We start from the raw sequence: 72,089 nt of genomic DNA, 5'->3' as shown, positions 1-72,089 counted from the left end.
GAGTGACTATCAATCTCCTAATTCATGTGAATAGGGTGTAGTTGAAACAAACCCTGGATTATTTAGGATATTAAGAAAAGGAATGACTGTGGGTTGTTGGTATGCATTCGTCCCAGTCTCAACCCCTCAAGACCTGTTGCAGCTTGTGGTTTTCTCTGGGTCTGTACTTTCCCAGGTTAATAATTAAGATGTAAAATAACTTGCAAAGTCAACCATTCACAGGTCAATTTCTGTGATATCAGTTAATGAGCAAATACAATATCAGAAGAGAAAGTTGTCTCACACATGTTGTATCCCAGAAAGCGACACCAGCCAACCATCTACAGGATATGCCAGACCAGATCCATGAAATCTTTCACACAAGTTATTATGGTTCAGTTGTTAACCATCTACAGGATATGCCAGACCCGATCCATGAAATCTTTCACACAAGTTATTATGGTTCAGTTCTTAACCATCTACAGGATATGCCAGACCAGATCCATGAAATCTTTCACACAAGTTATTATGGTTCAGTTCTTAACCATCTACAGGATATGCCAGACCAGATCCATGAAATCTTTCACACAAGTCATTATGGTTCAGTTCTTAACCATCTACAGGATATGCCAGACCAGATCCATGAAATCTTTCACACAAGTTATTATGGTTCAGTTGTTAACCATCTACAGGATATGCCAGACCAGATCCATGAAATCTTTCACACAAGTTATTATGGTTCAGTTGTTAACCATCTACTATCATCCCTGACCGCTGGCTACGTCCCTTCCGTCTTCAAGAGAGCGAGAGTTGCACCCCTTCTGAAAAAACCTACACTCGATCCCTCCGATGTCAACAACTACAGACCAGTATCCCTTCTTTCTTTTCTCTCCAAAACTCTTGAACGTGCCGTCCTTGGCCAGCTCTCCCGCTATCTCTCTCAGAATTACCTTCTTGATCCAAATCAGTCAGGTTTCAAGACTAGTCATTCAACTGAGACTGCTCTTCTCTGTATCACGGAGGCGCTCCGCACTGCTAAAGCTAACTCTCTCTCCTCTGCTCTCATCCTTCTAGACCTATCGGCTGCCTTCGATACTGTGAACCATCAGATCCTCCTCTCCACCCTCTCCGAGTTGGGCATCTCCGGCGCGGCCCACGCTTGGATTGCGTCCTACCTGACAGGTCGCTCCTACCAGGTGGCGTGGCGAGAATCTGTCTCCTCACCACGCGCTCTCACCACTGGTGTCCCCCAGGGCTCTGTTCTAGGCCCTCTCCTATTCTCGCTATACACCAAGTCACTTGGCTCTGTCATAACCTCACATGGTCTCTCCTATCATTGCTATGCAGACGACACACAATTAATCTTCTCCTTTCCCCTTCTGATGACCAGGTGGCGAATCGCATCTCTGCATGTCTGGCAGACATATCAGTGTGGATGACGGATCACCACCTCAAGCTGAACCTCGGCAAGACGGAGCTGCTCTTCCTCCCGGGAAGGACTGCCCGTTCCATGATCTCGCCATCACGGCTGACAACTCCATTGTGTCCTCCTCCCAGAGCGCTAAGAACCTTGGCGTGATCCTGGACAACACCCTGTCGTTCTCAACTAACATCAAGGCGGTGGCCCATTCCTGTAGGTTCATGCTCTACAACATCCGCAGAGTACGACCCTGCCTCACACAGGAAGCGGCGCAGGTCCTAATCCAGGCACTTGTCATCTCCCGTCTGGATTACTGCAACTCGCTGTTGGCTGGGCTCCCTGCCTGTGCCATTAAACCCCTACAACTCATCCAGAACGCTGCAGCCCGTCTGGTGTTCAACCTTCCCAAGTTCTCTCACGTCACCCCGCTCCTCCGCTCTCTCCACTGGCTTCCAGTTGAAGCTCGCATCCGCTACAAGACCATGGTGCTTGCCTACGGAGCTGTGAGGGGAACGGCACCTCAGTACCTCCAGGCTCTGATCAGGCCCTACACCCAAACAAGGGCACTGCGTTCATCCACCTCTGGCCTGCTCGCCTCCCTACCACTGAGGAAGTACAGTTCCCGCTCAGCCCAGTCAAAACTGTTCACTGCTCTGGCTCCCCAATGGTGGAACACACTCCCTCACGACGCCAGGACAGCGGAGTCAATCACCACCTTCCGGAGACACCTGAAACCCCACCTCTTTAAGGAATACCTAGGATAGGATAAAGTAATCCTTCCCCCCTTAAAAGATTTAGATGCACTATTGTAAAGTGGCTGTTCCACTGGATGTCATAAGGTGAATGCACCAATTTGTAAGTCGCTCTGGATAAGAGCGTCTGCTAAATGACTTAAATGTAAATGTAAATCTACAGGATATGCCAGACCAGATCCATGAAATCTTTCACACAAGTTATTATGGTTCAGTTGTTAACCATCTACAGGATATGCCAGACCAGATCCATGAAATCTTTCACACAAGTTATTATGGTTCAGTTCTTAACCATCTACAGGATATGCCAGACCAGATCCATGAAATCTTTCACACAAGTTATTATGGTTCAGTTCTTAACCATCTACAGGATATGCCAGACCAGATCCATGAAATCTCTCACACAAGTTATTATGGTTCAGTTCTTAACCATCTACAGGATATGCCAGACCAGATCCATGAAATCTCTCACACAAGTTATTATGGTTCAGTTCTTAACCATCTACAGGATATGCCAGACCCGATCCGTGAAATCTTTCACACAAGTTATTATGGTTCAGTTCTTAGCCATCTACAGGATATGCCAGACCAGATCCATGAAATCTTTCACACAAGTTATTATGGTTCAGTTGTTAAACATCTACAGGATATGCCAGACCAGATCCATGCTATTATGGTTCAGTTCTTAACCATCTACAGGATATGCCAGACCCGATCCATGAAATCTTTGTTATTATGGTTCAGTTCTTAACCATCTACAGGATATGCCAGACCAGATCCATGAAATCTTTCACACAAGTTATTATGGTTCAGTTCTTAACCATCTACAGGATATGCCAGACCAGATCCATGAAATCTTTCACAAGTTATTATGGTTCAGTTCTTAACCATCTACAGGATATGCCAGACCAGATCCATGAAATCTTTCACACAAGTCATTATGGTTCAGTTGTTAAACATCTACGGCTGCTTTCGTACAATTACAATATGATGTTAGGACTACTGCAGCTATGTAAAGTGATGAAAGAAGAGGAGATGTAGAGAGAGAGAGAGAAAGAGCAGTGAGGACTGTTATGATTCAAGTGTCTTGATTCAAATGTAACTTGTTTATATTAGACATGATTGCACAGTGGAAAGATGGAAGAGCAACAGGAGGATGGATAGATACACACTGTCCATGAGGTCATGTGAATCCAACTGTGTAGAAACCAACATTCAACAAGTAGACACATTCTCACACCATGAATTACTTACAAATCTAATGAAGAGGGAATAGCAAAGGGGAAAGAAAAAACATGAAATATCATCCTCATTTTCCATTTCTGCAATCAATGGTTATGAATCTGGAACTGCCATTTTTGGCATGGCTGTAATTGGTTTTGGCCCATGTTGGGCCCAGTGATTCATGGGAGGAACACAGATGGACCGTTTCCTAAACCACTGAGAAGTACAAATCTCCCATTCAGGTCTTAGACTCTCGTGCATCTGATTATAACTTACAACAGACGCCCGGATAATGTCCGCTCCCAACATGATGTTGAATCCAGTCCTGTTGTTGATGTAATTAAACCCTTATACTTAGGGACAGATCAACATTTACTGAGATGTGGTCCAACTCAAGGTGTCATAAAAAATGCCCCCCCCACACAATACAAATATTTTCACATGTCCCACCCCTTGTTCTGTAAAATAAATTGAATACCCTCCCCCCTCATATAATTAACTCAAAATAATGTTTACAACACAAATGACTAACTGTAGCGACCCTGTATTTATAAACATGGATATGGACTTTGCCACTTCAGCATGCTTTGGTGGCACAGTCGATGCCACACAGGGCTAGGGGCTGGAAGGTTTCAGGTTCGCCAACCACCACAGAGGAGCTCACTCTCCCTGCCTGTTTCATTACTTCACGATCAGAGCCGGCTGCAGAAAATTACCAGCTAGTGGGAAATCCTATTCTCAACATTTAATGCCATATTTATATTTATTTACAATATATGTAACACATTTTCAGGTTTCTGTACCAATGCACCACACAACCAATAAACAAAGCATACCAACTTCAGGCACTTCAATGTCATGGTTTGCGTTTTTAAACCCCAAGTAAAATAGACTATTTCAATCTCTACAAATACATCCTTCCATCCCTCCCAAGGCAAAAGGTGAGACCCAAATGCAGACACAGGAGGCTGATGGTTGGAGTCTTACAAGGTTAATTAATCCAAAGGGGTAGGCAAGAGAATTGTCATGGACAGGCACAAATGTCAAAACCAGATCAGAGTCCAGGTGGTACAGAGTGGCAGACAGACTCGTGGTCAAGGCAGGCAGAATGGTCAGACAGGCAGAATGGTCAGACAAGCAGGTACAAAGTCCAGAAACAGGCAAAGGTCGAAACCGGGAGGACTAGAAAAAGGAGAATGCAAAAAGCAGGAGAATGGGAAAACCGCTGGTTGACTTGGAAACATACAAGACGAACTGGCACAGAGAGACAGGAAACACAGGGATAAATACACTGGGGAAAACAAGCAACACCTGGAGGGGGTGGAGTCAATCCCAAGGACATGCTTGTAGGCTTACCCAGTATCGAAGGCTTTGCTTGAAAATCTCAGAATGTCAACTTTTTTGTGTTTTGTAACAGATATCTCTTTCCATTAATTCAATTCACCGCTGCAGAGTTTGGATTTGATTGATTTACTGATTGATAGATTTTATTTGTCAGACTGTTAAAAGTGACCTGGATTTCACAATAAAATAAGGGACTTATTTCCATTGTGATCCCTATTTTTTACATAAATACATATACAATTACATAGATACAGACACATTACAAAGGTAGAGACAAAAAAAATACTCAACCTACAGATAAGTACGAGGATGAGTACATTTCTTACGAGCTTGTTTAGTTGGTAACTTATTAATTTCGATGTTTGGGGCTGCTGTTAAAGTGTAAAGTGCATGCACAATCAAGGTGGCACTGGACTAGTGCACCTCTTTTGAGTGTCTATAGCTAGCCTTCCATTCAATTGGCAACAGACTTTCATGCGAATAATCTAAAATCTTCATAAAAATAAGGAAAAATTGGCACCAGACAATTTTTAAAGATTAAAATATTTTAATACGGAAATCCATATGCATTCAGATCCGACCTGCCACAACAGAGAAATCAATAAACGAGGGATGTTGGCCAAATATCCCACAACTATGTGTCTTTAAAAACAACTATAACAAATTACAAAAACACTATTCCGTGTGTAGCATATGCAAAGCTTTCTTTGATTTTTTATTGGTTTTTAGGCTACTTTCCTAAAATTATAATTTTCCACCTCACGTTTCAGCTCTCAGAGATTTGAGGAAATGTATCAGGGTATTGCACGAGCAGGACTATAGTTAGGCGTCCACTGTATGATATGAATATTTTAATAAATAATTTTACACACAATTGGGTTGAGGTCAGGTGGTTGTGGAGGCCAGGAAATCTGATGCAGCACTCCATCACTCTCCTTCTTGGTCAAGTAGCTCTTATACAGCTTGGAGGTGTATTTTGGGTCATTGTCTTGTTGAAACACAAATGATAGTACCACTAAATGCAAACCAGATGGGATGGCTTATCACTGCAGAATGCTGTGGTAGCCATGCTGGTTATTAAATGTGCCTTGAATTCTAAATAAATCAAAGACAGTGTCACCAGAAAAGCACCCCCACACCATCACACCTCCTCCTCCAAGCTTCACAGTGGGAACCACACATCCGGATATCATCCGTTCACCGACTCTGCATCTCACAAAGACACACAGCAGTTGGAACCAAAACTCATCATACGAAAGGACAGATTTCCACCAGTCTAATGTGCATTGCTCGTGTTTCTTGGCCCAAGCAAGTCTCTTCTTATTATTGGTGTCCTTTAGTTGTGGTTTCTTTGCTGAAATTCAACCATGTAGGCCTGATTCACGCAGTCTCCTCTGAACAGTTGATATTAAGATGTGTTTGTTACTTGAACTCTGTGAAACATTTATTTGGGCTGCAATCTGAGGTGCAGTTAACTCTAATGAACTTATCCTCTGCAGCAGAGGAACTCTGGGTCTTACTTTCCTGTGGCTGTCCTCATAAGTCAGTTTCATCATAGCGCTTGATGGTTTTTGTGACTGCACTTGAAGAAAAGTTCTTGACATTTTCCAGGATGACTGACCTTCATGTCAGTAATGATGAAGATGACTTCAGTAATGATGACTGTCATTTCTCTTTGCTTATTTGAGCTGTTCTTGCCATAATATGGACTTGGTCTCTTACCAAATACAGCTATCTTCTGTATTCCCCCCTACCTTGTCACAACACAACTGATTGGTTCAAACGCATTAAGAAGGAAATAAATTCCACAAATTAACTTTTAACAAGACACACCTGTTAACTTCTTGCGTCGAGCCATCCCGGATCCGGTATCGTGACTACAGCCTCAAGCTCATTACCATAACGCAACGTTAACTATTCATGAAAATCGCAAATGAAATGAAATTAATCTATTTGCTCTCAAGCTTAGCCTTTTGTTAACAACACTGTCATCTCAGATTTTCAAAATATGCTTCTCAACCATTGCAAAACAAGCATTTGTGTAACAGTATTGATTGCTAGTGTAGCATTTAGTGTAGCATTTAGCATTAGCATTCAGCAGGCAACATTTTCACAAAAACCAGAAAAGGATTCAAATAAAATAATTTACCTTTGAAGAACTTCAGATGTTTTCAATGAGGAGACTCTCAGTTAGATAGCAAATGTTCCGTTTTTGCAAAAAATATTATTTGTGTTGACAAATCGGTCCGCTTTCTGCGTCACGTTTAGATACGAAAAAAACCTGTATCCAGGATTGTGTAAATCTATCTGCAAGCTCATTAGCATAACACAATGTTAACTATTCATGAAAATCGCAAATGAAATGAAATTAATCTATTTGCTCTCAAGCTTAGCCTTTTGTTAACAACACTGTCATCTCAGATTTTCAAAATATGCTTTTGAACCATAGCTAAACAAGCATTTGTGTAACAGGATTGATAGGCTAGCATAGGATTTATGCCTGGCTTTCAGCATGCAACATTTTCACAAAAAAACAGAAAAGGATTCAAATAAAATAATTTACCTTTGAAGAACTTCAGATGTTTTCAATGAGGAGACTCTCAGTTAGATAGCAAATGTTCCGTTTTTACAAAAATATTACTTGTGTTGACAAATCGGTCCGTTTTCTACATCATTCTTCATCACGTTTGGGTAAGAAAAAAACTAAAATTAAGTCATTAAAACGCAAACTTTTTTCCAAATTAACTCCATAATATCGACAGAAACATGGCAAACCGATGTTTAGAATCAATCCTCAAGGTGTTTTTCACATACAGCTATCGACGATAAAATCCTTCGTGGCAGTTGACTTTCTCTTCTGAAGAAATGGAACGCGCATGGACCTACAGATTACGCAATAATTTCGACACAGGACACCGGGCGGGACACCAGGTAAATGTAGTCTCTTATGGTCAATCTTCCAATGATATGCCTACAAACACATCACCATGCTGCAGACACCTTGGAGAAACGACACAAAGGGCAGGCTCATTCCTGGCGCATTGACAGCCATATAAGGAGACATTGGAACACAGCGCCTTCAGAATCTGGTTCCTTTCCTGTATGAAACTTAATCTTGGTTTCGCCTGTAGCATTACTTCTGGGGCACTCACAGATAATATCTTTGCAGTTTTGGAAACGTCAGAGTTTTGCCTTTCCAAGGCTGTCAATTCCATGCATAGTCGCACATCGTTTCGTGACAAAATATTGCGCTTAAAACGTGCACGTCTTTTTAACCAATAATGACATAGCGCCCCCAGGTTGAAGAGGTTAATTGAAATGCATTCCAGGTGACTACCTCATGAAGCTGGTTGAGAGAATGCCAAGAGTGTGCAAAGCTGTCATCAAGGCAAAGGGTGGCTACTTTGAAGAATCTGAAATAGAAAATATGTTTAATTTGTTTAAAACATTTTTGGTTACTAGATGATTCCATATGTGTTGTTTCATAGTTTTGATGTCTTCACTATTATTCTACAACGTAGAAAATGTGTCCAAACGTTTGACTGGTTCAGTATATATAGAAAAAATCTCACTGTAGCTCAGTTGGTAGAGCATGGCGCTTGTAACGCCAGGGTAGTGGGTTCGATTCCCGGGACCACCCATACGTAGAATGTATGCACACATGACTGTAAGTCGCTTTGGATAAAAGCGTCTGCGAAATGGCATATATTATTATATTATTATATTATTTTCAGACTGGCAGTACATTCTAGTCTGAAAATGTCCGTACGTAGACGGAGAGTCAGAAGTGTTACTTTATAAACCAGAAGCCAGAGAGTGGGTGGGTGAGAGAAAATACAGTTAAAAAAGCAGTTTGCGAAAAATGAAGAAGAAATGTCTCTCCTTGGGTGGGTTATGGTCTGATTACCCAGAGTGAAATAACTGTTGTCTATGTGTTGCTAGGCAGAGCAGTCTTGTACATGTTTTAGATATAAGCTAACACTGTGGAAACTGTCGGTTGGATTGTAGTTCTAAGGTACAGCAGCCCTTTATAAACGGAGTATACAAAACATTAAGAACACCTTCCAAATATTGAATTGTCCCATTTTTCCTCAGAACAGCCTCAATTCATCAGGTCATGACTCTACAAGATGCCGAAAGCATTCCACAGGGATGCTGGCCCATGTTGACTCCAATGCTTCCCACAGTTGTGTCAAGTTGGCTGGATGTCCTTTGGGTGGTGGACCGTTCTTGATTCACACGTATGAAAAACGCAGCAGCGTTGCAGTTCTTGACACAAACCAATATGCCTGGGACCTATTACCGTACACCATTCAAAGGAACTTATGTAAATATTTTGTGTTGTCCATTCACCCTCTGATTTAACAAGTGACATCAATAAGGGATCATAGATTTTACCTGGATACACCTGGTCAGTAATGGAAAGAGGTGTTCATAATGTTCTGTACACTCAGTGTGTCTTTGTAATGTGTGTTTTTGTAAGCCTGTGATGTTTCAATTTCCTTTTGGGTATCAGAGTTTTTATTGCTTTAGCGCAATTTTCACAAGAATGTGGTACATATTCACAACTCTTAGTACAAAACTCTAGCAGATCATCAGAAAGGCAGATGGTTCAAAACTCTAAGCACATTTTCAATTGACTAAATACCCGAATGAAAAAACATGAGCACGCGCATACCCAGATAAAATTATTTTTTGTAGAGGTGCTGACTAACAGCGAATAAACGAAAAAAATAAAGTGAGTCTCACATTCTATAAATAAACTCCCAGTAATTGACCCTGAAGTATGCACAGTGATGCTGAAACGTTGGTGGGAAAATCACCAACGTTTCAGCATCACTGTGCATTCTTCAGGGTCAATTAACTAAATACAACACAAAAAAAATAAAACAGTCACTTTTTAAACAAACTTAATCAGTCTTTCATCTAGAAAAAAACTCACCAAAAAAAGAAACATCCTCTCACTGTAAACTGTGTTTATTTTCAGCAAACTTAACATGTGTAAGTATTTGTATGAACATAACAAGATTCAACAACTGAGACTGAACAAGTTCCACAGACATGTGACTAGCAGAAATGGACTAAAGTGTCCCTGAACAAAGGGGGGTCAAAAGTAAAAGTCACTATCTGGTGTGGCCACCAGCTGCATTAAGTACTGCAGTACATCTCCTCCTCATGGACTGCACCACATTTGACAGTTCTTGCTGTGAGATGTTACCCCACTCTTCCACCAAGGCACCTGCAAGTTCCCAGACATTTCTGGGGGAAATGGCCCTAGCCCTCACCCTCCGATCCAACAGGTCCCAGACGTACTCAATGGAATTGAGATCCGGGCTCTTCGCTGGCCATAGCTGAACGCTGACATTCATGTCTTGCAGGAAATCACGCAAAGAACGAGCATTATGACTGGTGGCATTGTCATGCTGGAGGGTGATGTCAGGATAAGCCTGCAGGATGGGTACAACATGAGGGAGGAGGATGTCTTCCCTGTAACAAACAGCGTTGAGATTGCCTGCAATGACAACAAGCTCAGTCCGATGATGCTGTGACACACCGCCCCAGACCCTCCACCTCCAAATCGATCCCGCTCCAGAGTACAGGCCTCGGCGTAACACTCATTCCTTCGACGATAAATGCAAATCCGATCATCACCCCTGGTGAGACAAAACCGCGAGTCGTCAGTGAAGAGCACATTTTGCAAGTCCTGTCTGGTCCAGCGACAGTGGGTTTGTGCCCATATGTTTGTGCCAACGTTGTTGCCGATGATGTCTGGTGAGGACCTGCCTTACAACAGACCTACAAGCCCTTAGTCCAGCCTCTCTCAGCCTATTGTGGGCAGTCTGAGCACTGATGAAGGGATTGTGTGTTCCTAGTGTAACTCGGGCAGCTGTTGTTGCCGTCCTGTACCTGTCCCGCAGGTGTGATGTTCGTATGTACCGATCCTGTGAAGGTGTTGCTACATGAGGTCTGCCACTGCGAGGTCGATCAGCTGTCTGTCTTCTCTCCCTGTAGCGCTGTCCCTGTAGACGCCTCACAGTACGAACATTGCAATTTATTGCCCTGGCCACATATGCAGCATGAATAATGCATGTTCACACAGATGAGCAGGGACCCTGGGCTTCTTTCTTTTGGTGTTTTTCAGAGTCAGTAGAAAGGCCTCTTTAGTGTCCTAAGTTTTCATAACTGTCACCTTAATTGCCTACTGTCTGTAAGGTGTTAAAGGGTCTGTTGTAGCTCGGTTGTTAGAGAATGATGCTTGTAAACCAGGATAGTGGGTTTGATTTCTGGGACCAGCCCTATGTCAAATGTATGCATGCATGACTGTAAGGGGCATTGGATATATTATATTATAAAGGAATAGTTTCCTTAGCGTGTAAGCAGTCTATGGACCAAGTCAGTAAGACAGCAATCTGCTTTGGTTTTCTTTGAACCAGACCTCTCCAACTGTGACACCATCTAAAGCCTGGTGTATGACCTCACCACTAACTACCACAGCCATTTTTCTACTGACACACCCACATATCTTGTAACTCTTACACATCTACAGTAAGCACACACATACACAAACTTTGGCCACAAAGGTGTTTACATCCCTGTTAGGGAGCATTTCTCCTTTCAAAGATAATATGACAACCTGATATGTGTGGCATATCAAGAAGCTGATTCAACAGCATGATCATTACACAGGTGCACTTTGTGCTGGGGACAATAAAAGGCAACTAAAATGTGCAGTTTTGTCAGACAACACGAAGACACAGATGTCTCAGGTTTTGAGGGAGCATGTAATTGGCATGCTGACTGCAGGAATGTCCACCAGAGCTGTTGCTAGAGAATAAAATGTTCAACATCGGGTTGTCATTTTAGATCATTTGGTAGTACGTCTAGCCGGCATCACATCCGCAGACCACGTGCAACCACACCAGCCCAGGACCTCCACATCCAGTGTTCTTCACCTGGGGAATCGTCTGAGACCAGCCACCCTGACAGCTGATGAAACTGAGGAGTATTTCTGTCTGTAATAAAGCCCTTTTGCGGGGAAAACCTCATTCTGATTGGCTGGGCCTGGCTCTCCAGTGGGTGGGCCTATGCCCTCCCATGGCTGCTCCCCTGCCCAATTCATTAGGTCCTAATGAATTTACATGAATTGGCTGATTTCCTTATATGAACTGTAACTCAGTAAACAAAAATACATATGTTTCATGTTGCGTTTATATTTTTGTTCAGTATACATAAAAAAGGAAATAAAAGTGAGAACTTTGCCTTGGTAACCAAAAATACAGCCCATTTTCCTCCCAGCAGTTACTCAAAAACACCACCACAGTGATATGTGTCCAGGCCAGCCGTCATGTTTTATCGTAAAAGAGGCCAGGGAACTGCCTTGCGCGGTTCAGCAAGAGAACAAGTGTGTGTGAGATCTAGCGCATTATGTAAACCATGTTTGGACTTTCTTTATGGGAACATCTGCGGCGGCTGCCCTATTAATTCCCAGTGTTGAGAAAACAGGAACAAAAAGTTACATTTTTGTATGGCAGTGTACCATGGCGGACAGGCCTGGCCTAATTTAGGGTGTTGCACTGCACTGCTTCTTGTAGAGAAAGAAGTAGCGTTTAGAGGATACTAGACACTGTTACACTGTGTTTACAAGGCTGATCTGCATAGCAACAGATTAGACTACACTACAATATGTTGAATTGAAATAAATTTGATGGAATGGAATGGATAGCAACACATTTTCAAGGTACAATGAAGCCATTTTTATCTCAACATCAAATAATTGTCATTGTTTTCAATTAAAATGGACAAAAATAAGCAAAAATAGCTTTTTTGCTAAATGCAATTTCTCCAGCAAGAATTTTGCTAGGAAGGTCTGCTCTGAGAGGTTGGCCTAATTGGAGGAGCCTAATGGGAAACTAGCTGTTATTGGCAGAGAGGTGATATATATATATATATTATTGTTATTGGTCTATTAACTTGTCACCACCCAGCCAAACAAGCCAAACAAGCTGAAATTGCAGGTGATTTTTCCAAACAGCTCTAACACTAATAGCGCATTATCATAATTTTCACAATCTCATAGTATTTTTCCAACTTCATAGTGTGGAAATATATCAAACTGAGCATAAAAAACATCAGGAACAATATTGAGTTGCAGCCCCTTTTGTGGGGCGGCAGGTAACCAAAAGGTTAACCTAGTGGTTAGAGCGTTGGGCCAGTAACCAAAAGGTTGCTGGATCAAATCCCCAACCTGACAAGGTCAAAAAATCTGTAGTTCTGCCCCTGAACAAGGCAGTTAACCCATTGTTCCATGGTAAGCAGTCATTGTAAATAAGAATTTGTTCTTAACTGACTTCCCAAGTTAAATAAAGGTAAAACAAAATGTTGCCATCAGAACAGCCTCAGCTCTATAAGATGTCGAAAGCATTCCACAGGGATACAGGCCCATGTGGGTAAGTAAGGGTAAGTAATCCTTCTCCCCCCCCCCCAACAAGATTTAGATGCAAGTGGCTGTTCCACTGGTTGTCATAAGGTGTATGCACCAATTTGTAAGTCGCTCTGGATAAGAGCGTCTGCTAAATGACTTAAATGTAAATGTAAATGTAATGTTGACCCCACTGCTTACCACACAGGAAACTGTTGTGTGGAAAAACCCTGCAGCATTGCAGTTCTTGACCCACTCAAACCGGTGTGCCTGGCACCTACTACCATTCCCTGTTCCGAAGGCACTGTATTTTACAATGAGAACGTCAGGTGTGTTCCCTCTCCGGCCTCTAGGTCACCAGGCTGCTCGTTATGGCACACACCTGTCCCCATCGTTACGCACACCTGCGCGTCATCAGACTCACCTGGACTCCATCACTTCCCTGATTACCTTCCCTATATATGTCGCTCCCTTTGGGTCCTTCCCCAGGCGATATTATTTCTGTCATGTCTGTGCGTTGTTCGTGTTTCTTATTTTGTATTATGTTGTGTTTATTTATTGAAACACTCACTCCCTGAACTTCCCGACTCTCAGCGCACATCGTTACAGGATAACTAAGGGGAGCATCAGAGAGTGTTTTTATATTCTATTCCGTGGGAATGACCTCGGGTCCGGGAGCCGCTACAGGCTCTCATGCCTCAGCCAGATCGCCAGGCTCCCCTGCCTCCGCTGGCTCGTCAGGCTCTCATGCCTCAGCCAGATCGCCAGGCTCCCCTGCCTCCACCGGCTTGTCAGGCTCTCATGCCTCAGCCAGATCGCCAGGCTCCCCTGCCTCCGCCGGCTCGTCAGGCTCTCATGCCTCAGCCAGATCGTCAAGTTCCCCTGCCTCCACCGGCTTGTCAGGCTCTCATGCCTCAGCCAGATCGCCAGGCTCCCCTGCCTCCACCGGCTTGTCAGGCTCTCATGCCTCAGCCAGATCGCCAGGCTCCCCTGCCTCCACCGGCTTGTCAGGCTCTCATGCCTCAGCCAGATCGCCAGGCTCCCCTGCCTCCACCGGCTCGTCAGGCTCTCATGCCTCAGCCAGAGGCTCCCCTGCCTCCGCTCGTCAGGCTCTCATGCCTCAGCCTCCAGGCCCTGCCTCCGCCGTCAGGCTCTCATGCCTCAGCCAGATCCGTCAAGTTCCCCTGTCTCAACCGGTGTGAACAGGTTCTCGTGCTCCAGCCGACGGCAGGTTCCCGTGCATCAGCAGGGGTGACCGGTCCGCTCCTGATCCCCGGGATTGTCCCTTTGGTTGGCGTTGTGCGGCTGGAGCCGAACGGTCTTGGTTGCCATGCTCCTGCGTCTCAGCTGGATTGACTGGTTTCCCACACCTCAGCAGAGGTGACCACTCCTGATCCCCGGGATCGTCATTTTGTTGGGGGGATTGTCACATCTGCTCCCTCTGCTCCCTCTCCGGCCACTAGGTCACCAGGATGCTCGTTATGGCGCACACCTGTCCCCATCGTTACGCGCACCTGCGGTCATCAGACTCACCTGGACTCCATCACTTCCCTGATTACCTTCCCTATATATGTCACTCCCTTTGGGTCCTTCCCTAGGCATTTCTGTTCCTGTGTCATGTCTGTGCATTCTTGTTTCTTATTTAGTTTTATGTTGTTTATTTATTAAAACTCACTCCCTGAACTTGCTTCCTGACTCTCAGCGCACATCTTTACAGAGAAGACAATCGTATCAAAAGAAAAGTGAACATTGCATTGTGAAAGGCAGCAAAAAAAGAAACGTCCCTTTTTCAGAACCCTGTCTTTCAAAGATAAATCGTAAAAATCCAAATAACACAGATCTTCATTGTAAAGGGTTTAAACACTGTTTCCCATGCTTGTTCAATGAACCATGAACAATTAATGAACATGCACTTGTGGAACGGTCGTTAGCGTCCCACCTGGCCAAAAGCCAGGGAAAATGCAGAGCGCCAAATTCAAATAAATTACTATAAAAATCAAACTTTCATTAAATCACACATGCAAGATAGCAAATTAAAGCTACACTTGTTGTGAATCCAGCCAACATGTCAGATTTCAAAAAGGCTTTTTGGCGAAAGCAAACAATGCTATTATCTGAGGATAGCGCCATAGTAAACAAAGAGAGAAACCACATTTCAACCCTGTAGGCGCGACACAAAACGCAGAAATAAAAATATAATACCTTTGACGAGCTTATTTTGTTGGCACTCCAATATGTCCCATAAACATCAAATGGTCCTTTTGTCGATATATATCCAAAATGTCCATTTATTTGGCCCGTTTGATCCAGAAAAACACTGGTTCCAACTTGCTCAACGTGACTACAAAATATCTCAAAAGTTACCGGTAAACTTTGCCAAAACATTTCAAACTACTTTTGTAATACAACTAGGTATGTTTTATGTAAATAATCGATCAAATTGAAGACGGGATGATCTGTGTTCAATACAGGAAGAAAACAAACTGTAGCTAGCTTTCTGGTCACGCGCCTCTATCTAACAGTACACTTCAAGTGACCCTCGTTCAAGATGGCCGTACCTTTTCATTACACAAAGGAATAACCTCAACCAATTTCTAAAGACTGTTGACATCCAGTGGAAACGATAGGAACTGCAAAAAGCACGCTTAGAAATCTGGATTCCCAATGAAAAAACATTGAAAAGAGAGTGAACTAAAAAATAAATAAAGATTCTGAATGGTTTGTTTTCGGGGTTTCACCTGCTAAATAAGTTATGTTATACTCACAGACATTATTCAAACAGTTTTAGAAACTTCAGAGTGTTTTCTATCCACATCTACTAGTAATATGCACATCTTATCTTCTGGGGATGAGTAGCAGGCAGTTGAAGTTGGGCATGCATTTAATCCGGACGTGAAAATACTGCCCGTCACCAAGAAGTTAAGACATTAAGCATATACTTGTGATAACACATCACCAAAAGGAGGTGTTCTCAATGTGTTGTGTTAACCCTCTAGCTGCTGGACGTGCTGTATGGCCGAGGGGCTGGAGTCCTGTATGGCCGAGGGGCTGGAGTCCTGTATGGCCGAGGGGCTGGAGTCCTGTATGGCGTAGGGGCTGGAGTCCTGTATGGCGTAGGGGCTGGAGTCCTATATGGCGTAGGGGCTGGAGTCCTATATGGCGTAGGGGCTGGAGTCCTGTATGGCCGAGGGGCTGGAGTCCTGTATGGCCGAGGGGCTGGAGTCCTGTATGGCCGAGGGGCTGGAGTCCTGTATAGCCGAGGGGCTGGAGTCCTGTATGGTGTAGGGGCTGGAGTCCTGTATGGCCGAGGGGCTGGAGTCCTGAATGGTGTAGGGGCTGGAGTCCTGTATGGTGTAGGGGCTGGAGTCCTATATGGCCGAGGGGCTGGAGTCCTATATGGTGTAGGGGCTGGAGTCCTATATGGCCGAGGGGCTGGAGTCCTGTATGGCCGAGGGGCTGGAGTCCTGTATGGTGTAGGGGCTGGAGTCCTGTATGGTGTAGGGGCTGGAGTCCTGTATGGCCGAGGGGCTGGAGTCCTGTATGGTGTAGGGGCTGGAGTCCTATATGGCCGAGGGGCTGGAGTCCTGTATGGCCGAGGGGCTGGAGTCCTGTATGGTGTAGGGGCTGGAGTCCTGTATGACCGAGGGGCTGGAGTCCTGTATGGTGTAGGGGCTGGAGTCCTGTATGGCCGAGGGGCTGGAGTCCTGTATGGTGTAGGGGCTGGAGCACAGAAGACTGGACGGCAGTACCAAGTCCAGAGAGAGGCTGAAGATTGTTAAAGAGTCCAACGGCTGCCCTGATATTAATCTCTGCCTGGTCTCCACCATGTCAGTCCCACTCCCATAGCTCTGCTTAACTGAGCAACGCAATATGATTGTGTAGATGACTGCATCCCAAATAGCACCCTATTCCCTACATAGTGCACGGCCCTGGTCAAAAGTATTACACTATATAGGGAATAGGGTGCCATTTGGGATGCAGCCTTCATGTGTTTGAAATGAATGGACCACTGACTGTAGGTTCCCCTGTCTGTTTCTCCCCTACCATTCAGGAAGGAGATGCGTTCTGTCTCCTGGAGATGAACGTACCTAGGTGCGAAAAGTGCAAATAAATCCCAGAACAGCAAAGGACCTTGTGAAGATGCTGGAGGAAACAGGTACAAAAGTATGTATATCCACAACAAGTCCTATATTGACATAACCTGAAAGTCCGCTCAGCAAGGAAGAAGCCACTGCTCCAAATCCGCCATGAAAAAGCCAGACTACAGTTTGCAACTGCACATGGGGACAAAGATCGTACTTTTTGGAGAAATGTCCTTTGGTCAAATAAAACAAAAATATAACTGTTTGGCCATAATGACCATCGTTATGTTTGGAGGAGAAAGGGGGAAGCTTGCAAGCCGAAGAACACCATCCCAACCGTGAAGCACGGAGGGCATGTGCTCCCCCCAAAAATTGTCAACACAAAATGCTTTTTCATGATTATTACATCAAAGCAAGAACAAAAAAATGAAGGAAAAAAAATGAATATTATTCAACCATGCTGGTCATTTATGAACATTTGAACATCTTGGTCATGTTCTGTTATAATCTCTACCCGGCACAGCCAGAAGAGGACTGGCCACCCCACATAGCCCGGTTCCTCTCTAGGTTTCTTCCTAGGTTTTGGCCTTTCTAGGGAGTTTTTCCTAGCCACCGTGCTTTTACACCTGCATTGTTTGCTGTTTGGGGTTTTAGGCTGGGTTTCTGTACAGCACTTTGAGATATCAGCTGATGTACGAAGGGCTATATAAATAAATTTGATTTGATTTGATTTGAAGAATCTGATGAGTATTTTGCTAACCTATTTTAAACTGCAATAAATGCTGCACTTTTCAGCAATGACCAACAATTCCAGTCACAATAGAAGATTGTAAGAAATGTAGCTTACTATTACTATATCCAACCCAACTCCATTTGTTGACACTATGTATCCAACCTGGCTGAAACTTTGATCAGGTGGAAGAGGTATTGAGGAGCAGGGAGGTTGAAGGTCACTTCAGGAATATTGCTGCTGCTTCACATTATCCCCAAACAAGTCAGTAATGAGAGCAAAACAATTGAGAAAAAAAATACCTAATTCCGTTTAGGTTTTTCCCAAAATCCGTTTTGTTTTTCCAGGTTTCAGATTTTTCCTTGTTTTTCAGGTTTTTGCTTTGAAAATCGCACTTTGTTAAAGATATGCTCCAGTACTTTAGCGACTTGACACTACATTAACTTTAAAAGTGAGATTTTCACTGGGCAGTTACTTTAAACTACAGAGACAACTTTTGAGGTCTGGAGAAAATCAAAGAAAAGTACATTTTTAGGTGTAGAAACCCTTTAATTTAAGTGCCACTGACAAGAGCCTTGCTTGGTTAGGATGTTCCTGAAGCACACATCCCACTGGGCAAAAACTAGTCGAATCAATGTTGTTTCCATGTCATTTCAACCCACCAAAATATATGTGATGATGTTGAATCAAGGTGGAGACCTGATTGGATTTGCAAAAATAAAGGGCAATTTGACTTTTAAATTAAATCCAATGACAAATTAATTGAAAACTTTACAACATTTAAATCAAAACTAGATGTTGAACTGATGTCTGTGCCCAGTGGGATGTGATTGCAGAGTTTGCTGAACAAATTACCACTGAAAAATCATGATATAATTCTTCCAGCTAGGCATAGCTGTAGTTAACATTTAATTGAGAAGGTTTTCAGGAAAGCTGGGCTGTGTATCGAAGGACGCATGACTTTCAACCTTCGTCTCTCCCGAGCCCGTACGGGAGTTGTAACGATGAGACAAGATAGTAGCTACTAAAACAATTGGATACCACGAAAATGGGGAGAAAAAGGGTTAAAAAAACACAAAAAATAACCACACAAAAAAAAACACAAAAAAAAAACCATCACTGCATATTTGAAAGATATGTGTTGAGTAGAAACCCGAAGTGGTTAGCAGAGATAGATGAAAGTAAAAGTGCCATATGTGCCATGTAAAAAAGAAAACGTTTAAGTTCCTTGCTCAGAACATGAGAACATATGAAAGCTGGTGGTTCCTTTTAACATGAGTCTTCAATATTCCCAGGTAAGACGTTTTAGGTTGTAGTTATGATAGGAATTATAGGACTATTTCTCTCTATACCATTTGTATTTCATGTACCTTTAACTATTGGATTTTCTTACAGGCACATTACTATTGCCAGTGTAACAGTATAGCTTCCATCCCTCTCCTCGCCCCAACCTGGGCTCGAACCAGGAACACAGACAACAGCCACCCTCGAAGCATCGTTACACATCGCTAAACAAAATCCTCTGCAAAGGGGAACAATTACTTCTAGGTCTCAGAGCGAGTGACGTCACCGATTGAAATGCTATTAGTGCGCACCCCGCTAACTAACTAGCCATTTCACATTGGTTACACCAGCCTAATCTCAGGAGTTGATAGGCTTGAAGTCATAAACAGCTCAATGCTTGAAGCACAGCGAAGAGCTTCTGGCAAATGCACGAAAGTGCTGTTTGAATGAATGGTTACGAGACTGCTGCTGCCTACCATCGCTCAGTCAGACTGCTCTATCAAATATCAAATCATGGACTTAATTATAACATAATAACACACAAAAATACGAGCCTTAGGTCATTAATATGGTAAAATCCGGAAACTATCATTTCGAAAACAAAACGTTTATTCTTTCAGTGAAATACGGAACCGTTCCATATTTTATCTAACAGGTGGCATCCATAAGTCTAAATATTACTGTTACATTGCACAACCTTCAATGTTATGTCATAATTACGTATAATTCTGGCAAATTAGTTCTCAATGAGTCAGGCGGCCCAAACTGTTGCATATACCCTGACTGCGTGCAATGAATGCAAGAGAAGTGACACAATTTCCCTAACCTGGATTTCTTTTAACTAAATATGCAGGTATAAAAAATATGTACTTCTGTGTATTGATTTTAAGAAAGGCATTGATGTTTATGGTTAGGTACATTTGTGCAACGATTGTGCTTTTTTGTCAAATGCGCTTTGTTAAATCATCCCCTGTTTGGTGAAGTTGGCTTTCTTTGCTAGGAAGAAATGGTCTTCACAAAGTTCAGAACGAGCCAGGCGGCCCAAACTGCTGCATATACCCTGACTGTCACGGCTGTTGCTGGAAGAAGACCAAAGTGCAGCGTGGTGAGCATACATTTTCCTTTTTATTTCAAAATGTCGCCAACAAAACAACAAACGAAAAACAACCGTGAAGCTTACAGGGCTAAGTGCCACAAACAAAGTTAACTACCCACAAAGACTGGTGGGAAAAGGGCTGCCTAAGTAAGGTTCCCAAACAGAGACAATGATAGACAGCTGTCCCTGATTGAGAACCATACCCGGCCAAAACAAAGAAATACAAAACATAGAAAATAAAACATAGAATGCCCACCCCACATCACACCCTGACCTAACCAAATAGAGAAATAAAATGGCTCTCTAAGGTCAGGGACGGACACTGACTCTGTTTCACAGAACGCAAGAGAAGTGACAATTTCCCTAGTTAAAAGAAATTCATGTTAGCAGGCAATATTAACTAAATAATAAAAATAAAAATATATACTTGTGTATTGATTTTAAGAAAGGCGTTGATGTTTATGTTTAGGTACACATTGGTGCAACAACAGTGCTTTTTCGCAAATGCGCTTGTTAATTCACCCGTTTGGCGAAGTAGGCTATGATTCAATGATAAATTAACAGGCACCGCATCGATTATATGCAACGCAGGACAACCTAGATAAACTAGTAATATCATCAACCATGTGTAGTTAACTAGTGATTATGTTAAGATTGATTGTTTTTTATAAGATGTGTTTAATGCTAGCTAGCCCCTTACCGTGGGTCCTTGCTGCACAGGTAGTCAGCCTGCCATGCAGTCTCCTTGTGTAATCGGCTATGATCGGTGTCCAAAAATGACGATTACTGATTGTTCTGAAAACTTGAAATAGGCCCTAATTAATCAGCCATTCAGATTAATCGGTCGACTTCGGTCGACGAGTTTGTAGCTCAGTTGGTAGAGCATGGCGCTTGTAACGCCAGGGTAGTGGGTTCGATTCCCGGGACCACCCATACGTAGAATGTATGCACACATGACTGTAAGTCGCTTTGGATAAAAGCGTCTGCTAAATGGCATATATTATTATTATTATATTATGCATATACTCACACTCTCATTCAAATAAACACATACAAGAACACACACATACAAGTAATAGTGCCAGATATGCACACAAACATATACAGTTGGCATTGCTGTTATGATTTCAGTTGTCCTTGATGTCCTTTGTTTTAAATGTATTATTATTAATTTGATTTGCATTGTTGTTTGCTGTTTTCTTCTGTGTTTTCCTTTTTCTCTTTGTCCCTTCTCTTGGATGTTGGTTCATTGGGGAGTTCTTGGGGAATGGATTATTTTTTCTGGGGGGACTGTGGGAGGGGTCTCGAATGGTTGAGGGACAGCTATTGGGGAGCTGTGGGGGGATATTGGAAGGTTCGGGTTCACGTTTTTTGGCCTGGTGGTAGATCGGTCAACATGCCCTTGAGCAGGGCTCTGACCCTGGATGCTTCTGCTCTGAATGGGAGTCTGTTGGATGACTGGTATGATGTAGTTGTTGAATGGGAGTCTGTTGGATGACTGGTATGATGTAGTTGTTGAATGGGAGTCTGTTGGATGACTGGTATGATGTAGTTGTTGAATGGGAGTCTGTTGGATGACTGGTATGATGTAGTTGTTGAATGGGAGTCTGTTGGATGACTGGTATGATGTAGTTGTTGAATGGGAGTCTGTTGGATGACTGGTGTGATGTAGTTGTTGAATGGGAGTCTGTTGGATGACTGGTATGATGTAGTTGTTGAATGGGAGTCTGTTGGATGACTGGTATGATGTAGTTGTTGAATGGGAGTCTGTTGGATGACTGGTATGATGTAGTTGTTGAATGGGAGTCTGTTGGATGACTGGTGTGATGTAGTTGTTGAATGGGAGTCTGTTGGATGACTGGTATGATGTAGTTGTTGAATGGGAGTCTGTTGGATGACTGGTGTGATGTAGTTGTTGAATGGGAGTCTGTTGGATGACTGGTGTGATGTAGTTGTTGGATGACTGGTATGATGTAGTTGTTGGATGACTGGTATGATGTAGTTGTTGGATGACTGGTATGATGTAGTTGTTGAGCGGCTTCACTGCAAGTATATTGTATGTTTCGAATATTCAATAAAAACATTTTTTTAAATTCCCCCCCCAAAATGCAAACAATTACCGATCATTGGGATTGAACGAGCAACCCTCGGAGCCGGAGCTCGCGGATTACTATGTGCGTGTATGCGTGCACATGTATGTTTGTGCAGTCAGTATAGAAATCTATGTTGTAATGCAGATAATTACTATCATGTGCTATTGACTTGGACCAGGTATGGTCTGACAGTGTGTCAGTGGTAACCCAAGCTGCCTGTGTTCATTATTGACCACCAGCCTGAGGATCTCATGTGTCTGCCCATTTACATTGGTGGTCCTAATTAGAAGGCCCCTTTAAAGCTCCCTAATTGAAACAATAGCAAAGCGGTCACCACGCCTGTGTTTTGGTCAAAAAGACAGATCTATGGATGCAAGAGCTGACCATCCATGATATCAATACTATAGTTGAACCATGTTTTGACGCGATACAGTGTTTGTTTACATTTATATTGTTCACAAACATTAGAGTAAAACAAGGTTGTAATTTGGGTTCTGATGGGGTACAACAGTTGAACTAAGCTCATGAGGCTCATGAGGAGTAAGTTATATATATTTTTTAATCAATGGTATGGTATTGTCCGTTTTGCTCTACGACCCCCACAACTGTCATGGGACTCATCTGAAGGTGACCCGGTACAGGTTTAAAAAATGAATGGAAGTTTGCCAACAAACAAAGGGGTTAAATATGTGTCCAAAAAACTAAAATATTTCCTTAGCTTTCTTATATCTCCTAGATACTGTATTGTACAGACACTTCAAAACCTGATTCCCTTTTCCATGTATGAATGTGTTATTCAATGTGTTTCTATGGGCTATAAACTTTTAGAGGTTAACCAACTATTTAGCAGTCTTATGGCTTGAGGGTAGAAGCTGTTCAGGTTCCTGTTGTCCAGAATTAGTGCCATGCAGTAGCGGAGAGAGCAGTCTATGACTTGGGTGGCAGGATACCTTTTTTAGGGCCTTCCTCTGACACCGCCTTGTATAGAGGTCCTGGATGGCAGGGAGCTCGGCCGTAGTGGTGTACTGGGCAGGTGATACAGCCCGACAGGATGCACTCATTTGTGCATCTGTAAAAGTGTGTGAGTGCTTTAGGTGACAAGCCGCATTTCTTCAGCCTGCTGAAGATGAAGAGGCGCTGTTGCATTTTCTTCCACACACTGTCTGTGTGGGTGGACCATTTCAGTTTGTCAGTGATATGTGTGCTGAGGAACTTAAAACTATCCACCTTCTCTACTGCTGTCCAGTTGATGTGGATAGGGGTGCTCCCTCTACTGTTTCCTGAAGTCCACGATCATCTCCTTTGTTTTGTTGACATTGAGTGAGAGGTTATTTTCCTGACACCACACTCCGAGGGCCCTCACCTCCTACCTGTAGGCTGTCTCGTTGTTGTTGGTATTCAAGCCTACTACCGTTGTGTCGTCTGCAAACTTGATGATTGAGTTGGAGGCATGCATGGCCACGCAGTCATGGGTGAACAGGGAGTACAGGAGGGGACTGAGCACGCACCCTTGTGGGGCCCCAGTGTTGAGGGTCAGCGAAGTGGAGATGTTGTTTCCTACCTTCACCACCTGGGGGGCGGCCCGTCAGGAAGTCCAGGACCCAATTGCGCAGGGCGGGGTTCAGACCCAGGGCCTCGAGCTTTATGATGTGCTTGGAGGGTACTATGCTGTTGAATACTCGAGCTTTATGATGTGCTTGGAGGGTACTATGCTGTTGAATACTGAGCTATAGTCAATGAACAGGATTCTTACATCGGTATTCCTATTGTCCAGATGGGATAGGGCAGTGTGCAATGTCATGGGGATTGCATCGTCTGTGGACCTATTGGGGCGGTAAGCACATTTAAGTGGGTCTAGGGTGACAGGTAAGGTGGCTGGTTTTCCTTTTGTAGTCCGTGATTGTCTGTAAACACTGACACATACATCTCATGTCTGAGTCGTTCAATTGTGACTCCACTTTGTCTATACTGACGTTTTGCCTGTTTGATTGCCTTGTGGAGGAAATTACTACTTTGTTTGTATTCTGACATATTCCCAGTCACCTTGCCATGGTTACATGTGGTGGTTCGAGCATTCAGTTTTACACGAATGCTGCCGTCTATCCATGGTTTCTGGTAGGTTAGGTTTTCATTTCTGGTAGGGTAGGTTTTAATAGTCACAGTGGTTACAATATATCTTATATACTACTTGATGAAATCAGTAACCGTCTCAGTGTACACGTCAATGTTATTCTCGGAAGCTACCCAGAACATATCCCAGTCCGTGTGATCAAAACAATCTTCAAGCGTGGATTCCAATTGCGTTGAATAGTCCTTAGCATGGGTACTTCCTATTTGAGTGATGCAACAGGACAACGTCCCAAAACACAGAAGTAAATCAACAACAGAAGAAAATATGCCTTCTACAGTGGCCCAGTCAGAGTCTTGACCTCAACCCGATTGAGATGCTGTGGCATGACCTCAAGAGAGCAGTTCACACCAGACATCCCAATAATATTACTGAACTGAAACAGTTTTGTAAAGAGGCATGGTCCAAAATTCCTCCTGACCGTTGTGCTGGTCTGATCCACAATTGATCCAAGAGTTCACATACTTTTCCCACCCTGCACTGTGAATGCTTACACGGTGCATTCAATAAAGACAAACATAATTGTTTGTATATTATTCATTTTAGCAGACTGTGATTGTCTATTGTTGTGACCTAGATGAAGATCAAATACAATTGTATGACCAATTTATGCAGAAATCCAGGTATTTCCAAAGGTGAACCACATTTTGTCTTGCCACTGTATGTTGTCTTCTTTCAACGATTATTATCCCCTCGCACCCTCTCTCACCTTTCCCTATTTGTTATGATGCCTCCCTTCCTCTCTCCTCTCCATGTCTATCGTTGTCACAATATTTACCATCTTACCTTTCTTTCCCTTCTTTGTCTCCTCCATATGCTCTCTCTCCTCCTAATGTGCTCTCTCTCCTCATGTGCTCTCTCTCCTCATGTGCTCTCTCTCCTCATGTGCTCCCTCTCCTCCATATGCCCTCTCTCTCTCCTCCATATGCTCTCTCTCTCTCCTCCATATGCTCTCTCTCTCTCTCTCCTCCATATGCTCTCTCTCCTCCATATGCTCTCTCTCTCTCTCTCTCCCATATGCTCTCTCTCTCCTACATATGCTCTCTCTCTCTCCTACATATGCTCTCTCTCTCCTCCATATGCTCTCTCTCTCTCCTCCATATGCTCTCTCTCTCTCCTCCATATGCTCTCTCTCTCTCTCTCCCATATGCTCTCTCTCTCTCCTACATATGCTCTCTCTCTCTCCTACATATGCTCTCTCTCTCTCCTCCATATGCTCTCTCTCTCTCCTCCATATGCTCTCTCTCTCTCCTACATATGCTCTCTCTCTCTCCCATATGCTCTCTCTCTCTCCTCCATATGCTCTCTCTCTCTCCTACATATGCTCTCTCTCTCCTACATATGCTCTCTCTCTCTCCTACATATGCTCTCTCTCTCTCCTACATATGCTCTCTCTCTCTCCTCCATATGCTCTCTCTCTCTCCTCCATATGCTCTCTCTCCTCCTACATATGCTCTCTCTCTCCTACATATGCTCTCTCTCTCCTCCATATGCTCTCTCTCTCCTACATATGCTCTCTCTCTCTCCTACATATGCTCTCTCTCTCTCCTCCATATGCTCTCTCTCTCCTCCATATGCTCTCTCTCTCTCCTCCATATGCTCTCTCTCCTCCTACATATGCTCTCTCTCTCTCCTACATATGCTCTCTCTCTCCTACATATGCTCTCTTTCTCTCCTCCATATGCTCTCTCTCTCCTCCATGTGCTCTCTCCTACATATCTCTCTCTCCTACATATGCTCTCTCTCTCTCTCCTCCATATGCTCTCTCTCTCTCCTTTCCATATGATCTCTCTCTCCTACATATCTCTCTCCTCCATATCTCTCCTACATATGCAACTCTCTCTCCTCTCCATATGCTCTCTCTCTCTCCTCCATATGCTCTCTCTCTCTCCTACATATGCTCTCTCTCCTCCATATGCTCTCTCTCTCTCCTCCATATGCTCTCTCTCTCTCCTCCATATGCTCTCTCTCTCTCCTACATATGCTCTCTCTCTCTCCTACATATGCTCTCTCTCTCTCCTACATATGCTCTCTCTCTCTCCTCCATATGCTCTCTCTCTCTCCTCCATATGCTCTCTCTCTCCTCCATATGCTCTCTCTCCTCCTACATATGCTCTCTCTCTCCTACATATGCTCTCTCTCTCCTACATATGCTCTCTCTCTCTCCTCCATATGCTCTCTCCTCCTACATATGCTCTCTCTCTCCTACATATGCTCTCTCTCTCCTCCATATGCTCTCTCTCTCTCTCCTCCATATCTCCTACATATCTCTCTCTCCTCCATATGCTCTCTCTCTCCTACATATGCTCTCTCTCCTACATATGCTCTCTCTCCTCCATATGCTCTCTCTCTCTCCTACATATGCTCTCTCTCCTCCATATGCTCTCTCTCTCTCCTCCATATGCTCTCTGTCTCCTACATATGCTCTCTCTCTCTCCTACATATGCTATCTCTCCTCCTAAATTGCTAAAACTGTATTATTTTAAACATAAAATATTTTTAAATAACTGTGTATAGTATACCTTAGTACTTAACATAGGACATACACACTGACACTATGTTCAATGCTTTGTGCAGTACACAGATATTCATGGGCATGCAGTACATGAGAGTCCATATAGGGAGCATATCTAAGTTTCATTAAGGCTCATGGGGCATATTTAGCTGACTCAGCAAGCAAAGAACTCCATCGAGCAGGGGAATATCCTACAGTTGTTACGATAACTCTCCAAGGATGTCTCTGAATGAAAAACGTTCCCCCATTTCATTTCATTAGGAAATTACACAACATTGGTCAACCATTCCCTGCTTGGTTTCCTAGGCAATCCGTTTGCTCTAATTGAGTCTAATTCACTAGCTCCTGGGCCCTTCCTCTCTTGTTGTTCTACATGATAAAAGAGGTAGACTGGATACACACACACACACACACACACACACACACACACACACACACACACACACACACACACACACACACACACACACACACACACACACACACACACACACACACACACACACACACACACACACACACACACACACACACACACACACACACACACACACACGAAGGAAGGAAGGAATCATCCTCCAGTTTAGTCTCTGGTTACGTTCCACTCCTGGAAACAAACTGCAAGCCCACTGTCTGAATGTTAATGATCCACTGGTGAGACGACCTAAATGGGCTCAGACCTGCTCATTCTCCACACCTAGACAGAATGTCTGAAATAATACATGTGGTTCTATAGTAGAATATGATTTTTAGTAGAAAGTCAATGTCTTCATGTTCCTCTGGATATTCCATAATGAGATGCATGTCCTCTCTGAACGCCCTAATGTCAAACTGTAGAAGGTGAGACAGAGAGCGAGGGAGATCTCTCCTTTCAAACGGGACAAAAGCAATGGAAAATTGTGCGTTTCAGTAGAGTAAATATTGAGAGTAGGGAGACATGAATGTTGAGAAGAAAGGCATTTCTGGGCCATGTCTGTGTCGCGGTGCCAAAGGGGCCTGCGTCATCTGATCCATTGTTTAGTGAACGGGGGGATCAGTAAGCAAGTGCTTCGCCGGCCCGGCCCCTCTCCCTCCTCTCTCCCCAGCTGTAGCCTCCTCTCTGTTTATGTTTGCAAGGCCCTTGCCTTGAAGTGGGACTACACAAGCAAAGCCCCACCATATGTGAGTGGAGTGGAGTGTGCTCCAACCTCTCTTGCGTGCACAATCACTTTCTCTCTCTTTCTTTCTCCCTGTCTATCTCTGTAATGTGGGGTCCTCTGTCTGCCCCTCTCTCTCTCCCCCTCTTTCTCTCTCTCCAATTCTCCCTCTCTCTGCCTCTCTCCCTCTCTCCATCTCTCTGACTCTCTCTGTCTTTCCTGCTCCCCTCCTGCTTGCCGAAAGTTCACCTTGTCCTTGACAGCACGCTCTTTAGGAGGAGATGAAAGGTAGGAATTTATACTCTTGAGTTTCAAAGACCTGTATCGAAGGACAGGGAGGATAGGTGGTATTACTTTGGAGGGAAATAATTGTGCCTTGAAACGATGTGAAAATCCTTTTTGATGTTCACAAAAACAAAAGTTGAGGGATATGGTGGTAATGTCACAGAAATATGTCAGAGAATGTAAATGTTAAAATATTTATTGTGGTGTTTCATACTTACAAGCTCAGCACAAACCTCTGATAGAAAAATCTGACATATGAAAGCTATAGTGAAAAACGCCTAAAATCTTGTCATTGTTCCTGTCCAGGATGTCCTAGGTCAGCTCTGATGACTATTCTGGGCCTGCTCCAGCCTGTGTGTTGGGGTGATCTGGCCTGGTCCATAACCATGTGTGTTCAGGTGATCTGGCCTGGTCCATAACCATACATGTTGAGATGGTCCGGCGTGTTGAGGTGGTCCGGCCTGGTCCATAAACATTCGTGTTGAGGTGGTCCGGCCTGGTCCCTAATCATTCGTGTTGAGGTGGTCCGGCCTGGTCCCTAATCATTCGTGTTGAGGTGGTCTGGCCTGGTCCATAATCATGCGTGTTGAGGTGGTCCGGCCTGGTCCATAATCATGCGTGTTGAAGTGGTCCGGCCTGGTCCATAATCATGCGTGTTGAGGTGGTCCGGGCCTGGTCCATAATCATGCGTGTTGAGGTGGTCCGGTCTGGTCCATAATCATGCGTGTTGAGGTGGTTCGACCTGGTCCATAACCATGCATGTTGGATGGGCCGTGGCGTCTGTGTGCTTGTTTTGGACGCTCATTGGACCCTTTCCTCTCTGTTTACTTATAAAACAAGCACTCAGTCTTCAAAGGCAGCTAGGCTTTTGTTCTGTCCTCTCACCCACCCACACAGGACCACTATATTTCATTTTTTCATCCCCTCCCCTCCTTGTGTTCATCACTGAATGGACAATACTGTATAGGGGACTCAACACGTGCCCCGCAGGGATGCGTGCTCAGCCTCCTTCTGTACTCCCTGTTCACCCACGACTGCGTGGCCAAACGACACCAACTCCATCATCAAGTTTTTATGATGATACCACAGTTGTAGGCCTGATCACTGACAACAATGACTACACGGAGGTCAGAGAACTGGCATTGTGGTGCCAGGACAGTAACCTCTCCCTCAACATCAGCAAAACAAAGGAATTGATTATCGACTTCAGGAATCAGAGAGGTAGCCTCGCAAGCCATCTGTGCAGCGTTTCATGCAAGTTTACATGAAACGCTGCACGGATATCAATAGCATAGCACACCTGCACTCACTCATTCTCACCTTAGCACACATGCACTCACTCATTCTCACACACAAACACACACACACGCACATTCACACTACACATGCATCACGACAGTTCCTGCTAGACTTCTATTTATTATTGCTAAAAGTACAGCACAATTTAAACACTTTCCTCTCCATATTATCCTCCCCAAAACACAAGGAAATATTGTACTTAACATTTGTTGAGTGCCTTCATGCATTTGTATTTTATTTTTTATTCCATTAAGCTTCAATTTTTTTGTGGCAATATTGAGAGGGAACCTGCAAGTCAGCGTTCTGCTCAGAGCCGCCCATAGCTTTTTGAGATTTGGTTGGGGAACCCCCCCACCTTTCAGGCAAAACAAATATATTTCAATTTGAAAACTCATTTCATGCAATTGTACTCCTTTTGCCAGGGGGCGGAGAGAAACTTTTGCATGTTTGATGGACATTTACTGTAATTCTGCACATTTTGCTATGACTTATGCCATGATCATAATGATACCTGACAGAGAGTGTCTAACAAAGTCAATGGGGAGGTCAGGGCCCCTGGGCACATGCCCAGGGTTTAGATAGCTGGCTAGACTACCTTACCTAGCAATCTAAAAAATGTTAGCTGACATGGGCTAATTGAGTGACTGTCAGTGACTGACATAACAAGAGAGAAACTGCTGATGCACAACCAAATTTTTAAGTTGCACCGTATGAATTACATTATTCTAACTCTCAACATTAAGCTGAGTCCCTACTGAGTTCCTAAAAACCGGGGCCCTATGCACAGCGCATACCCTGGGCATAGGTAGATTACTTCATCCTCCTCTCTATCTATTTATCTCCTTCTCTCGCTCTGTCTCTCTCTCTCTTATTCTCTCACTAACCTGTTCTTGCTCTCTCCCCATCAAACATACAGTTTTAAATGCTGAACTTGTGCCAATGTGACAAGGGTTCAATTGACTCATCACTTGATCCATGATAAGGCTTTGAAATAGAACACTGAAAGGTGGTATTTAACATGTTCAAGGTCCCACCATATAATGACCCAGTACCTCAGGTGTGGAAAGTCCAATCAATGAACACAATAAACGGAACACTTTTGGATTTCAGGAGAAAGTGATATTCATCCTTCAAACTGTGGGTTGGAAGGAGAACGTACAGTAGCCTGAGTAACTACTAGTCTATGTCAACCAGATCTGTCACTGGAAACTCCTTGTGTTTCACCAGGCAGACACTTGTGGTGTTCTCTATTGTGTGTGTGGTGCCTAATTCTTTCTAACCAGAGATGAATCTGGACTAATTGTGCCATTGGAACTGCTGTGAAAGGTGTATATTGAGTGCCCTCTAGTGGCTCTAAATGCCATAGCACTCTGTCATCCAACCTGGGTGCTGGGTCTTATCCACTTGGAATGAAACGGAACTCAAACGGGAAGGACTGACTACGTGAACTTGTCCAAGAAGAAACACTTGTTTTGTTTTCCTTTTCAATTGTGTAAGGTTTTACTATGTTTATGCTATGGTGTGCACTAGTGATGTACAGGTTGACTCATAACCTGCAGTCCCCGCGGTCATAGTTTTATCTGGGTGGGATGAACAAACAGAAAACAACACCTTAGAAAATACATAAATGTAAACTGTCATTCTTGTTTATACGGTTGAGGTTTTTCTTGCATTATTTTAGGCTATCTGGCATGAGTGAATAAGACTAAGGACAGGGGTGTCAAACTTATTCCATGAAGGGCCTGTCTGCAGGTTTTAGTTTTTTCCTTTCAATTAAGACCTAGGCAACCAAGTGAGGGGAGTTCCTTACTAATTAGAAACCTTAATTCATTAATCAAGTACAAGGAAGGAGCGAAAACCCACAGCCACTAGTTTGGCACTGTGCTATATGGCTTAACATGCTGACTAGACCGGGCAGGCGTGTGCGTCTGCGTGCGCCATCTTACGCATGTTGATTTTGTCCATCCACACCAGAGGCGATCAGGACACACAGGTTGAAATATTGAAACTAACTCAGAACCAACTATACTAATTTGGAGACAGGTTGAAATGCATAAAACCCTCATGTAACATGCTGATCCCCCCCACTCCCGTTGCAAAACATAAATGTACATATACATGTTATTCAATCATTGCAAGTCCCGCATCTCCCATCTCCTTTTAGGAGCATATTACCATGTGGGTGATTGAAAGATGAACTGAGGTCCACACTCCAGTCCAGTTGGTGGTGGTAATGCACCTTAAGTAGCTAGGTCACGAAAATCAGAAAAGCAATCAATTAATCGTTTACCTGTGATCTTCGGATGTTTTCACTCACGAGACTCCCAGTTACACAACAAATGTTCCTTTTGTTCCATAAAGATTATTTTTATACCCAAAATACCTCCGTTTGTTTGTCGCATTATGTTCAGAAATCCACAGGAAAGAGCGGTCACGACAACGCAGACGTATATTCCAAGTAATATCCATAATGTCCACAGAATCATGTCAAACGTTTTTTATAATCAATCCTCAGGTTGTTTTTAAAATATATATTCGATAATATATCAACCGGTTGTGTAGGTTTTTCAATAACACCGGGAGAAACAATGGCCGCTTTACTCTATAGCTCAAAACTCACTCTGAGAGCTCCCACCTATCCACTTACGCAATGTGATCTTTCACGTTCATTTTTCAAAATAAAAGCCTGAAACTTGTCTACTGTTGACTCCTTAGGGAAGCCATAGAAAAAGGAATATGGTTGATATCCCTTTAAATGGAGGATAGGCTTGCATAGGAACAGAGAGGTTTCAAAATAAGAGGCACTTCCTGATTGGATTTTCCTCAGGTTTTCAACTGCAATATCAGTTCTGTTATACTCACAGACAATATTTTTAGTTTTGGAAACTTTAGAGTGTTTTCTATCCTAATCTGACAATTATATGCATATTCGAAATAGGCCGTTTCAAATGGGTATGTTTTTTAGCCAAAAACGAAAATACTGCACCCCTACACGCAAAAGGTTAATGAACTCGCACACCGAATCAGCGTATTCGTCAATGTTGTTGTTTGCCACAATGCGGAAACATATCCCAGTCCACATGATCGAAGTAATCTTGACGCGTGGAATCCGATCGGTCGGACCAGCGTTGAACAGACCTGAGCGCGGGTGCTTCCTGTTTTAGTTCCTGTCTATAGGCAGGGAGCAACAAAATAGAGTTGTGGTCAGATTTTCCGAAGGGAGGGCAGGGGAGGGCCTTATATGCGTCACGGAAGTCAGAATAACAGTGGTTTAGGGTTTTGCCAACCCTGGTAGCACAATCGACATGCTGATAGAATTTGGGGAGCCTTGTTTTCAGATTAGCCTTGTTAAAATCCCCGGCTACAATAAATGCAGCCTCAGGTTATGTGGTTTCCAGTTTACATGGAGTCCAATGAAGTTCTTTCAGGGCCATCGATTTGTTTGGTTGGGGGGGAATATACACGACTGTGATTATGATCGAAGATAATTCTCTTGGTAGATAATGCGGTTGGCATTTGATTGTGAGGAATTCTAAGTCAGTTGAACAAAAGGACTTGAGTTCCTGTATGTTGTTATGATCACACCACGTCTTGTTAATCATAAGGCATACACCACCACCATTCTGCTTAACAGAGAGATGCTTGTTTCTGTCGGCGCGATGCGTGAAGAAACTAGGTGGTTGTATCGACTCAGCCTGTCTCGAGTGAGCCATGTTTCCGTGAAAAAAAGAATGTTACATTCTCAGATGTCTCTCTGGAATGCTACCCTTGCTCGGATTTTGTCCACCTTGTTGTCAAGAGACTGGACATTGGCGAGTAGTATGCTCGGGAGCGGTGCGCCATGTGCCCGTCTACGGAGCCTGACCAGAAGACCGCTCCGTCTGCCCCTTCTACGGCGCCGTTGTTTTGGGTCGCCGGCTGGGATCCAATCCATTGTCCTGGGTGGTGGACCAAACAGAGGATCCGCTTCGAGAAAGTCGTATTCCTGGTCGTAATGTTTTTGAGTTCCAGGACAATAGTTTCTCCCGACGTTATGTAATATAACCTAAGATTACCTGGGGTAACAATGTAAGAAATTACACATAAAAAAAAAAAAAAATACTGCATAGTTTCCTAGGAACGCGAAGCGAGGCGTCCATCTCTGTCGGCGCCGGAAGTACATATACCTGCTGGAGCGTGTGCTGTGCTGCTATGGTGACCAGTAAGGAGGGGGGTTATCTAGCAAAGACTTGTAGATGACCCGGAGCCAGTGGGTTTGGCAATGAGTATAAAGCGAGGGCCAGCCAACGAGAGCATGCAGGTCGAAGTGGTGGATAGTATATGGGGCTTTTGTGACAAAACAGAAGGCACTGTGATAGACTGCATTCAATTTGTTGAGTAGAGTGTTGGAGGCTATTTTGTAAATTACATTGTGTCAATAGGATTCATATGTTGAAATTAATTATTAGAATATTCCACCCTGAAACCAGATGATTGTATGAAATTGGTTAGAATCATGAGATTATTCTAATGATGTGTGTGGTTTTAGTCAGTAGAATTATATATCCGTGAGTGTAGTTTTTAGTCAGAATTATGGTATAACAATATATCTGTACAATATGTCTACTATAGTATCTTAAAAACAGACTGTCTGTCACGGTCGTCCTCCTCTCCATCTGAGGAGGAGAGGCGAGAAGGATCGGAGGACCAAAATGCAGCGTGATATGTGTTCATGTTGAATGTTTAATTAAAGAAAGAACTGAACACTGAAACACTATACAAAAACAGTAAACAAAATAACAACCGTGAAGCTAATGCGAGCTGCGCTGAAACAAGCCATCAACATAGACAATCACCCACAAACAAACAGTGCAACCCAGGCTACCTAAGTATGATTCTCAATCAGAGACAACTAATGACACCTGCCTCTGATTGAGAACCATACTAGGCCGAAACATAGAAATACCCAAATCATAGAAAAACAAACCTAGACTGCCCACCCAACTCACGCCCTGACCATACTAGATAAATACAAAACAAAGGAAATAAAGGTCAGAACGTGACACTGTCTGAGCAGGATTCGGTGCCGACCTTGGCTGGGGGCCACTGAGAGTACTTCCCAGGGTCTCCCTATCTTGAGGAAGGACGGGGAGTGATTCTCACGGACTCCCCAAATCTTTGTCGGCTGGGTAGCAGGACAGTGTGTGCATAGGATACCTAATGTTTGTGTGTGAAAGTATGTGCGTAAGAAGCCAGTATAAAATGAATGGTTTTGTACAACAGACCAGCGCTCTCGTGAATAAACCTTTTTGACCATTTTAGCTGGGCCTCCGTCTGTTTCATTCGACCAGTATCTTACAAATTCTGAGTTGCAGACTGAGTAGTATAATTGAATTGGGTTATGAACCTTGAGAACATAATTCTCATAACACATTGCCAAAGTCGAGGATCGGTAGGATAGTCAGTTTTACGAGGGTATGTTTGGCAGCATTAGTGAAGGATGCTTTGTTGCAAAATAGGAAGCCAATTCTATATTTAATTTTGGATTGGAGATGCTTAATGTGGGTCTGGAAGCAGAGTTTACAGTCTAACCAGACACCTAGGTATTTGTAGTTGTCCACATATTCTTGGTCAGAACCGCCCAGAGTAGTGATGCTGGATGGGAGGACAGGTGCGGGCAGCGATCGGTTGAAGAGCATGCATTTAGTTTTACTTGCATTTAAAAGCAGTTGGAGGCCACGGAAGGACAGTTGAATGGCATTGAAGCTCGTCGGAGGTTAGTTATCACAGTGTCCAAAGAAGGGCCAGAGGTATACAGAATGGTGTCGTCTGCGTAGAGGTGGATCAGAGAATCACCAGCAGCAAGAGCGACATCATTGATGTATACAGAGAAGAGAGCCGGCCCGAGAATTGAACCCTGTGGAATCCCCATAGAGATTGCTAGAGGTCCGGACAATAGGCCCTCCGATTTGACACACTGAACCCTATCAGAGAAGTAGTTGGTGAACCAGGCGAGGCAATCATTTGATAAACCAAGGCTGTTGAGTCTGCCAATAAGAATGTGGTGATTGACAGAGTCGAAAGCCTTGGCCAGGTCGATGAAGATGGCTGCACAGTATTGTCTATTATTGATGGAAGTTATATCGTTTAGGACCTTGGGGGTGGCTGAGGTGCACCCATGACCAGCTCGGAAGCTAGATTGCATAGCGGAGAAGGTACGGTGGGATTCGAAATGGTCTGTGATCTGTTTGTTAACTTGGCTTTCGAAGACCTTAGAAAGGCAGGGAAGGATAGATGTAGGTCTATAGCAGTTTGGGTCTAGAGTGTCTCCCCCTTTGAAGAGGGGGAAGAATGTGGCAGCTTTCCAATCTTTGGAATCTCAGATGATACAAAAGATAGGTTGAACAGGCTAATAATGTCTTCTTTTTATTGCTGTAATTATGTCTCACGTGTGTACAGGTCACTTAATTCAGGGGAAGCTCTGGCCCAATGAAGGTGGCTCAGGGAATTTGTTGTCCCAAATGAGTCTTTCTAATGGTAGATGTCTGGTTTTAATCTAGGGATCCATTGTTGAATTGCTGGCTGACATGAGGTTTCACATTGGGTCGTCTCTGGCTGGCTTAAGGCAGCTGCATCTGGGCCACTTCAGGACTGTAATTCCAAACCAAATGTGGACCGGAAAAAGGTGGTCATTGAGGGCCAGGTCCAGCCCAGATACATTTTGTTATCTGGGTAGGGTTTGGCTCAGGGCTATGACTAGCTTTAAGGTAACGGCTGTACAATGTATTACCATTTTAGGCTTAGGGTTAGCACTGTCATCCTACTCCTCTTTGGAGCCAAGGTGCAGGAACTAGGCTTTGGGCATCTCTGGATCAATTTGGGCAGCGGTCTAAGGCACTGCATCTCAGTGCAAGAGGCGTCACTACAGTCCCTGGTTTGATTCCAGGCTGTATCACATCCGGCCGTGGTTGGGAGTCGCATTGGGTGGCGCACAATTGGACCAGTGTCGTCCGGGTTTGGCCGGCGTAGGCCGTCACTGTAAATAAGAATTTGTTCTTAACTGACTTGCCTGGTTCAATTAAAATATATATATATATATATTTCCTGATAAAATGTAACATAATCATAACTTCCTGTGTTTCTGCTTGTGATGACGATAAACTGCCACTAGATAGTGACACAGACTAAAAACAATGCATGTTACATTCTTTGAAATAATGATAGCCATCCTAATATGCTCCCATTACTGTGGTTTATCAGTGAGAAACACACGACATGCTGAACAATGGGGGGGGGGGGTTGTTCTTGCCTGCCTGCCTTTTGCAAATGCGTGCATATGTGTGTGTGTCTGTCTTTCTCCCCTGTGTCTTGCTGTGTGTTGATAATGAGTTAACTGTTTGTTTACCCTCCTCTCGCTCAATCTCTTTCTCTCTCTGTCTCGGTCTTGAAGGGACTCCGACAGTAATATGCAGAACTAGCGAAGATTTTGTTCTCGGTCAATCTAACCTCCTCCCTCTCAACATCTATCATCTCTCCTTCTCATCTCTCCCTTTCTTCCTCTATCTAATGTATATTCTCTGACTCTATTCCCATCTTTCTCCTATACCATATGAAGATAATGCATCATGTCCAATCACTCCAGTCACACTGTGCTTAGCCAGTCAACCTGCTCTGACAAGCTGGAACAACATCAGCTACCGGTAAGTGGGATGGAAAGTTATATTTTATTCTTATAAGTGGCCTTGTTGATTAGCTGTTGTTCACATCCTCCCACAGTTAAGGCTTACATTTTTTAAAGCTTATATGTTAATATTTTTAGTGGTTTACTGAAAAGCGTAGACAGACAGACTGGCTGTCTGTCTCGCACCCTGGATGAGACTACACTGATACGAGTTACAGACAGTGTGTGTGTGTGTGGAGATATGGCTCCAGTCTCACGTCTTCACTCTGTTCTTCAATTAAATTTATGAGCAGTGTTCTTTACAACCAGGTCACACGTGATACAAGTCAGTATTCCACGTAGGGACTTTCTCTGAGGATGTTGGGCGATGATGAGGAAACCTGCCACTAGGGGCAAAAGTGAGCACTGTTACCTTCAAGTAGGTTTCAGTTTTGAAATCGAATTGTATTTGTCACATGCACGAAATACAACAGATGTAAACCTCACAGTGAATGCTAACCTGTGCCCCCGCACATTGACTCTGTACCGGTACTTCCTGTATATAGCCTCGCTACAGTTATTTTAATGCTGCTCTTTTAATTATTTGTAAATTATTTACTTATTTTTTTACGTCACTTTTTTCTTAAACAATCTCAGTTGCTCTCCACACTTTCCTCACCCACCTAGATAAGAGGAATAGCTATTTGAGAACTCTGTTAATTGACTACAGCTCAGAGTTCAACACCATTTGTCACCAAGCTTAGGATTCTGGGTCTGAAAACCTCCCTTGCAACTGGATCCTGTACTTCCTAACTGGCTGACCCCATGTGGTGAAGGTAGGCAACATCCCCTCTGCCAAGCTGACCCTTCAACACAGGGGCCCCACAGGGTTGTGTGCTTAGTCCCCTCCTGTACTCCCTGTTCACCCATGGCTGTGTTGCCACGCACTTGTCCAACACCATCAAGTTTGCTGACGACACGATGGTGGTAGGCCTGATCAAAGGCGATGATGAGTCAGCCTACAGGGAGGACGTCGTTGACCTGTCAGTGTGATGCCAGAACAACAATCTCTCCCTTAAAGTCAGTAAGACCAAGGAGCTGAACATGGACTACAGGAAACAGGGAGAATGAGCACACCCCCATCCATATGAACGGGGCTGCAGTAGAGCAGGTCGAGAGCTTCAAGTTCCTCGGTGTCCAAATCACTAGACTTTAAATGGTCCAAACACACGCACACAGTCGTGAAGAAGGCGTGACAGCGGCTCTTCCCCCTCAGGAGGAAAGTTTGGCCCTCAAACCCTCAAAGTTCTACAGCTGTACCATAGAGAGCGTTTTGACTGGCTGCATCACTACCTGGTATGGCAATAGCACTGCCCTCGATCGCATGGCACTACAGAGGGTCGTGCAGACAGCCCAGTACATCACTGGGGCCGAGGTCCCTGCTATCCAAGACATCTATATCAGGCGGTGTAGTAGGAAGACCTGTAAAATCTGCTATCAAAATGGCTATGCGGACTATCTGAGTTCTACTTGTATCTTTATCGACTTTTTATTTTTGCACTGTCTCTGTGCACACTCACAGCCCCCTCCCCACACACACACACACACACACTCCATCATTTCTCTCATTCCTCATCATTTGAATATCTCTGGTACTTGTAATGTTTTTGTAATGTTGTATTTAGATATTAATGCATTTGATTCATCCACTGTCTTGATGATGGATGGTCATTTGATTTCCAGTTTTTAAGAAAAGTTTTTTTCCAGATGATTGTTGACAGAAATACCGTTGAACCCATTGGGTACCTCATCACACCCTCATATGCCATATCTTGAAATATGCACATACTGTAGATGGATTAAAGGTGAACCTATATTGTAAAACTTCTGACAGCCAACTTTCTGACTCGGTCATAACTTTTTGACTTTATAGCACTCCCAGTCCTTAACAATTACAAGCATACCCATAACATGATGCAACCACCACGACACTTGAAAATATGGTGAGTGGTACTCAGTAATGTGTTGTATTGGATTTGCCACAAACATAACACTTTGTATTCAGGAAAGAAAGTTAACTGCCACATTTTTTGCAGTATTTAGTGCCTTGTTGCAAACAGGATGCATGTTTTGGAATATTTTTTATTCTGTACAGGCTTCCTTATTTTCACTCTGTCAGTATTGTGGAGTAACTGCAATGTTGTTGGTCCATCCTCAATCACAGCCATTAAACTCTAGCTGTTTTAAAGTCTCCAGTGGCCTCATGGTGAAATCCCTGAGTGGTTTCCTTCCTCTCCGTCAACTGAGTTACAAAGAACGCCTGTATCTTTGCAGTGACTGGGTGTAAGGGGCATCCCGCTAGCCGGACAACTTCCGGTGACACTGGATGGCGCGCAATTCAAATAAATCATCAGAAAAATCATGGTTATTAAACCTGTTTAAAGGTTAAATTATTGTTAATCTAACTGCACTGTCCGATTTACAGTAGTCATTACAGTGAAAGCATGCCATGTGATTGTTTGAGGACGGTGCCCCACATCTAAATATTTTTTCACCGGCACAGGTTTCATAAATTCACAAATAGCGATTTACATATTCACTTACTTTCTGAAAATCTTCCTCTGATTTGTCATCCAAAGGGTTCCAGTTATAACATGTAGTGTCGTTTTGTTAGATAAAATCCTTCTTTATATTCCAAAAAGTCAGTTCAGTTGGCGCCATCAATTTGAGTAATCCACTCGTTCAACATGCAGAGAAAGGAATCCGAAAATCAGTCAAAAGTCAAAAGTTTCTATTTACCCCTTAGATACCCTAAAATGTAATCAAACTACAATATTTCTTACGGAAAGAAGTATGTTCAATAGGAAACCGATTTTATCAGGTGTGTCCTGTCTTCATGGCACGCAAACATGAATTTCCAAGACTGTGTCCCTGTACTAAAATTGATATTTCTTCTTCATTTTTGAAGTTACAAGCCTGAAACCTTGAACATATACTACTGACACCATGTGGAAGCCATGGGAATTGCATCCAGGGAGCTTATTTTCAAAATGTACTTGCCATTCTAAGAGGATGGTCTCTCAAAACAAGACATTTCTGGTTGGTTTTTCTTTGGATTTTCTCCTACCATATATGTTGTGTTATATTCTCCTAAATTATTTTTACATTTTTACATTTCTACAAACATCAGTGTTTTCTTTCAAATAGTATATATGCATATGCACTTGGGCGGCAGGGTAGCCTAGTGGTTAGAGTGTTGGACTAGTAACCGGAAGGTTGCAAGTTCAAATCCCCGAGCTGACAAGGTACAAATCTGTCGTTCTGCCCTGAACAGGCAGTTAACCCACTGTTCCTAGGCCGTCATTGAAAATAAGAATTTGTTCTTAACTGGCTTGCCTAGTTAAATAAAGGTAAAACATTAAAAAAAATATCCTTTCTTCAGGGCCTGAGCAACAGGCAGTTTACTTTGGGCACATAGTTCAGACAGGAAGTGGAGAAAAAGGGGCCTAGCCCTAAGAAGTTTTAATTTGAAGTGACAAAGTGTAATTATTAACTTCAGCATGCTCAAAGGATATTCAATATCTGCTTTTTTATTATTATTATTTTTTTTTTTTCGACCATAGGTGCCCTTCTTTGCGAGGCATTGGAATGCCTCCCTGGTCTTTGTGGTTGAATCTGTGTTTTGAAATTCACTGCTCAACTGAACCTTGCAGACAATTGTATGTGTGGGGTACAGAGATGCGGTAGTTATTCAAAAATCATGTTAAACAATAATATTGAGCACAGAGTTAGTCCATGCAACTTATGTGACTTGTTAAGGACATTTTTACTCCTGAACTTATTTAGGCTTGCCATAACAAAGGGGTTGAATACCTATTGACTCAAGAAATGTCAGCTTTAAATTTTTATTCATTTCTAAAAATGTTTAAAAACATTATGGGCCATTTACACAATCTCAATTTAATCAATTTCAGGCCGTAACACAACAAAATGTGGAAAAAGTCAAGGGGTGTGAATACTTTCTGAAAGCACAGTATATGATGACAAAATAGTGTATGTGTGATCTATCACCTATTTCCCCAGTCTTTTCTTCACATATTCCAGTAGACTGTCCTGCATGATCTCACTATGGAGGATCTGCTTGGGAACTGTCTTTACCATCCAACCCTGTAGGAGGGAGAGAGGCAAGTGGCATGGTTTCAGTGATGGCTCTAACTATACACTGTAAATACTTATCCTTTCCAAATCTGTACATGTTCTCTTGTGTTTTACCAGTACTGTGTGACAAATGCTGCCGTAGGTCTTGTCCCCGGCTAGGAGGTACTCCAGGGACGACCTGACAAAGTCCTCTGCTGTCAGGGTCACCATGTTTGGCTTCTGGTAGCCTGTCATGGGGGTGGACACGCCAAATGGAGCCACTGCCTGTGACACAGAGATACAGGAATGATAAATAGAGTAAATCAGACAAATAGAGCAGACAAAGTCAGAGATCAGTTCCATTTCAAATCAGTCAAGTGTGGAAGTGAATTCAACTTCCAATTGAAAAGTGGCATTTATTTCCCTTGAGTACTTTTTTAAATGATTGATTAAGCTAGAATTTCAGTTCACCAGCTAAACTGACTGAATTTCTATAGAATTCACCCCAGCTCTGATAGCAGATCCCCAGTACACAGTCAGTGCACATACGGATCATTTGAGCACCCTTCCCCCTTTCGTATGAATGTAAAATAGATCCATGCACACTGCTGCTTAGATGTATCACTGCACCTGTATCATGACTCCTTTAGCTTTATATTCAGCCTGCAGACCTTGAGAGAACCTCTCCACAAACACCTGGACAAAGACCGACACATAGAAACATTGAAATCACTTTGATTATTTGTTAAACTAATTCCAGAATAATTTTTCAACAACTTACTGATCATCCTGTACTTAAATTAAGCTAAGAGAAGCGATTTCAAAGTGAAAGACAGAGCAGATCTGTACTAGCCTTTGATGCGCAGTACATGGTGTATATGGGGGAAGGAACACTGGCCACACCAGAGGAGATGTTCACGATCATTCCCTTCCCTCTGTAAGGGCATAAGAGAATATACATCCAAATACATGGCTCTGGTCAGGACTACTCAAGCTCTACTCCTAACATTCATCAACATATGTTCATCAAGCAATCAACAGACAATTTCAGTAAACTGGACTTTTGATTAATTGACAGTGTGAAGTCTCAATATTATATTGAGGAAAACCTCTCTCCAAAAACACCTCATCTCCATCCCTGGCAGGACTATTTGGCACATCTGTGGGATAAAGTATAAGACAAGTCCGTTAAAAACAAGAAGACACCTAAAGCGATACCCATAGACTTCCACTCATTGCGCTAACGCTAATTATCATTGGCCCGCGAAACTACCTATAACTTCCCTCATACAGGACACAGAGACATAAAAATGGTATCCAAGAGTTCATCTGACTCTGGGGAAGTAGATAAAGGGCGTCATTGCCAACATCCTGAGGTATACCTTTTTAAGCATAAACACCTGATGCAATTCAATAGCAGTAAGTCTACCCACCTTGACCAAGGCTTTCACATTGCAGTTGATCACTTTAGTAATTTTCTGGAAGGAAAAAAATACAATAGTGAAGTGTGTTTCCCTTTCCTTTTCTTCCGTCTCCCACCAGGTAACATCAAACATCAATGTAGGTACGAGGACATGTGAGGTACGAGGACATGTGTGGTACGAGGACATGTGAGGTACGAGGACATGTGAGGTACGAGGACATGTGAGGTACGAGGACATGTGTGGTACGAGGACATGTGAGGTACGAGGACATGTGTGGTACGAGGACATGTGTGGTACGAGGACATGTGAGGTACGAGGACATGTGAGGTACGAGGACATGTGAGGTACGAGGACATGTGAGGTACGAGGACATGTGTGGTACGAGGACATGTGTGGTACGAGGACATGTGAGGTACGAGGACATGTGAGGTACGAGGACATGTGAGGTACGAGGACATGTGAGGTACGAGGACATGTGTGGTACGAGGACAGGCTAATAGATAACCAATAGTGTCTGACTCCTCTCACCTGTTCCAGGTATTTAGTCTGCAGGAACTTGCAGGGAATATGACTGGGTAGAATCCCCACGTTATTCACTGTGTGGATTGGATAAAATGTTCACTTTCATTGACATTAGGTAGACCATTTTTGGAGATCATTATTTCTCCTTATCTTATTTATAATACTATACTTAAGCAATAAGTCTCAAGGAGGTGTGGTATATGGCCAATGTACCAAGGCTTAGGGCTGTTCTGAACGCACAACGCAACATGGAATACCTGGATACAGCCGTTAGCTGTGGTATGTTGGCCATATACCACAAACCCTTATTGTGCCTTATTGCTAATAAAAACTGGTTACCAACGTAATTAGAACCTTCAAAATATAGATATGTTTTGTCATAGCCGTGGAATATAGTCTGATATACCATGACTTTCAGACAATCATCATTTAGAGCTCAAACCACCCCGTTTATAAACGCAGTTTTAACTTACTGCACTTACAAAAATCTGAAAACCACGTACCTAATACACCAATATTTAAGTCTTTCAGCTTCTCCTTAATGCACTCGTACATGTCATCCTCAGTGAAGTCGGCTACGATCACTTTCACTTTCTGACCCGTGGTTTCTTCTGTGAAAGAGCAATGTCACGGAATGAAGATCAATAGATACATCATTGATCCCATTGACCTAAACAGTCCCCAATGACAATGTTGCTCATCCCAGAAGAAGAAGGATGTTAGTTCCTCCCACCTATCTCCAGTGCCACTCGATCCAGTTTGTCCTTGGTTCTGCTCAGGATCACCACGTTCAGCCCACGTCCTGCCAGCTGCACAAGTGGGATGGAACCACAGGAGTTAGTGATAAATAGACAGGTAGGCTTGAACCACAGGAGTTGGTGATGGACAGACAGGTAGTGTTGAACCACAGGAGTTAGTGATAAATAGACAGGTGGGATTGAACCACAGGAGTTGGTGATGGACAGACAGGTAGTGTTGAACCACAGGAGTTAGTGATGGACAGACAGGTAGTGTTGAACCACAGGAGTTAGTGATGGACAGACAGGTAGGGTTGAACCACAGGAGTTAGTGATGGACAGACAGGTAGTGTTGAACCACAGGAGTCAGTGATGGACAGACAGGTAGTGTTGAACCACAGGAGTTAGTGATAAATAGACAGGTGGGATTGAACCACAGGAGTTAGTGATGGACAGACAGGTAGGGTTGAACCACAGGAGTTAGTGATAAATAGACAGGTGGGATTGAACCACAGGAGTTAGTGATGGACAGACAGGTAGGGCTGAACCACAGGAGTTAGTGATGGACAGACAGGTAGTGTTGAACCACAGGAGTCAGTGATGGACAGACAGGTAGTGTTGAACCACAGGAGTTAGTGATGGACAGTCAGGTAGGGCTGAACCACAGGAGTTAGTGATGGACAGACAGGTAGGATTGAACCACAGGAGTTAGTGATGGAGAGACAGGTAGGCTTGAACCACAGGAGTTAGTGATGGAGAGACAGGTAGTGTTGAACCACAGGAGTTAGTGATGGACAGTCAGGTAGGGCTGAACCACAGGAGTTAGTGATGGAGAGACAGGTAGGGTTGAACCACAGGAGTTAGTGATGGACAGACAGGTAGGGTTGAACCACAGGAGTTAGTGATGGACAGACAGGTAGGGTTGAACCACAGGAGTTAGTGATGGACAGACAGGTAGGGTTGAACCACAGGAGTTAGTGATGGAGAGACAGGTAGTGTTGAACCACAGGAGTTAGTGATGGAGAGACAGGTAGTGTTGAACCACAGGAGTTAGTGATGGAGAGACAGGTAGTGTTGAACCACAGGAGTTAGTGATGGACAGACAGGTAGGGTTGAACCACAGGAGTTAGTGATGGAGAGACAGGTAGTGTTGAACCACAGGAGTTAGTGATGGAGAGACAGGTAGTGTTGAACCACAGGAGTTAGTGATGGACAGACAGGTAGTGTTGAACCACAGGAGTTAGTGATGGACAGACAGGTAGGGTTGAACCACAGGAGTTAGTGATGGACAGACAGGTAGTGTTGAACCACAGGAGTTAGTGATGGAGAGACAGGTAGTGTTGAACCACTGGAGTTAGTGATGGACAGACAGGTAGGGTTGAACCACAGGAGTTAGTGATGGAGAGACAGGTAGTGTTGAACCACAGGAGTTAGTGATGGACAGACAGGTAGTGTTGAACCACAGGAGTTAGTGATGGAGAGACAGGTAGTGTTGAACCACAGGAGTTAGTGATGGACAGACAGGTAGTGTTGAACCACAGGAGTTAGTGATGGACAGACAGGTAGGGTTGAACCACAGGAGTTAGTGATGGACAGACAGGTAGGGTTGAACCACAGGAGTTAGTGATGGAGAGACAGGTAGTGTTGAACCACAGGAGTTAGTGATGGACAGACAGGTAGGGTTGAACCACAGGAGTTAGTGATGGACAGACAGGTAGGGTTGAACCACAGGAGTTAGTCATAAATAGACAGGTGGGATTGAACCACAGCAGTTAGTGATAGACAGACAGGTAGGGTTGAACCACAGGAGTTAGTGATGGACAGACAGGTAGGGTTGAACCACAGGAGTTAGTGATGGAGAGACAGGTAGTGTTGAACCACTGGAGTTAGTGATGGACAGACAGGTAGGGTTGAACCACAGGAGTTAGTGATGGAGAGACAGGTAGTGTTGAACCACAGGAGTTAGTGATGGAGAGACAGGTAGTGTTGAACCACAGGAGTTAGTGATGGAGAGACAGGTAGTGTTGAACCACAGGAGTTAGTGATGGAGAGACAGGTAGTGTTGAACCACTGGAGTTAGTGATGGAGAGACAGGTAGTGTTGAACCACTGGAGTTAGTGATGGAGAGACAGGTAGTGTTGAACCACAGGAGTTAGTGATGGACAGACAGGTAGGGTTGAACCACAGGAGTTAGTGATGGAGAGACAGGTAGTGTTGAACCACAGGAGTTAGTGATGGAGAGACAGGTAGTGTTGAACCACAGGAGTTAGTGATGGAGAGACAGGTAGTGTTGAACCACTGGAGTTAGTGATGGACAGACAGGTAGGGTTGAACCACAGGAGTTAGTGATGGACAGACAGGTAGTGTTGAACCACAGGAGTTAGTGATGGAGAGACATGTAGTGTTGAACCACAGGAGTTAGTGATGGACAGACAGGTAGTGTTGAACCACAGGAGTTAGTGATGGAGAGACAGGTAGTGTTGAACCACAGGAGTTAGTGATGGACAGACAGGTAGTGTTGAACCACAGGAGTTAGTGATGGAGAGACAGGTAGTGTTGAACCACAGGAGTTAGTGATGGAGAGACAGGTAGTGTTGAACCACAGGAGTTAGTGATGGACAGACAGGTAGGGTTGAACCACAGGAGTTAGTGATGGACAGACAGGTAGGGTTGAACCACAGGAGTTAGTGATGGAGAGACAGGTAGTGTTGAACCACAGGAGTTAGTGATGGAGAGACAGGTAGTGTTGAACCACAGGAGTTAGTGATGGACAGACAGGTAGGGTTGAACCACAGGAGTCAGTGATGGACAGACAGGTAGGGTTGAACCACAGGAGTTAGTGATGGACAGACAGGTAGTGTTGAACCACAGGAGTTAGTGATGGAGAGACAGGTAGTGTTGAACCACAGGAGTTAGTGATGGACAGACAGGTAGGGTTGAACCACAGGAGTTAGTGATGGACAGACAGGTAGGGTTGAACCACAGGAGTCAGTGATGGACAGACAGGTAGGGTTGAACCACAGGAGTCAGTGATGGACAGACAGGTAGTGTTGAACCACAGGAGTTAGTCATAAATAGACAGGTGGGATTGAACCACAGGAGTTAGTGATAGACAGACAGGTAGGGTTGAACCACAGGAGTTAGTGATGGACAGACAGGTAGGGTTGAACCACAGGAGTTAGTGATGGAGAGACAGGTAGTGTTGAACCACAGGAGTTAGTGATGGACAGACAGGTAGTGTTGAACCACAGGAGTTAGTGATGGACAGACAGGTAGTGTTGAACCACAGGAGTTAGTCATAAATAGACAGGTGGGATTGAACCACAGGAGTTAGTGATAGACAGACAGGTAGGGTTGAACCACAGGAGTTAGTGATGGACAGACAGGTAGGGTTGAACCACAGGAGTTAGTGATGGAGAGACAGGTAGTGTTGAACCACTGGAGTTAGTGATGGACAGACAGGTAGGGTTGAACCACAGGAGTTAGTGATGGAGAGACAGGTAGTGTTGAACCACAGGAGTTAGTGATGGAGAGACAGGTAGTGTTGAACCACAGGAGTTAGTGATGGACAGACAGGTAGGGTTGAACCACAGGAGTTAGTGATGGACAGACAGGTAGTGTTGAACCACAGGAGTTAGTGATGAAGAGACAGGTAGTGTTGAACCACTGGAGTTAGTGATGGACAGACAGGTAGGGTTGAACCACAGGAGTTAGTGATGGAGAGACAGGTAGTGTTGAACCACTGGAGTTAGTGATGGACAGACAGGTAGGGTTGAACCACAGGAGTTAGTGATGGAGAGACAGGTAGTGTTGAACCACAGGAGTTAGTGATGGAGAGACAGGTAGTGTTGAACCACAGGAGTTAGTGATGGACAGACAGGTAGGGTTGAACCACAGGAGTTAGTGATGGACAGACAGGTAGTGTTGAACCACAGGAGTTAGTGATGGAGAGACAGGTAGTGTTGAACCACAGGAGTTAGTGATGGACAGACAGGTAGGGTTGAACCACAGGAGTTAGTGATGGAGAGACAGGTAGTGTTGAACCACTGGAGTTAGTGATGGACAGAGAGGTAGGGTTGAACAACAGGAGTTAGTGATGGAGAGACAGGTAGTGTTGAACCACAGGAGTTAGTGATGGAGAGACAGGTAGTGTTGAACCACAGGAGTTAGTGATGGACAGACAGGTAGGGTTGAACCACAGGAGTTAGTGATGGACAGACAGGTAGTGTTGAACCACAGGAGTTAGTGATGGAGAGACAGGTAGTGTTGAACCACTGGAGTTAGTGATGGACAGACAGGTAGGGTTGAACCACAGGAGTTAGTGATGGAGAGACAGGTAGTGTTGAACCACAGGAGTTAGTGATGGACAGACAGGTAGGGTTGAACCACAGGAGTTAGTGATGGAGAGACAGGTAGTGTTGAACCACAGGAGTTAGTGATGGACAGACAGGTAGGGTTGAACCACAGGAGTTAGTGATGGAGAGACAGGTAGTGTTGAACCACAGGAGTTAGTGATGGACAGACAGGTAGTGTTGAACCACAGGAGTTAGTGATGGAGAGACAGGTAGTGTTGAACCACAGGAGTTAGTGATGGAGAGACAGGTAGTGTTGAACCACAGGAGTTAGTGATGGACAGACAGGTAGGGTTGAACCACAGGAGTTAGTGATGGACAGACAGGTAGGGTTGAACCACAGGAGTTAGTGATGGAGAGACAGGTAGTGTTGAACCACAGGAGTTAGTGATGGAGAGACAGGTAGTGTTGAACCACAGGAGTTAGTGATGGACAGACAGGTAGGGTTGAACCACAGGAGTTAGTGATGGACAGACAGGTAGGGTTGAACCACAGGAGTTAGTGATGGACAGACAGGTAGTGTTGAACCACAGGAGTTAGTGATGGAGAGACAGGTAGTGTTGAACCACAGGAGTTAGTGATGGACAGACAGGTAGGGTTGAACCACAGGAGTTAGTGATGGAGAGACAGGTAGTGTTGAACCACAGGAGTTAGTGATGGACAGACAGGTAGGGTTGAACCACAGGAGTTAGTGATGGACAGACAGGTAGTGTTGAACCACAGGAGTTAGTGATGGAGAGACAGGTAGTGTTGAACCACAGGAGTTAGTGATGGACAGACAGGTAGGGTTGAACCACAGGAGTTAGTGATGGACAGACAGGTAGGGTTGAACCACAGGAGTTAGTGATGGAGAGACAGGTAGTGTTGAACCACAGGAGTTAGTGATGGAGAGACAGGTAGTGTTGAACCACAGGAGTTAGTGATGGACAGACAGGTAGGGTTGAACCACAGGAGTCAGTGATGGACAGACAGGTAGGGTTGAACCACAGGAGTTAGTGATGGACAGACAGGTAGTGTTGAACCACAGGAGTTAGTGATGGAGAGACAGGTAGTGTTGAACCACAGGAGTTAGTGATGGACAGACAGGTAGGGTTGAACCACAGGAGTTAGTGATGGACAGACAGGTAGGGTTGAACCACAGGAGTCAGTGATGGACAGACAGGTAGGATTGAACCACAGGAGTCAGTGATGGACAGACAGGTAGTGTTGAACCACAGGAGTTAGTCATAAATAGACAGGTGGGATTGAACCACAGGAGTTAGTGATGGACAGACAGGTAGGGTTGAACCACAGGAGTTAGTGATGGACAGACAGGTAGGGTTGAACCACAGGAGTTAGTGATGGAGAGACAGGTAGTGTTGAACCACAGGAGTTAGTGATGGACAGACAGGTAGGGTTGAACCACAGGAGTCAGTGATGGACAGACAGGTAGGGTGAACCACAGGAGTTAGTGATGGACAGACAGGTAGTGTTGAACCACAGGAGTTAGTGATGGAGAGACAGGTAGTGTTGAACCACAGGAGTTAGTGATGGACAGACAGGTAGGGTTGAACCACAGGAGTTAGTGATGGACAGACAGGTAGGGTTGAACCACAGGAGTCAGTGATGGACAGACAGGTAGGATTGAACCACAGGAGTCAGTGATGGACAGACAGGTAGTGTTGAACCACAGGAGTTAGTCATAAATAGACAGGTGGGATTGAACCACAGGAGTTAGTGATAGACAGACAGGTAGGGTTGAACCACAGGAGTTAGTGATGGACAGACAGGTAGGGTTGAACCACAGGAGTTAGTGATGGAGAGACAGGTAGTGTTGAACCACAGGAGTTAGTGATGGACAGACAGGTAGTGTTGAACCACAGGAGTTAGTGATGGACAGACAGGTAGTGTTGAACCACAGGAGTTAGTCATAAATAGACAGGTGGGATTGAACCACAGGAGTTAGTGATAGACAGACAGGTAGGGTTGAACCACAGGAGTTAGTGATGGACAGACAGGTAGGGTTGAACCACAGGAGTTAGTGATGGAGAGACAGGTAGTGTTGAACCACTGGAGTTAGTGATGGACAGACAGGTAGGGTTGAACCACAGGAGTTAGTGATGGAGAGACAGGTAGTGTTGAACCACAGGAGTTAGTGATGGAGAGACAGGTAGTGTTGAACCACAGGAGTTAGTGATGGAGAGACAGGTAGTGTTGAACCACAGGAGTTAGTGATGGAGAGACATGAACCACTGGAGTTAGTGATGGAGAGACAGGTAGTGTTGAACCACTGGAGTTAGTGATGGAGAGACAGGTAGTGTTGAACCACAGGAGTTAGTGATGGACAGACAGGTAGGGTTGAACCACAGGAGTTAGTGATGGAGAGACAGGTAGTGTTGAACCACAGGAGTTAGTGATGGAGAGACAGGTAGTGTTGAACCACAGGAGTTAGTGATGGACAGACAGGTAGTGTTGAACCACAGGAGTTAGTGATGGACAGACAGGTAGGGTTGAACCACAGGAGTTAGTGATGGACAGACAGGTAGTGTTGAACCACAGGAGTTAGTGATGGAGAGACAGGTAGTGTTGAACCACAGGAGTTAGTGATGGACAGACAGGTAGGGTTGAACCACAGGAGTTAGTGATGGAGAGACAGGTAGTGTTGAACCACAGAGAGTGATGGAGAGTGATGAGTGATGGACAGGTAGTGTTGAACCACAGGAGTTAGTGATGGAGAGACAGGTAGTGTTGAACCACAGGAGTTAGTGATGGAGAGACAGGTAGTGTTGAACCACTGGAGTTAGTGATGGAGAGACAGGTAGTGTTGAACCACAGGAGTTAGTGATGGAGAGACAGGTAGTGTTGAACCACAGGAGTTAGTGATGGACAGACAGGTAGGGTTGAACCACAGGAGTTAGTGATGGAGAGACAGGTAGTGTTGAACCACAGGAGTTAGTGATGGACAGACAGGTAGGGTTGAACCACAGGAGTTAGTGATGGACAGACAGGTAGGGTTGAACCACAGGAGTCAGTGATGGACAGACAGGTAGTGTTGAACCACAGGAGTTAGTGATGGACAGACAGGTAGTGTTGAACCACAGGAGTCAGTGATGGACAGACAGGTAGGGTTGAACCACAGGAGTTAGTGATGGACAGACAGGTAGGGCTGAACCACAGGAGTTAGTGATGGACAGACAGGTAGTGTTGAACCACAGGAGTCAGTGATGACAGACAGGTAGTGTTGAACCACAGGAGTTAGTGATGGACAGACAGGTAGGGTTGAACCACAGGAGTTAGTGATGGACAGACAGGTAGGGTTGAACCACAGGAGTTAGTGATGGACAGACAGGTAGGGTTGAACCACAGGAGTTAGTCATAAATAGACAGGTGGGATTGAACCACAGGAGTTAGTGATAGACAGACAGGTAGGGTTGAACCACAGGAGTTAGTGATGGACAGACAGGTAGGGTTGAACCACAGGAGTTAGTGATGGAGAGACAGGTAGTGTTGAACCACAGGAGTTAGTGATGGACAGACAGGTAGTGTTGAACCACAGGAGTTAGTGATGGACAGACAGGTAGTGTTGAACCACAGGAGTTAGTCATAAATAGACAGGTGGGATGATGGAGAGACAGGTAGTGAACCACAGGAGTTAGTGATAGACAGACAGGTAGGGTTGAACCACAGGAGTTAGTGATGGACAGACAGGTAGGGTTGAACCACAGGAGTTAGTGATGGAGAGACAGGTAGTGTTGAACCACTGGAGTTAGTGATGGACAGACAGGTAGGGTTGAACCACAGGAGTTAGTGATGGAGAGACAGGTAGTGTTGAACCACAGGAGTTAGTGATGGAGAGACAGGTAGTGTTGAACCACAGGAGTTAGTGATGGAGAGACAGGTAGTGTTGAACCACAGGAGTTAGTGATGGAGAGACAGGTAGTGTTGAACCACAGGAGTTAGTGATGGAGAGACAGGTAGTGTTGAACCACTGGAGTTAGTGATGGAGAGACAGGTAGTGTTGAACCACAGGAGTTAGTGATGGACAGACAGGTAGGGTTGAACCACAGGAGTTAGTGATGGAGAGACAGGTAGTGTTGAACCACAGGAGTTAGTGATGGAGAGACAGGTAGTGTTGAACCACTGGAGTTAGTGATAGACAGGTAGTGTTGAACCACTGGACAGTGATGGAGAGACAGGTAGTGTTGAACCACAGGAGTTAGTGATGGACAGACAGGTAGGGTTGAACCACAGGAGTTAGTGATGGACAGACAGGTAGTGTTGAACCACAGGAGTTAGTGATGGAGAGACAGGTAGTGTTGAACCACAGGAGTTAGTGATGGACAGACAGGTAGTGTTGAACCACAGGAGTTAGTGATGGACAGACAGGTAGTGTTGAACCACAGGAGTTAGTGATGGACAGACAGGTAGGGTTGAACCACAGGAGTTAGTGATGGACAGACAGGTAGTGTTGAACCACAGGAGTTAGTGATGGAGAGACAGGTAGTGTTGAACCACTGGAGTTAGTGATGGACAGACAGGTAGGGTTGAACCACAGGAGTTAGTGATGGAAAGACAGGTAGTGTTGAACCACAGGAGTTAGTGATGGAGAGACAGGTAGTGTTGAACCACAGGAGTTAGTGATGGACAGACAGGTAGGGTTGAACCACAGGAGTTAGTGTTGGACAGACAGGTAGTGTTGAACCACAGGAGTTAGTGATGGACAGACAGGTAGGGTTGAACCACAGGAGTTAGTGATGGACAGACAGGTAGGGTTGAACCACAGGAGTTAGTGATGGAGAGACAGGTAGTGTTGAACCACAGGAGTTAGTGATGAGACAGGTAGTGTTGAACCACAGGAGTTAGTGATGGACAGACAGGTAGGGTTGAACCACAGGAGTCAGTGATGGACAGACAGGTAGGGTTGAACCACAGGAGTTAGTGATGGACAGACAGGTAGTGTTGAACCACAGGAGTTAGTGATGGAGAGACAGGTAGTGTTGAACCACAGGAGTTAGTGATGGACAGACAGGTAGGGTTGAACCACAGGAGTTAGTGATGGACAGACAGGTAGGGTTGAACCACAGGAGTCAGTGATGGACAGACAGGTAGGATTGAACCACAGGAGTCAGTGATGGACAGACAGGTAGGGTTGAACCACAGGAGTTAGTGATGGACAGACAGGTAGGGTTGAACCACAGGAGTTAGTGATGGAGAGACAGGTAGTGTTGAACCACAGGAGTTAGTGATGGACAGACAGGTAGTGTTGAACCACAGGAGTTAGTGATGGACAGACAGGTAGTGTTGAACCACAGGAGTTAGTCATAAATAGACAGGTGGGATTGAACCACAGGAGTTAGTGATAGACAGACAGGTAGGGTTGAACCACAGGAGTTAGTGATGGACAGACAGGTAGGGTTGAACCACAGGAGTTAGTGATGGAGAGACAGGTAGTGTTGAACCACTGGAGTTAGTGATGGACAGACAGGTAGGGTTGAACCACAGGAGTTAGTGATGGAGAGACAGGTAGTGTTGAACCACAGGAGTTAGTGATGGAGAGACAGGTAGTGTTGAACCACAGGAGTTAGTGATGGAGAGACAGGTAGTGTTGAACCACAGGAGTTAGTGATGGAGAGACAGGTAGTGTTGAACCACTGGAGTTAGTGATGGAGAGACAGGTAGTGTTGAACCACTGGAGTTAGTGATGGAGAGACAGGTAGTGTTGAACCACAGGAGTTAGTGATGGACAGACAGGTAGGGTTGAACCACAGGAGTTAGTGATGGAGAGACAGGTAGTGTTGAACCACAGGAGTTAGTGATGGAGAGACAGGTAGTGTTGAACCACAGGAGTTAGTGATGGACAGACAGGTAGTGTTGAACCACAGGAGTTAGTGATGGACAGACAGGTAGGGTTGAACCACAGGAGTTAGTGATGGACAGACAGGTAGTGTTGAACCACAGGAGTTAGTGATGGAGAGACAGGTAGTGTTGAACCACTGGAGTTAGTGATGGACAGACAGGTAGGGTTGAACCACAGGAGTTAGTGATGGAGAGACAGGTAGTGTTGAACCACAGGAGTTAGTGATGGAGAGACAGGTAGTGTTGAACCACAGGAGTTAGTGATGGAGAGACAGGTAGTGTTGAACCACAGGAGTTAGTGATGGAGAGACAGGTAGTGTTGAACCACTGGAGTTAGTGATGGAGAGACAGGTAGTGTTGAACCACTGGAGTTAGTGATGGAGAGACAGGTAGTGTTGAACCACAGGAGTTAGTGATGGACAGACAGGTAGGGTTGAACCACAGGAGTTAGTGATGGAGAGACAGGTAGTGTTGAACCACAGGAGTTAGTGATGGACAGACAGGTAGGGTTGAACCACAGGAGTTAGTGATGGACAGACAGGTAGGGTTGAACCACACAGTGATGGACAGACAGGTAGTGTTGAACCACAGGAGTTAGTGATGGACAGACAGGTAGGGTTGAACCACAGGAGTCAGTGATGGACAGACAGGTAGTGTTGAACCACAGGAGTTAGTGATGGACAGACAGGTAGTGTTGAACCACAGGAGTTAGTGATGGAGAGACAGGTAGGGTTGAACCACAGGAGTTAGTGATGGAGAGACAGGTAGTGTTGAACCACAGGAGTTAGTGATGGACAGACAGGTAGGGTTGAACCACAGGAGTTAGTGATGGACAGACAGGTAGGGTTGAACCACAGGAGTTAGTGATGGACAGACAGGTAGGGTTGAACCACAGGAGTCAGTGATGGACAGACAGGTAGGGTTGAACCACAGGAGTTAGTGATGGACAGACAGGTAGTGTTGAACCACAGGAGTTAGTCATAAATAGACAGGTGGGATTGAACCACAGGAGTTTGAACAGACAGGTAGGGTTGAACCACAGGAGTTAGTGATGGACAGACAGGTAGGGTTGAACCACAGGAGTTAGTGATGGACAGACAGGTAGGGTTGAACCACAGGAGTTAGTGATGATGGACAGGTAGACAGGTAGTGTTGAACCACAGGAGTTAGTGATGGACAGACAGGTAGTGTTGAACCACAGGAGTTAGTGATGGACAGACAGGTAGTGTTGAACCACAGGAGTTAGTCATAAATAGACAGGTGGGATTGAACCACAGGAGTTAGTGATAGACAGACAGGTAGGGTTGAACCACAGGAGTTAGTGATGGAGAGACAGGTAGTGTTGAACCACAGGAGTTAGTGATGGACAGACAGGTAGGGTTGAACCACAGGAGTTAGTGATGGAGAGACAGGTAGTGTTGAACCACAGGAGTTAGTGATGGAGAGACAGGTAGTGTTGAACCACAGGAGTTAGTGATGGAGAGACAGGTAGTGTTGAACCACAGGAGTTAGTGATGGACAGACAGGTAGGGTTGAACCACAGGAGTTAGTGATGGAGAGACAGGTAGTGTTGAACCACAGGAGTTAGTGATGGAGAGACAGGTAGTGTTGAACCACTGGAGTTAGTGATGGACAGACAGGTAGGGTTGAACCACAGGAGTTAGTGATGGAGAGACAGGTAGTGTTGAACCACAGGAGTTAGTGATGGACAGACAGGTAGTGTTGAACCACAGGAGTTAGTGATGGAGAGACAGGTAGTGTTGAACCACAGGAGTTAGTGATGGACAGACAGGTAGTGTTGAACCACAGGAGTTAGTGATGGAGAGACAGGTAGTGTTGAACCACAGGAGTTAGTGATGGAGAGACAGGTAGTGTTGAACCACAGGAGTTAGTGATGGACAGACAGGTAGGGTTGAACCACAGGAGTTAGTGATGGAGAGACAGGTAGTGTTGAACCACAGGAGTTAGTGATGGACAGACAGGTAGGGTTGAACCACAGGAGTTAGTGATGGACAGACAGGTAGGGTTGAACCACAGGAGTTAGTGATGGACAGACAGGTAGGGTTGAACCACAGGAGTTAGTGATGGACAGACAGGTAGTGTTGAACCACAGGAGTTAGTCATAAATAGACAGGTGGGATTGAACCACAGGAGTTAGTGATAGACAGACAGGTAGGGTTGAACCACAGGAGTTAGTGATGGACAGACAGGTAGGGTTGAACCACAGGAGTTAGTGATGGAGAGACAGGTAGTGTTGAACCACAGGAGTTAGTGATGGACAGACAGGTAGTGTTGAACCACAGGAGTTAGTGATGGACAGACAGGTAGTGTTGAACCACAGGAGTTAGTCATAAATAGACAGGTGGGATTGAACCACAGGAGTTGGTGATGGACAGACAGGTAGTGTTGAACCACAGGAGTTAGTGATGGACAGACAGGTAGTGTTGAACCACAGGAGTTAGTGATGGACAGACAGGTAGGGTTGAACCACAGGAGTTAGTGATGGACAGACAGGTAGTGTTGAACCACAGGAGTCAGTGATGGACAGACAGGTAGTGTTGAACCACAGGAGTCAGTGATGGACAGACAGGTAGTTTTAAATCACAGGAGTTAGTGATGGACAGTCAGGTAGGGCTGAACCACAGGAGTTAGTGATGGACAGACAGGTAGTGTTGAACCACAGGAGTCAGTGATGGACAGACAGGTAGTGTTGAACCACAGGAGTCAGTGATGGACAGACAGGTAGTGTTGAACCACAGGAGTTAGTCATAAATAGACAGGTGGAGTCAGTGATGGACAGACAGGATTGAACCACAGGAGTTAGTGATGGACAGACAGGTAGGGTTGAACCACAGGAGTTAGTGATGGACAGACAGGTAGGGTTGAACCACAGGAGTTAGTGATGGAGAGACAGGTAGTGTTGAACCACAGGAGTTAGTGATGGACAGACAGGTAGTGTTGAACCACAGGAGTTAGTGATGGACAGACAGGTAGTGTTGAACCACAGGAGTTAGTCATAAATAGACAGGTGGGATTGAACCACAGGAGTTAGTGATAGACAGACAGGTAGGGTTGAACCACAGGAGTTAGTGATGGACAGACAGGTAGGGTTGAACCACAGGAGTTAGTGATGGAGAGACAGGTAGTGTTGAACCACTGGAGTTAGTGATGGACAGACAGGTAGGGTTGAACCACAGGAGTTAGTGATGGAGAGACAGGTAGTGTTGAACCACAGGAGTTAGTGATGGAGAGACAGGTAGTGTTGAACCACAGGAGTTAGTGATGGAGAGACAGGTAGTGTTGAACCACAGGAGTTAGTGATGGAGAGACAGGTAGTGTTGAACCACTGGAGTTAGTGATGGAGAGACAGGTAGTGTTGAACCACTGGAGTTAGTGATGGAGAGACAGGTAGTGTTGAACCACAGGAGTTAGTGATGGACAGACAGGTAGGGTTGAACCACAGGAGTTAGTGATGGAGAGACAGGTAGTGTTGAACCACAGGAGTTAGTGATGGAGAGACAGGTAGTGTTGAACCACAGGAGTTAGTGATGGACAGACAGGTAGTGTTGAACCACAGGAGTTAGTGATGGACAGACAGGTAGGGTTGAACCACAGGAGTTAGTGATGGACAGACAGGTAGTGTTGAACCACAGGAGTTAGTGATGGAGAGACAGGTAGTGTTGAACCACTGGAGTTAGTGATGGACAGACAGGTAGGGTTGAACCACAGGAGTTAGTGATGGAGAGACAGGTAGTGTTGAACCACAGGAGTTAGTGATGGAGAGACAGGTAGTGTTGAACCACAGGAGTTAGTGATGGAGAGACAGGTAGTGTTGAACCACAGGAGTTAGTGATGGAGAGACAGGTAGTGTTGAACCACTGGAGTTAGTGATGGAGAGACAGGTAGTGTTGAACCACTGGAGTTAGTGATGGAGAGACAGGTAGTGTTGAACCACAGGAGTTAGTGATGGACAGACAGGTAGGGTTGAACCACAGGAGTTAGTGATGGAGAGACAGGTAGTGTTGAACCACAGGAGTTAGTGATGGACAGACAGGTAGGGTTGAACCACAGGAGTTAGTGATGGACAGACAGGTAGGGTTGAACCACAGGAGTCAGTGATGGACAGACAGGTAGGGTTGAACCACAGGAGTCAGTGATGGACAGACAGGTAGTGTTGAACCACAGGAGTTAGTCATAAATAGACAGGTGGGATTGAACCACAGGAGTTAGTGATAGACAGACAGGTAGGGTTGAACCACAGGAGTTAGTGATGGACAGACAGGTAGGGTTGAACCACAGGAGTTAGTGATGGAGAGACAGGTAGTGTTGAACCACAGGAGTTAGTGATGGACAGACAGGTAGTGTTGAACCACAGGGAGTTAGACAGTGATGGACAGACAGGTAGTGTTGAACCACAGGAGTTAGTGATCATAAATAGACAGGTGGGGTTGAACCACAGGAGTTAGTGATGGACAGACAGGTAGGGTTGAACCACAGGAGTTAGTGATGGAGAGACAGGTAGGGTTGAACCACAGGAGTTAGTGATGGAGAGACAGGTAGTGTTGAACCACAGGAGTTAGTGATGGACAGACAGGTAGGGTTGAACCACAGGAGTTAGTGATGGAGAGACAGGTAGGGTTGAACCACAGGAGTTAGTGATGGAGAGACAGGTAGGGTTGAACCACAGGAGTTAGTGATGGAGAGACAGGTAGTGTTGAACCACAGGAGTTAGTGATGGAGAGACAGGTAGTGTTGAACCACTGGAGTTAGTGATGGAGAGACAGGTAGTGTTGAACCACTGGAGTTAGTGATGGAGAGACAGGTAGTGTTGAACCACAGGAGTTAGTGATGGACAGACAGGTAGGGTTGAACCACAGGAGTTAGTGATGGAGAGACAGGTAGTGTTGAACCACAGGAGTTAGTGATGGAGAGACAGGTAGTGTTGAACCACAGGAGTTAGTGATGGACAGACAGGTAGTGTTGAACCACAGGAGTTAGTGATGGACAGACAGGTAGGGTTGAACCACAGGAGTTAGTGATGGACAGACAGGTAGTGTTGAACCACAGGAGTTAGTGATGGAGAGACAGGTAGTGTTGAACCACTGGAGTTAGTGATGGACAGACAGGTAGGGTTGAACCACAGGAGTTAGTGATGGAGAGACAGGTAGTGTTGAACCACAGGAGTTAGTGATGGAGAGACAGGTAGTGTTGAACCACAGGAGTTAGTGATGGAGAGACAGGTAGTGTTGAACCACAGGAGTTAGTGATGGAGAGACAGGTAGTGTTGAACCACTGGAGTTAGTGATGGAGAGACAGGTAGTGTTGAACCACTGGAGTTAGTGATGGAGAGACAGGTAGTGTTGAACCACAGGAGTTAGTGATGGACAGACAGGTAGGGTTGAACCACAGGAGTTAGTGATGGAGAGACAGGTAGTGTTGAACCACAGGAGTTAGTGATGGAGAGACAGGTAGTGTTGAACCACAGGAGTTAGTGATGGACAGACAGGTAGTGTTGAACCACAGGAGTTAGTGATGGACAGACAGGTAGGGTTGAACCACAGGAGTTTATTTATTTTATTTTATTTATTTCACCTTTATTTAACCAGGTAGGCAACTTGAGAACAAGTTCTCATTTACAATTGCGACCTGGCCAGATAAAGCAAAGCAGTTCGACACATACAACGACACAGAGTTACACATGGAGTAAAACAAACACAGTCAATAATACAGTAGAAACAAGTCTATATACAATGTGAGCAAATGAGGTGAGATAAGGGAGGTAAAGGCAAAAAAAGGCCATGGTGGCAAAGTAAATACAATATAGCAAGTAATACACTGGAATGGTAGATTTGCAGTGGAAGAATGAGCAAAGTAGAAATAAAAATAATGGGGTGCAAAGGAGCAAAATAAATCAAATAAAATAAATACAGTAGGGAAAGAGGTAGTTGTTTGGGCTAAATTATAGATGGGCTATGTACAGGTGCAGTAATCTGTGAGCTGCTCTGACAGCTGGTGCTTAAAGCTAGTGAGGGAGATAAGTGTTTCCAGTTTCAGAGATTTTTGTAGTTCGTTACAGTCATTGGCAGCAGAGAACTGGAAGGAGAGAAGGGCAAAGAAAGAATTGGTTTTGGGGGTGACCAGAGAGATATACCTGCTGGAGCGCGTACTACAGGTGGGTGATGCTATGGTGACCAGCGAGCTGAGATAAGGGGGACTTTACCTAGCAGGGTCTTGTAGATGACCTGGAGCCAGTGGGTTTGGCAACGAGTATGAAGCGAGGGCCAGCCAACGAGAGCGTACAGGTCGCAATGGTGGGTAGTATATGGGGCTTTGGTGACAAAACGGATGGCACTGTGATAGACAGCATCCAATTAGTTGAGTAGGGTATTGGAGGCTATTTTGTAAATGACATCGCCGAAGTCGAGGATTGGTAGGATGGTCAGTTTTACAAGGGTATGTTTGGCAGCATGAGTGAAGGATGCTTTGTTGCGAAATAGGAAGCCAATTCTAGATTTAACTTTGGATTGGAGATGTTTGATGTGGGTCTGGAAGGAGAGTTTATAGTCTAACCAGACACCTAGGTATTTGTAGTTGTCCACGTATTCTAAGTCAGAGCCGTCCAGAGTAGTGATGTTGGACAGGCGGGCACGTGCAGGCAGCGATCGGTTGAAGTGCATGCATTTAGTTTTACTTGTATTTAAGAGCAATTGGAGGCCATGGAAGGAGAGTTGTATGGCATTGAAGCTTGCCTGGAGGGTTGTTAACACAGTGTCCAAAGAAGGGCCAGAAGTATACAGAATGGTGTCGTCTGCGTAGAGGTGGATCAGAGACTCACCAGCAGCAAGAGCGACATCATTGATGTATACAGAGCACCCCATAGAGACTGCCAGAGGTCCGGACAACAGACCCTCCGATTTGACACACTGAACTCTATCAGATAAGTATTTGGTGAACGAGGCGAGGCAATCATTTGAGAAACCAAGAGTCAGTGATGGACAGACAGGTAGGGTTGAACCACAGGAGTCAGTGATGGAGAGACAGGTAGGGTTGAACCACAGGAGTTAGTGATGGACAGACAGGTAGGATTGAACCACAGGAGTTAGTGATGGACAGACAGGTAGGGTTGAACCACGGGAGTTAGTGATGGGAGTTAGTGATGGACAGACAGGTAGGGTTGAACCACAGGAGTCAGTGATGGAGAGACAGGTAGGGTTGACCCACAGGAGTTAGTGATGGACAGACAGGTAGGGTTGAACCACAGGAGTTAGTGTTGGACAGACAGGTAGTGTTGAACCACAGGAGTTAGTGATGGACAGACAGGTAGGGTTGAACCACAGGAGTTAGTGATGGACAGACAGGTAGTGTTGAACCACAGGAGTTAGTGATGGACAGACAGGTAGTGTTGAACCACAGGAGTTAGTGATGGACAGACAGGTAGGGTTGAACCACAGGAGTTAGTGATGGACAGACAGGTAGGGTTGAACCACAGGATTTAGTGTTGGACAGACAGGTAGGGTTGAACCACAGGAGTTAGTGTTGGACAGACAGGTAGGGTTGAACCACAGGAGTTAGTGATGGACAGACAGGTAGGATTGAACCACAGGAGTTAATGATGGACAGACAGGTAGGGTTGAACCACAGGATTTAGTGTTGGACAGACAGGTAGGGTTGAACCACAGGAGTTAGTGATGGAGAGACAGGTAGGGTTGAACCACAGGATTTAGTGTTGGACAGACAGGTAGGGTTGAACCACAGGAGTTAGTGATAAATAGACAGGTGGGATTGAACCACAGGAGTTAGTGTTGGACAGACAGGTAGGGTTGAACCACAGGAGTTAGTGTTGGACAGACAGGTAGGGTTGAACCACAGGAGTTAGTTATAAATAGACAGGTGGGATTGAACCACAGGAGTTAGTGTTGGACAGACAGGTAGGGTTGAACCACAGGAGTTAGTGATGGAGAGACAGGTAGGGTTGAACCACAGGAGTTAGTGATGGACAGACAGGTAGGGTTGAACCACAGGAGTTAGTGTTGGACAGACAGGTAGGGTTGAACCACAGGAGTTAGTGATGGACAGACAGGTAGTGTTGAACCACAGGAGTTAGTGATGGACAGACAGGTATGGTTGAACCACAGGAGTTAGTGTTGGACAGACAGGTAGGGTTGAACCACAGGAGTTAGTGATGGACAGACAGGTAGGGTTGAACCACAGGAGTTATTGATGGACAGACAGGTAGGGTTGAACCACAGGAGTTAGTGATGGACAGACAGGTAGGGTTGAACCACAGGAGTTAGTGATGGACAGACAGGTAGGGTTGAACCACAGGAGTTAGTGATGGACAGACAGGTAGGGTTGAACCACAGGAGTTAGTGATGGACAGACAGGTCGCATTAAACCGTAGGAGATAGTGATGGACAGGTGGGATGTCACAGGCATATTCAGAAACAACAATGGGAACTTACTTCAAAGGCATATGCCCTCCCTATTCCATCTGACCCACCAGTGACCACTGCAACAGAGGAAGGTGGGATAGGATGTCACTGGAAATCTCTTTCCACATAGCTGATACAAGTAACCAGGCAGTAACATTTCCCACCACTACAGGCTTCATTCACCACAGCATGGGTGTACTGCTCCACTTAGAACTTCCCTTTCCTCTTCCCTCTCCTCTCCTGCAGACAATAAAAATAGGAATTTTCTTCTGTGTTTGTTTGCATGTGCTATCTTGTCCTGACACAGTGTACTCATATACATACAGCGTGTTCCTCAGTTCTGATAAAAGGACCGCAAGGACAGAGAACCAACAGGAGATCAGTCTCTGTGTGTTTAATTTGACCTTTGTCCTGATGAGTCTGATTTCTGTTCACGCACACACATGCAGTATGTACTCCTTCTAGAACTGTCTGTGTGTTTTATACACTGACATTATATAATGGGTGTGTCTAATCCTGAATGCTGATTGGTTAAAACTGCATTCCAGCTGGAGTCTATTCCACAAGTTACCACCGGCTAAATCTACAACGTTAAATGCCTATTTACTCTGTTCCATCTGACTGCACAATCCACTGTCTCATCAGCCCAGCCAGGCACCTTATAAACTTGATCTCCACTATAAAAAACATATAGACATTATCTCACATTTCTTTTAGACTAACATTTCGTTTTCAACAGCGGAGATTTGTACAAACCTTGCTTTCTGTCTCTCTGACACTTAATAAAACATTGTTTCAATATTTAAATTGGATCTCCAGCTGTCCCATAGTAATGAACGTGTTGGGGTGAGAGGTTGGGACGAGACAAACAGGTGAACGTGTAGGGGTGAGGGGTTGGGACGAGACAAACAGGTGAACGTGTAGGGGTGAGGGGTTGGGACGAGACAAACAGGTGAACGTGTAGGGGTGAGGGGTTGGGACGAGACAAACAGGTGAACGTGTAGGGGTGAGGGGTTGGGACGAGACAAACAGGTGAACGTGTAGGGGTGAGGGGTTGGGACGAGACAAACAGGTGAACGTGTAGGGGTGAGGGGTTGGGACGAGACAAACAGGTGAACGTGTAGGGGTGAGGGGTTGGGACGAGACAAACAGGTGAACGTGTAGGGGTGAGGGGTTGGGACGAGACAAACAGGTGAACGTGTAGGGGTGAGGGGTTGGGACGAGACAAACAGGTGAACGTGTAGGGGTGAGGGGTTGGGGGGTTGGGACGAGACAAACAGGTGAACGTGTAGGGGTGAGGGGTTGGGACGAGACAAACAGGTGAACGTGTAGGGGTGAGGGGTTGGGACGAGACAAACAGGTGAACGTGTAGGGGTGAGGGGTTGGGACGAGACAAACAGGTGAACGTGTAGGGGTGAGGGGTTGGGACGAGACAAACAGGTGAACGTGTAGGGGTGAGGGGTTGGGACGAGACAAACAGGTGAACGTGTAGGGGTGAGGGGTTGGGACGAGACAAACAGGTGAACGTTTAGGGGTGAGGGGTTGGGACGAGAGAGAGACAAGCAGAGTTTCTCAGCCAGTTGAAATCATGAATCAGCTGGCATCATTTTTCTGGATATTTACAAAGAAATGTCAATTGAAAAAAGGTCAAACGAAACAAAGTGTAGCTAGTTTGCAGTCTTTCCAGCTTCAGTTTGAGGTTATTGTGTTAGCTGTGTTGTTGGCTAGTTCCTCTGAACAACCGTGTCCTAATGAGAGAGCACAGGCGAAATCGTGCTTCATTTGCTCAGTGTTATAGATGTATCCAAAACAATGTCACTAGAAAACAGCTTAAACTATTATTCTGGCTGCACTGTTTGACGTGACTGTAAGTTAGTCATAGTTGGCTATCAAGCAAGCAAGGGATAAGAACGTTGTCAGCCAGTATGGCAATGGAACATTTAGAATGAATGTCTGGTTTGCGTCCATGGATACAGAATTCAGGGTTAATTGTATTGGGCAACTAAGCAAAACACTACAATTTCAGATTTGGACTATTAATTGTCATACAGTGTCATGCTAGCGGTGTCATGCTAGCGGTGTCATGCTAGCGGTGTCATGCTAGCGGTGTCATGCTAGCGGTGTCATGCTAGCAAAAGAGATACATTACTTTCATAAATTGCATAATTATTTGGAGTGTTTTCAATATTGCTGCGGTATTTACAGTCCGGTGTTTATTTCTCTGTGGGCCCAGTAACAAACTCATCCATACTTTCTGACCATGAGGCAGTGCCTGGCTTGAAGAGCGAACAAAAACAAAAAATGTTCGTCTTCACCATGCCTCGGTAAACCAACAGGCCAGAAGAATATTGTTGTTTGTCTTTGACTAATGGAATTCACTAATTGTTTATGCTTGGGAACACAAACACACAGTGATAGTGAACATAAAAGTTCAGAATAACAACTCCAGCCTTCGAGAACCTTCGAATCAAACTCTACCACAGAAGCCCTGGTATGTTCCACTCTGAGGGGAAGGGAGGGATGTTAAGGCTGCATTGTTTATTGACCTTAAAATAACAAAGGCAGCAGTATCTTAACTGAACTGAGTGGTCTTAGAGCTGTCCAAGCTAGCCTGCGTGTCTTTCTCCCTCAGTAGCTAGCGGAAGTATATCCAGTCTCCTCTGAATGTACAATGTCCAGACTGTCTGTTTTCCTCCTCTTATCTTCTCCTGCATTGCTTCAGGGCTGAGAGATGAAGCAAGAACAGACGCAAAGCACATCTTAACGCACCAAAAACTTCCCACAGAGGAAGAATTACAAACAACACGGTATGGGACACTGAAGGCTACACAAACACACACACACACACAGACACACACTGAAGGCTACACAAACACACACACACAGACACACATTGAAGGCTACACAAACACACACACACAGACACACACTGAAGGCTACACAAACACACACACACACACTGAAGGCTACACAAACACACACACACAGACAAATACTGAAGGCTACACAAACAGACAAAAATACCGAAGGCTACACAAACACACACATACACACAGACACAGACTGAAGGCTACACAAACACACACTTACACAGACTGAAGGCTACACAAATACACACATACTCACACACTCTAACCAAACATGTCACGAACACTCAAAAACGCTTGATAGTGAAAGGAAACAGAGAAAGAGAAACAAACATATGTTCATTTGATTTCAAATGAGCTTGAGAGACTCCTCCAGGTTAAGGGGAAGGAAGAGGATAATACGCTCCAGAACATACTGTTCTAATTGCTTTTTTCCCCCCTGTGCTGGATTGGAATGGAATAGAAGCAGAGCTTGGGAAAAGGGAGGTGGTCAGGCTGCGTATTGTTGGTCCTTTATGTGGAAAGAGAACACCACAGTTTATAGCACTGTGGGAGGCAGAACACACTCAGAGGAGAAGAGGACCCAGTAACACCAGTTGACTGCTCCCTCAGGACCACAGGACTAGTTGTGTGTGTCCCTGTGTGTTTCAGTTGGTGTGTGGGCGTGTATGTATTTTGATTGCGTAGCGCTCAATGTCCCATACCTACCGTGTGGTATAATATTAGGTCAGGATGTGATCTTTTAGGAAACTGACTCGGAGACTTTCTGACTATATAAGTCTGTCTATATAAACTGCTTTCAGAAAGTATTCACATCCTTTCCACATTTTGTTGTGTTACAGCCTGATTTTTTATGGATTACATTTAGATCACTGGCCTACACACAATAGCCTTGATGTCAAAGTGAAATTATGTTTTCAAAATCCATCCAAAATGAAAAACTGAAATGTCTTGAATCAATAAGTATACAACCATTTTGTTATGGCAGGCTTAAATAAATGCAGTAGTCAAAATTTGCTTAACAAGTCACATAATACGTTTCATTGACTCACTCTGTGTGAAAAAGTGTTTAACATGATTTGGTGTTTAACATCATTTTAAAAATGATCTCAAATACAGCTGAAGTTGGAAGTTTACATACACCTTAGCCAAATAAATTTAAACTCAGATTTTCACAATTCCTGACATTTAATCCTCGAAAACATTCCCTGTTTTAGGTCAGTTAGGATCACCACTTTATTTTAAGAACGTGAAATGTCAGAATAATAGTAGAGAGAATTATTTATTTCAGCTTTTATTTCTTTCATCACATTCCCAGTGGGTCAGAAGTTTACATAGATTCAATTAGTATTTGGTAGTATTTCCTTTAAATTGTTTAACTTGGGCCAAACGCTTTGGGTAGCCATCCACAAGCTTCCCACAATAAGTTGGGTGAAATTTGGCCCATTCCTCCTGACAGAGCTGGTGTAACTGAGTCAGGTTTGTAGGCCTCCTTGTTCGCCCCCACTTTTTCAGTTCTTCTATAGGATGAGATCAGGGCTTTGTGATGGCCACTCCAATACATTGACTTGTTGTCCTTAAGCCATTTTGCCACAACTTTGGAAGTATGCTTGGGGTCATTGTCCATTTGGAAGACCCAAGCTTTAACTTCCTGAGTGATGTCTTGAGATGTTGCTTCATAATATCCACATCATTTTCCTCCCTCATGAAGCCATCTATTTTGTGAAGTGCACCAGTCCCTCCTGCAGCAAAGCACCCCCACAACATGATGCTGACACCCCCGTGCTTCATGGTTGGGATGGTGTTCGTTGGCTTTCAAGCCTCCCCTTTCTCCTCCAAACATAATGATGGTCATTATGGCCAAACAGTTCTATTTTTGTTTCATCTGACCAGAGAATGATTCTCCAAAAAGTACCATCTTTGTTACCATGTGCAATTACAAACCGTAGTCTGGCTTTTTTATGGCGGTTTTGGAGCAGTTGCCTCTTCCTTGCTGAGCGGCCTTTCAGGTTATGTTGATATAGGACTCATTTTACTGTGGATATAGATGCTTTTGTACCTGTTTCCTCCAGCATCTTCACAAGGTCCTTTGGAGCGAAACATGTAAATCAATCCCAGAACAACAGCAAAGTATGTTCATCTCTAGGAGACAGAACGAGTCTCCTTCCTGGGCGGTATGACGACTGCGTGGTCCCATGGTGTTTATACTTGCGTACTATTGTTTGTACAGATGAACGTGGTATTTAACTTTAAAATTAAGTGTTATGTTTGGGGAAAATCCAACACAACACATCACAAAGTACCACTGTTCGCTTGAAATATATGGTAAGACTTGAAAATGGCTGTCTAGCAATGATCAACAACCAACCTGACAGAGCATGAAGAATCTAAAAAATAATAACGTTAAATATTGTACAATCCAGGTGTGCAAAACTCTTAGAGATTTACTCAGAAAAACTCACAGCTGTAATCTCTGCCAAATGTTATTCTAACATGTACTGACTCACAGGGTTGAACATCAAGATAGTGTTTTATTTTTCATATTTATTTTCACAAATGTTAGAATTTTTCTTCCACTTTGACATTACAGAGTAGTTTGTGCAGACGGTACAATTAAATTAAATCAATTTTAAACCCACTTTGTAACACAACAAAATGTTGAAAAAGTGAAAGGGTGTGAAAATGTTCTGAAGGCACGTAAGTCTAAAAAAATGAAAAAGTGGTAAGTGAATATGTATTCCACCCTTTGCTATGAAACCCCTACATAAGATCGAGTGCAACCAATTACCTTCAGAAGTCACACAATTAGTTAGATTGCACACAGGTGGACCTTATTTAAGTGTCACAGGATCTGGCAGATGATCTCAGTATATATATATATATATATATATATATATATATATATATATATATATATATATATATATATATATATATATATATATATATATATATACTGAGATCATCTGCCAGATCCTGTGACACTTAAATAAGATTTAGGTATATATATATATATATATATATATATATATATATATATATATATATATATATATATATATATATATATATATACTGAGATCATCTGCCAGATCCTGTGACACTTAAATAAGATTTAGGTATATATATATATATATATATATATATATATATATATATATATATATATATATATATATACCTATTCTGAAAGGCACCAGAGTCTGCAAAGCCACTAAGCAAGAGGAACCACCAAACAATTGACACAATGAAGACCAAGGAGCTCTCCAAACAGGTCAAGGATGAAGTTGTGGAGAAGTACAGATCAGGGTTGGGTTATAAAAAAATATATCCAAAACTTTGAACATCCCACGGAGCACCATTAAATCCATTATTAAAAAAATGAAAGAATATGGCACCTTGACAATCCTGCCAAGAGAGGGCCGCCCAACACAACTGATGGACCAGGCAAAGAGAGGCAACAAAGAGACCAAAGATAACCCTGAAGGAGATGCAAAGCCCCACAGCGGAGATTGGTGTTTCTGTCCATAGGACCACTTTAAGCCGTACACTCCACAGAAACTGGGCTCTACGGTAGAGTGGCAAGAAAAAAGCCATTACTTAAAGAGAAAAAAAAGCCAAAAGGCATGTGGGAGACTCCCCCAAACATATGTAAGAAGGTATTCGGGTCAGATGAGACTGAAATAGATATTTTTGGCCATCAATGAAAACTCTATGTCTGGTGCAAAACCAACCCCTCTCATCACCCCGAGAACACCATCCCCACAGTGAAGCATGGTGGTGGCAGGATCATGCTGCCATTGGCATCTCAATCCAATTGAGAATCTGTGGTAAGATTGCTGTACACCAGCGGATTCCATCCAACTTGAAGGAGCTGGAGCAGTTTTGCCTTGAAGAATGGCCAAAAATACTAGCAACTAGATGTGCCAAGCTTAAAGAGACATACCCCAAGAGACTTGCAGCTGTAATTGCTGCAAAATATGGTTCTACAAAGTATTGACTTTGGGGGGATGAATAGTTATGCACACTCAAGTTTTGTTTTTTGGTGTTATTTCTTGTTTGTTTCACAATAAAAAATATTTTGCAACTTCAAAGTGGTAGGCATGTTGTGTAAATCAAATTATACAAACCCCCCAAAAATCTGTTTTAATTCCAGTTTGTAAGGCAACAAAATAGGAAAAATGCCAAGGGGGTGAATACTTTCGCAAGTCACTTTTCATGGACTATCAATGATGTCAGCCAGTCCAATAATATTACCAGATGACCGTGTCAGATAACATGTCACCCCCAGCAGATAATACAATGTGTCAACATGACATCAATGTGACATTAAAATGGCATTGATAGCTGTGTCATGACATTGATAGTTATGGCACGACATTGATAGTTATGGCATGACATTGATAGTTGTGTTTAAAACAACTTTAATTCACTCACCTAAACTCCCCTCTATTCTTTAAAGGGACAATCAGCAGTAGAAACAATAACAAAGCGTAATCCCCGCCCCTGTTTCAGTAAAAAGCTGATGGAACAAATCAAAATCAAATCAAATCAAATTTTATTAGTCACATGCGCCAAATAAAACAGTGAAGAAACCTTACACCTTACAGCTGACAGCTGAAGAAATGTCACTACTCTCAAATTCATAGACCGAGCTATGGATGCAAGGACTGACCATCTATGATATCAACATTTGTTTTAACCATGTTTTGAGGCTATATAGTGTATGTTTACGTTGACTTTGTTTACAAACATTGGATTATAAAAAGCGTATCTTTTTGGTTCTGATGGGGTATGACCGTTGAACTAAACTCATGAGGCATTTAGAAGTTGTATTCTTCAAGAATCAATGGGTGCATATTATTAATTTATAATATAAGTCCAAAATTGATACAGCAACTGCTGATTGCCCCTTTAAAATCTCCTAACTGAACCACTGGGCTGTGAATGACCTTACAGAGTGTTCCCCAGGCACCCAGACATTTAAAGCTCTGGGGAAAAAATGAATGGGTTTAATCTGGGTCCAGATGGAACTCGTTGTCCTTCAGTATAATTTGCACAGTGAGATCACACTGTGATCACAAGTTGCCACACTTATTTACATCCAGTGCAATACCTTAGAGCCAGCTTGTCAGAGGGATGCCACAAGGTGTTACAGGGAAAGGCATTCAAGTATAACATTTTCATTTAAATGTTTAACCACTTCATGAGACATTACTTACAGATGATTCTTCCCAATTACTTACTTATAAAATAACTTATTTTTGCCTCCAATGGCAATATTCAGTGAACACACACACACACACACACACACACACACACACACACACACACACACACACACACACACACACACACACACACACACACACACACATAGTTAAACATGTCACCACACACGCTTAAACACACACTCAGAGCTCACCTGCCCACTCTCCCATGGATGTAAAGAAGGACTCTGGCTGCGGGAACCAAACTCTGGGATGAAACATCTTAGCAAAGCGGACCATTTTCACTCCATAAAAAACCATGACTGCAGTGCCAAGAGAGACAAAAAACACCTCCATGAAATCCATAGCACACAGACTAGCCCTTTAGAACTGCCTGTCTGCCTGCCACAACAAACTCTGACTCAGTCTGCTTTGACCACACTACAGCTCCTCAGCCAGAAACACTGGGGAATGACCGGGGAATAGCCAGTCCATAGCCCCCTTCCACAGCCCCCCCCCCCCCCCCACACAGAGAAGGCACACACAGAGAAGGATACATAAACAAAACACACAAACACACAAACACACACACACACACACACACACACACACACACACAAGGCCACACAAAAACAGACACCAAATTAAATCCAATCAGGCCAAGCTACAGCTTGCATTTCAGTTAAGGACAAAACGGAGAGCTTGTCAGATGTAGCCTCTACTTCTTTGTATCAAATTCAGAATGATTAGTGACTTAATTTAGAAATGCTCTCATGCATTTTCTCACAGCTAAATCAAGATTACTTACTTTTCTAGTGTTGGAAAATACATACAGGCTTTCTTCAGAACAAGGAGATCGTTCAAGACTGACGCCGAAATTGGACATGTGTCCAAGTCCTGAAGACGTCGGGAAATATCTTCAAAACCAGTCACTAGAGGTGAGAGGGAGCTCTATTGCCATAAAGTAAGCTTGGGGTTTGCTACGGTGTTGTGCACAGGGCTGCTGAATGGCTATAATTACATGAAATGGAACGATTCAAAGCAGCAGGATGTTTTGGCGATTAAACCAATGTACTCATTATAGTTTACAGTAAACACATATGTTGGATCAATGATTGTGTGGTGAAAGATGTCTACAAACAAAATGG

At 44.2% G+C, this 72,089-nt stretch overlaps 1 protein-coding gene and 1 long non-coding RNA gene across 2 annotated transcripts; one reads left to right on the top strand and one right to left on the bottom strand.

Annotated features, from left to right (window-relative positions):
• Positions 1-41,316: 41,316 nt before the first annotated feature.
• On the bottom strand, positions 41,317-71,437 carry LOC118371205 (17-beta-hydroxysteroid dehydrogenase type 3-like). The gene is made up of 11 exons (XM_035756561.2): positions 71,157-71,437; positions 62,895-62,941; positions 44,242-44,317; positions 44,012-44,119; positions 43,515-43,582; positions 42,996-43,040; positions 42,688-42,722; positions 42,416-42,497; positions 42,193-42,258; positions 41,698-41,847; positions 41,317-41,592 (listed from the first exon to the last, which is right to left on the bottom strand). Exons 1-11 carry the CDS (start codon positions 71,305-71,307, stop codon positions 41,497-41,499), a joined length of 924 nt encoding a protein of 307 aa, XP_035612454.2. The 5' UTR covers positions 71,308-71,437; the 3' UTR covers positions 41,317-41,496.
• Positions 45,068-53,660, top strand: LOC127911720 (uncharacterized). Its single transcript, XR_008079076.1, has 4 exons — positions 45,068-45,085; positions 48,696-49,835; positions 51,964-52,039; positions 53,644-53,660. It is a non-coding gene; the product is annotated as an uncharacterized LOC127911720 (long non-coding RNA).
• Positions 71,438-72,089: the final 652 nt, after the last annotated feature.

This window comes from Oncorhynchus keta, chromosome 25, assembly GCF_023373465.1.
Source record: "Oncorhynchus keta strain PuntledgeMale-10-30-2019 chromosome 25, Oket_V2, whole genome shotgun sequence".
Taxonomy (NCBI): Eukaryota; Metazoa; Chordata; class Actinopteri; order Salmoniformes; family Salmonidae; genus Oncorhynchus; species Oncorhynchus keta.
The sequence above is the reverse complement of the archived record's forward strand: the minus strand, read 5'-3'. Positions and strand labels throughout refer to the sequence as shown.

Excerpts from the sequence above, each read along its gene's own strand:
- LOC118371205 (XM_035756561.2), bottom strand. The coding sequence starts at position 71,307 with ATGGATTTCATGGAGGTGTTTTTTGTCTCTCTTGGCACTGCAGTCATG. Across the intron at positions 42,723-42,995 it reads ATGTGAAAGCCTTGGTCAAG|ATGTGCCAAATAGTCCTGCC; the intron begins GTGGGTAGACTT and ends TTTATCCCACAG. Across the intron at positions 42,498-42,687 it reads CTGCCAGGGATGGAGATGAG|AGGGAAGGGAATGATCGTGA; the intron begins GTGTTTTTGGAG and ends ATGCCCTTACAG.